At 38.9% G+C, this 72,089-nt stretch overlaps 2 protein-coding genes across 6 annotated transcripts; one reads left to right on the top strand and one right to left on the bottom strand.

The window, feature by feature from the left end:
* Nucleotides 1–19,075: 19,075 nt before the first annotated feature.
* On the top strand, nucleotides 19,076–33,284 carry EPX (eosinophil peroxidase). Of its 3 annotated transcripts, none has more exons than XM_074261889.1 (15): nucleotides 19,076–19,096; nucleotides 20,030–20,081; nucleotides 20,314–20,394; nucleotides 20,599–20,692; nucleotides 21,745–21,920; nucleotides 22,131–22,254; nucleotides 22,847–22,976; nucleotides 25,054–25,260; nucleotides 26,579–26,894; nucleotides 28,004–28,164; nucleotides 29,723–29,978; nucleotides 30,274–30,444; nucleotides 31,698–31,935; nucleotides 32,347–32,559; nucleotides 32,803–33,284. In XM_074261889.1, the coding sequence occupies exons 3-14, from the start codon at nucleotides 20,316–20,318 to the stop codon at nucleotides 32,546–32,548; spliced, it is 2,154 nt and encodes a 717-aa protein (XP_074117990.1). In that variant the 5' UTR covers nucleotides 19,076–19,096; nucleotides 20,030–20,081; nucleotides 20,314–20,315; the 3' UTR covers nucleotides 32,549–32,559; nucleotides 32,803–33,284. The 3 variants fall into 3 exon arrangements, with proteins under 3 accessions (XP_074117990.1, XP_074117991.1, XP_074117992.1); XM_074261890.1 differs by having other exon boundaries at nucleotides 19,078–19,213; XM_074261891.1 differs by having other exon boundaries at nucleotides 19,078–19,213; nucleotides 20,602–20,692.
* Nucleotides 33,285–34,125: 841 nt separating this feature from the next.
* MKS1 (MKS transition zone complex subunit 1) lies at nucleotides 34,126–49,334 on the bottom strand. 3 transcript variants are annotated; one of them, XM_074261892.1, is made up of 18 exons: nucleotides 49,182–49,334; nucleotides 47,767–47,876; nucleotides 45,179–45,249; nucleotides 43,422–43,577; nucleotides 41,149–41,246; nucleotides 40,513–40,641; nucleotides 40,139–40,243; nucleotides 39,375–39,483; nucleotides 39,054–39,110; nucleotides 38,190–38,232; nucleotides 37,620–37,682; nucleotides 36,755–36,825; nucleotides 36,273–36,342; nucleotides 35,897–36,004; nucleotides 35,371–35,504; nucleotides 34,856–34,938; nucleotides 34,670–34,770; nucleotides 34,126–34,583 (listed from the first exon to the last, which is right to left on the bottom strand). In XM_074261892.1, the coding sequence occupies exons 1-18, from the start codon at nucleotides 49,259–49,261 to the stop codon at nucleotides 34,540–34,542; spliced, it is 1,632 nt and encodes a 543-aa protein (XP_074117993.1). In that variant the 5' UTR covers nucleotides 49,262–49,334; the 3' UTR covers nucleotides 34,126–34,539. The 3 variants fall into 3 exon arrangements, with proteins under 3 accessions (XP_074117993.1, XP_074117994.1, XP_074117995.1); XM_074261893.1 differs by lacking the exons at nucleotides 45,179–45,249; nucleotides 47,767–47,876; nucleotides 49,182–49,334 and adding an exon at nucleotides 43,859–44,051; XM_074261894.1 differs by lacking the exons at nucleotides 41,149–41,246; nucleotides 45,179–45,249; nucleotides 47,767–47,876; nucleotides 49,182–49,334 and having other exon boundaries at nucleotides 43,422–43,532.
* Between the last annotated feature and the right edge of the window lie 22,755 nt (nucleotides 49,335–72,089).

The raw sequence follows: 72,089 nt of genomic DNA on the forward strand, positions 1-72,089 counted from the left end.
GGAGAGCAATCTGGAATTATGCCCAAAAAGTTATCAAACTGTGCATACCCTTTGACCCAGCAGTACTACTACTGGGCTTATATTCCAAGGAAATACTAAAGAAGGGAAAGGGACCTGTATGTGCCAAAATGTTTGTGGCAGCCCTTTTTGTAGTGGCCAGAAACTGGAAAATGAATCAATGCCCATCAGTTGGAGAATGGTTGGGCAAATTATGGTATATGAATGTTATGGAATATTATTGTTCTGTAAGAAATGACTAACAGGATGAATACAGAGAGGCTTGGAGAGACTTACATCAACTGATACTAAATGAAACATTATACACTTCAACAATGATACTGTACGAGGATGTATTCTGATGGAAGTGGATATCTTCAACATAGAGAAGAGCTAATCCAATTCCAATTGATCAATGATGGACAGAATCAGCTACATCCAGAAAAGGAACACTGGGAAATGAGTGTAAACTGTTATTTTTACCTTCTGAATCCAATTCTTCCTGTGCAACAAGAAATTCGGTTCTACACACATATATTGTATCTAGAATATATTGTAATATATTTAACATGTATAAGACTGCCTGCCATCTGGAGGAGGGGGTTGGGGGAGGAAGGGAAAAAATCTGAACAGAAATAAGTGCAAGGGATAATGTTGTAAAAAATTACCCATGCATATGTACTGTCAAAAAAAGTTATAATTATAAAATAAAATAAAAATTAAAAAAAAAGAAATGATCTAACCATTCTGGAGAACAATCTGGAACTATGACCAAAGGGCTATCAAACTGTGCATACCTTTTGCCATTACTGGATCTGTATCCCAATGAAATCATAAAGGAGGGAAAAGGACCCACACGTGCAAAAATGTTTGGAGCAGTTCTTTTTGTGATAGCAAAGAATTGGAAAATGAATAGATGTCTATCAATTGGGGATTGGCTGATAAAGTTGTGGTATATGAAGGTAATGGAATATTATTGTTCTATAAAAATGATGAACAAGCTGATTTTAGAAAGGCCTGGAAAGATTTACATGAACTGATGCTAAGCAAAACATGCAGAACCAGGAATACATTGTACACAATAGCAGCAAGAATATGCAATGATCAACTATGAAAGATTTGGTTCTTCTCAGTGGTTCAGTGATTCAAAGCAATCCCAATAAACTTTGGACAGAAAATGCCATCTGCATCCAGAAAAAGAACTCAGAAGACTGAATGTAAATCAACAAAAAAAAAAAAAAAAAAAAAAAAAAAAAAAAAGGAAGAAGAAGAAGGAGGAGGAGGAGAAGGAGAACCAGGAAGAGGAGGAGGAGGAGGAGGAGGAGAGGAGGAAGAGTCAAAGAGAAGCCAAATGGAATACTTGGAAGGTCAAGTCCCAAATCTGTCTAAAAGATATGTTAATCAGTATCTCAAAGATTGTTTAAAGATACACAGAAGTAGGGAGATAGACAATGGAGGATGATAAACAGTTCCATCCTCACAATCACTCTATTCAAACTGGATAGTCTGAGAATTGCTTATTAAGTGACAATAGACTGATGGGCTTCTTCATGACATAAGAAGAGAGTGAGTTGATATCACTTCTTATCTCTCTTTTATAATTTACAACCTTGTAGGCTGTTAGCCTACTAGCTAAGCCCCAAATTTTCAGCATACAAAGTCCTTCCAAACTATTTCTAATTTGCTAGACTTCCTTTAGAAGCTTTCCCATCACCTATGATAGCTGATGTAAATAAACTCTTGTGATTTTAAGAGAATCTCTTTGAATTCTTTCAAACTATGAACCATGATTCTCAAACACTTTAGTTTGTCAAATAAAGGTCTCATTTTTCAAATATGTAAAGAACTTTGTCAAATTTATAGGAATACAAGTCATTTCCCAATTGATAGTCAAAAAATGTAAAGAGGCAGTTTTCCAGTGAAGAAAGCAAAACAATTTATAGTTAAGGGAAAAAGTGCTCTTAATTATTATTTATTAGAGAAATGCAAAGTAAAACAATCTTGAGATATTACTTTATGCTTATCTGGTTGGTTAAAATGGTAGAAGGGAAAAATGATAAATTTTGGAAAGGATGTAGAAAAATTGGAACACAATTCACTGTTGGTGGAATTGTAAACTAATCCAACCATTTTAGAGAGCAATATAGAATTATGCTTGATGAGTTATACCCTTTGACCCAGCAATATCATTATTAGGTCTATTTCCCAAGATAATTCAGGAGAAAAAAAAAGAACTATATGTTTTAAAACATTTATAGCATTTCAGATGATTAAACTATTTCCACTCATATGAAAGAGTGATCCAAATCACTATTGATCAGAGAAATGCAAATTAAGACAACTCTGAGATACCACTACACACCTGTCAGATTGGCTAAGATGACAGGAACAAATAATGATGAATGTTGGAGGGGATGTGGAAAAACTGGGACACTGATGCATTGTTGATAGAGTTGTGAAAGAATCCAACCATTCTGGAGAGCAATCTGGAATTATGCCAAAAAGTTATCAAACTGTGCATACCCTTTGACCCAGCAGTGCTACTACTGGGCTTACATCCCAAGGAAATATTAAAGAAGGGAAAGGGACCTGTATGTGCCAAAATGTTTGTGGCAGCCCTTTTTGTAGTGGCCAGAAACTGGAAAATGAATGGATGTCCATCAATTGGAGAATGGTTGGGTAAATTATGGTATATGAATGTTATGGAATATTATTATTGTGTAAGAAATGACCAACAGGATGAATACAGAGAGGCTTAGAGAGACTTACATCAACTGATGCTGAGTGAAACGAGCAGAACTAGGAGATCATTATATACTTCAAGAATGATACTTTATGAAGATGAATTCTGATTGAAGTGGATATCTTCAACATAGAGAAGAGCTAATCCAATTCCAATTGATCAATGATGGACAGAATCAGCTACACCCAGAAAAGAAACACTGGGAAATGAGTATAAACTGTGAGCATTTTTTTGTTTTTCTTCCCAGATTATTTTTACCTTGCGAATACAATTCTTCCTTTGCAACAACAACAACAAAATTTGGCTCTGCACATATATATTGTACCTAGGATATACTGTAAGATATTTAATATGTATGGGAATGCCAGCCATCTAGGGGAGGGGGTGGAGGGAAGGAGGGGAAAAATTCGTAACAGAAGGGAGTACAAGGGATAATGTGGTAAAAAAAAATTTACCTATGCATATGTACTGTCAAAGAAAAATGTTATAATTATAAAATTAATTAAAGAATGAATTCTCTAATATATATGTATATATTTATATATACATATATATATATTTATAGCAGCTCTTTTTGTGATAGCAAAGAATTAGAAATTATGGGGATGCCCATTAATTGGGGAATGAACAAAATGTGCTATACGATCATAATGGAATACTACTGTACTATAAGAAATGATGAACTCAGTGATTTAGAAAAACATGGAAAGACTTGCATGAAATAATGAAGAGCACAATGAACAAAACCAAGAGAACATTATATGCAGTTTATGGGGCACAACCCAGAGTCTACTTAAAACTGCATATCTAGTTATGAATGTGGAACAATAAAAACTACATAACTAGCTAAGGAATCTGGAGCAATTAAAACTGCTTATCTGTGGCTCTGTATTTGTCTTTTGTAAAACCCCTATCCTAACTTATTTGTCTTTCTGTAAAAGCTCTTACTTGTCTCCTTCCTAAAATGATCTTCCATATCTTTCTTTTACAACCTTGTAGGCTGTTAACCTGCTAGCTAAGCCTCAAACTTTCAGTATATAAAGCCCTCCTGAATTATTTCTAATTTTCTAGACTTCCTTTAGAGGTTATCCTGTCAGCTCTGATAGCTGATGTAAACAAATTCTTTTGTGATTTTAAGAGATTATCTTTAAATTATTTCAAACTATGAACCATGATTTTCACATACTTCAGTTTCTCAGATAAAGGTTTCTTATCTTGAATATATAAAGAAATTTGTCAAATTTATAAGAATGCAAGTCATTCCAAAAATTGCTGGAAAAATTAGAAAATATGGCAGGAATTAGGCACTGATCAACACCTAACATCCTATACCAAGATAAGGTTGAAATGGGTTCATGATTTAGACATAAAGAATAATACTATAAGCAAATTAGAAGAACAAAGGATAGTCTACCTCTCAGATCAATGGAGAAGGAAATAATTTATGACCAAAGAATAACTATAGTATGAAATGCAAAATGGATAATTTAGCTTATATTAAGTTTAAAAGTTTTGTGCAAATAAAACCAATGCAGACAAGATTAGAAGGGAAGCAGAAAACTGGGGGAAAATCTGTACATCCAAGGGTTCTGATAAAGGCCTCATTTCTAAAATATATAGAGAATTGACTCAAATTTATAAGAATATAAGCCATTCTCCAATTGATAAATGGTCAAAAGATATGAACCGACAATTTTCAGATTGATGCAGTTCTAGTGGTAGAGAATTAGGGTGTAAAAATCCCCTCTGTTCAGTGCAGGTCCAATGTGAAAGAATTCACAAATCTGAAATCTGAGTATGTCAAGAAAAGGGATTTTTATCAGCTCTGAGAAGCCAGCTTTGCTTGCAAGACAGACTTCTTAGTGACAAAAGGTTCTGTTAGGGAAATAAAAGTTAAAGCTGAAAAGAAAATGTCTTCACACCAGGCAAGAGTTTTGGCAGGCAGCTGTGTCAAAAAAAAAAGAGGTTTCTTGGCAAAGCATAATTCTACTTTGGACATCTGCAGAGATCTGGAGTTCAGAATTGTCTTTTATAGCCGTCTGAGGCTAGAGCTTCCATTCAAAATTGAATGAGAATCCCTCAATGTTGTCAATACCCCCAGGTTTAGATTTCCAGTTGAAAAGAGAGTATTTATCTTGGAGTTTCAAACCACTCAATAGGAATATCAGGTCGAGATCTCCAAATGAATGAGACCATTTAAGTTCAAGCTACTAGGAGTGGTCCTAGGCTAACCTTCAACTCAATAGAGGATGCAGCTAGTCCCTGTCAAGATTTCCAACAGAATGAAAGCACTTAACTGCTCTGATGGGTGGGTCTTTGTCAGAGGAGAATTTCAAAGTTCACCCCCATTGCTTCCCCCCAAAGTCAAGGGGGATAATTTCAGAGTTCACCCCTGTCAAGATGAAGAAATTAAAATCATTTCTAGTCATATGAAAAAAAATTTGCTAAATCACTATTGATCAGAGAAATGAAAATTAAGACTATTCTGAGATACTACTACATATCTTTCAAATATACTACATACCTAATTTGATAGAAAAAGATAATGATAAATGTTGGAAACCAGGACACTAATACACTGTTGGTGAAGTTGTAAACTGATCTAACCATTCCAAAGAGCAATTTGGAACTATGCCCAAGGGCTATCAAACTGTGCATACCCTTTGATCCAGTATTTCTACTGGGTCTATATCCCAAAGAGATCATAAAAAAAAAAAAGAAAAAGGGTCCACATGTGCAAAAAATGTTTGTGGCAGCCCTTTTAATAGTGGCAAGAACCTGGAAACTGAGTGGATGCCCATCAGTTGGGGAGTGGTTTAATAAGTTATGGTATATGAATGTTATGGAATATTATTCTTCTCTAAGAAACAATCAACATGGGGCAGCTGGTGGCACAATGGATAGAGCACCAGCCCTGAAGTCAAGAGGATTTGACTTCAAATCTGGCCTCAGATACTTAACACTTCCTAGCTGTGTGACCCTGGACAAGTCACTTAATCCCAATTGCCTCATCAAAAAGAAAGAAAGAAAGAAAGAAAGAAAGAAAGAAAGAAAGAAAGAAAGAAAGAAAGAAAGAAAGAAAGAAAGAAAGAAAGAAAGAAAGAAAGAAAGAAAGAAAGAAAGAAAGAAAGAAAGAAAGAAGAAGAAAAAAAAAGAAAAAAAGAAAGAAAGGAAGAAATTATAATTACAATGATTTCAGAAAGGCCTGGAGAGACTTATATGAACTGATGCTAAGTGAAGTGAATAGAACCAAGAGAATACTGTACACAGCACCAACAAGATTATGTGAAGATGACTATCAAAGCTGATAGGCATGACTCTTTTCAACAATGAGGTGATTCAGGCCAATTCCAATAGATTTGTGATGAAGAGAGCCAGCTGCATTCAGAAAAAAAACAAGCAAACAACAACAAAATAAATGAAAATTCTATGTTATTCACATTTAGTTTTGCCATTCCCAATTGATAGACTAAATGTGAATAACATAGAATTTTCATTTATTTTGTTGTTGTTTCCTTGGGTTTTTTTTCTTTCTCATTTTTTCCCTTTCGACCTAATTTTTCTTGTGCAGCATGATAAATATGGAAATATGTATAGAAGAATTGCACATGTTTAACATATATTGGATTGCTTGCTGTCTAGGAAAGGGGAGTGGGAGGAGAAAAGGGAAAAAATTTGGAACACAAGGTTTTGCAAAGATGAATGTTGAAAATTACCTTTGCATATATTTTGAAAAATATATTTTGCAACAGCCCTAAAGTCAGGAGGACATGATTTCAAATCTGGCCTCAGACACTTAACACTTCCTAGCAGTGTGACCCTGGGCAAGTCACTTAACCCCAATTGCCTCAGCAAAAAATAAAATAAAATAATAAAAAAAGAATATGTCATTCCCCAATTGATAGTCAAAGTATATAAAGAGGCACTTTCCCAATGAAGTAAGCAAAACAATTTATAGTTACATGAAAAAGTGTTCTAACTCATTATTGATTAGAGAAATGCAAAGCAAAACAACCTTGAGATATCATTTAATGCCTATCAGGTTGACTAAAATGATAGAAGGGGAAAGTGATAAGTTTTGGAAAGGATATAGAAAAATTGGAACACTTAATTCACTGTTGGTGGAATTGTAAACTAATCCAACCATTTTGGATAGCAATCTGGAATTATGCCCAATGAGTTATTAAACAATCTATACCCTTTGACCCAGCAATATCATTATTAGGTGTATTTCCCAACATGATTTAGGAAAAGAGAAGAACCTATATGTTCTAAAATATTTATAGCAGCTCTTTGTGGTGGCAAAGAACTAGAAATTATGGGGATGTCTATCAATTAGGGAATGGCTAAACTAATTGTATTATATGGTCATGATGGAATACTACTGTACTATAAGAAATGATGAGCTCAATGAGGTTAGAAAAACATGGAAAGACTTGCATGAAATAATGAAGAGCACAATGAACAAAAACCAAGAGAACATTTTATGCAGTTTATGGGTCACTGCATATCTAGCTGATAAAGGTGGAGCAATAAAAATTACATATCTAGCTAAGGAATGTGGAGCAATTAAAACTTCTTATCTGTGGTTCCTTATTTGTCTCCGGTAAAATCCCCATCCTTCTTTGTCTTTCGGTAAAAGTTCTTACTAGTCTCCTTCCCTAAATTAAGATCTTCCATATCTTTCTTTTACAACCTTGTAGGCAGTTAGTCTGCCAGCTAAGCTCCAAATTTTCAGTATGTAAAGTCCTCCAGAGCTATTTCTAATTTGCTAGATTTCCTTTAGAGGCTATCTTACCCATTCTTACAATCATTCTATACAAACAGAATAGTCTGTCTTCTTGACTGGAGAAGAGAGTAAATCCACATCAAAATCAACCTCTGAAGTATAGGTCTGAGAGAATAGGGCTGCTAGTCAGATTAGACTCAATCTTGTTCAGGTCCCACTCAATTGAGAAAGTTTAGATCTAGCCAAAAGCAAAGAGATTCTAATCTAGGTGAATTCTTACCACTAAGCCAAGAGACTGGATTAGTGAATAATGTTAACTATTGTTATTCCCATTTTACATGGAATAAGAATTGCTCGCCATCATCCTCAACAGAATATTTGGAAATATTCTCTTCCTATTTCTAGGAAATAACATGGAAGTGCTGGGTTGGGGTGAGGGACAGCTAACTTCCAAATTGACTCATTATTGAGTTGAATTTCTATATCCATCAGATGGTCTAGGACTGATTGAAGCAGAAACCTCATGAAGGAGAAGTTGGTAACAATTCATATCCAAATTGGGGAAGCTTACCTTTGATTTCACAAATTTTTCAGTCTTTTTTCTTTGAAAATATGGTAGTTTGTTTTGCATAACTTCAAATGTGTCTTCTCATCGAGGGGAGAGAGGAGAAAAGGAGAGAATCTGGAACTCAAAGTTTTTAAAAACAAATGTTAAAAAATTGTTTACATGGAACTGGGGGAAAATAAAATATGAAATGAAAATATGATAATTGTATGTAATTGTTTTTCATTGTACTACCTATATGCAGTCTGACCATCATAAGTTCTGAATAAGATCCAGAGTTTCATACAGATCCTGCTGCCATTTTATCTTCGTGTATACATACACATATTCATGCTTATATTTTTGTTTTTGAGTTATTTCAGTCAAGTCTAACTCTTCATGACTCTATTTTGTTTTTTTTTTTTGGCAAAAATATTAAAACTTTTGAGCAGGTATGCATACAATTTCATTTTAGGAGTCCTGCCTATTTGGGGCTAGCTTATTTTGAGAAAGACAGACAAATATAATACTTTTAAAGTGCTTTCACATCCACAGCTCAGCTTAGTTGACATCTATCTAGATGGTGCTTTATAGTTACATGGTATTAGACAAATCTTTGTAGAGAGTCTTCCCAGTTAGCTAAGGCTAACTAGACAATGATACCCTGGATTGAGAACCCAACAACACATATCTTTCTGCTGGTGTGGCCTCCTTGCCTCCTAAAGTGGCTGTTAACTATTTTCAAGTCCATGGGTACTCAGGAGATATTTTAATCCCCAGCTCACAAGACACTAAATCGCCCCCAACCAAGTTAGAATAAAACGCATGGTAAAGTAAAAGTGAATTTACCTAAAATAGAATGCAGGATAAATAACAGAGTGAAATCAACCAGCAAGAACTCTCACCACCCATTTCCATAATCTCCCACCTCCCCACACAAGACTCTTAGGAAGGACTGCTTCATTAACCATGTTGTATTTCCAACACAGTGAGAACAACATAAAGCTAGTCACTCCCCATGAGGTGTTAGAATAGTGTCACTGCTGCATCAGTTGCCCTGAGCTGCCCAGAATGGTATTGCGGGCTAGAGGATTAGAATCTACAGTAGCAACATTGGGTGGACAAAGGAAGTAAATGCTCATGAAATAAATGTCCAGACCATGACTCACTATAATCAATGATGCTTGGACAAGATTTGGAGCTCTAGCCAGACCCTACTACTATTTTTCTTCTCATCAGTGCTGCTTCCTCAATCTCATAGTCTGGATCCCATTCCTCTGTCACAGTCCCTAAAACTGGCACACTGAAAGCATGGATTAGCCACACTGAATCCATAGAGATATGTGTTGTTGGCACAAGGTTCTGGGGAATGTTAGCTAGATGGTGCAATAGATAGAAAGCCAGGGCTGGAGTGAGTTCACATCCAGCCTCAGACATTTACTAACTGTGTGAACCTGGGCAAATCACTTAATCCTATTTATCTCAATTTCCTTGTCTGTAAAATGAGCTTGAGAAAGAAATGGCAAACTACTCCACTATCTTTGCCAAGAAAAGCCCATATCCATTCACAAAGAGTTAAACGTGACTGGACAATAAACCCTCAAGTCATAGACTCGCTTATACTGTACTTTGTGGGGAAAACTTAGAGGAGCTAGCACACTTAGTTCTTTACCTTCTAGGAATTCTGTCTGATGGAAGCAGACATGATCTTTGCTTTAGGGAACTCTTCATTTGATGGAGGAGGCAGAGCATTCCCTTGGGACCTTGCAGCAAAATCAATATGGATGAAGTCAATATAGACATTGGTGGGTTAATATTTTCCCACTGAATATCACTAGAGTGGGAATGAGTCAGAGGACAGTAATACATTGCAGGAGAAAACTCTGGATTAGGGAATCACAAGATATAGATTTGAATTCTGACTCCAAGAAATAGTATAGAATAGAGATGTTAAATAGGCCACATGTGACTTGTAATACTTTCAAGTGTTGGCCTACTAATTAAAATATTTGACAAATATTTAACAAAATAAATAAAAAGTATAATAAAGTGTGAAAAATGTTAACAAAGTTTTCTAAGTCAATATGCACTGGCAGGGATCTTTATGGGAGGTTTAAAAGTTACTATTTCTGTTCGAGTTTGACACCACCAATGTAAAAACTTAAACTAGATTAAATGTGGGATTGTATCCCAACTCTGTAACTTATGATCTATATTGCCCTAGGCTGCTTCCTGCACCTTAGTTTATAAGGATGAAATGCCTTAATCATTTTTCTCATTTTAAATCTTATGGTTTATCAGTCTCATGACTTTGGGCAAGATCATCCAAGCCTCAGTTTCCCTCTCTTTTAATCAGAATATTTGCTCTTATAGGGCAAATAATATTGCTGAAAGTAAACAGGAACCCACGGCATGTAGAAGTACACAAAGCATTATAATTATTTTTGTTATTTTTTTCTGTCTCCTGACTACCCCTCTAGGCTGTCTTGAGATAAGAGTTCCATTTAGCTCTGAAAACCTTGCCCTGTCCTGCTGAACTAGTCTGTTTCCCATCTGGAAACTCTTGGCCTTCCTCCTTCCTCCTCAGCCTTTCTTATCTTGCTACTTTGTTTTTCAACTAATGAGTAGTGTTCCAAGCTGAGCTAAAGAACTGGATATTGGATGGTAAGGCATCAAGGTTGGGCCGAAACACAGCATTGAACATGGCCTGTTCCTCATCACGTATAAAAGGAATGATGGGGTTCCCAGCAAAAGAGAGAACTCTTTCTCTCCTTCTTGGCACTAGTTCTACCTGATCTGCCCCCCCTCAGCTTCCTCTTCCCTATATTATCGACTTGAACTTGATCCAGTTCCCCTTAGCTGTAATTTCCCCTCATATATTCTAATCCTTTTCATTTATTATAAAACTTTTAAGAGCTTGCTTAGCTCTCTAATTTTATCTGAAGTAAACAGACATCTGTGCTTTATAGTAGAGGTAAAGAGTCCCAGAAAGATTAAAAGATTTATCTGAAGTCATTGGATGAATCAGTGGTAGAACCTGGAAGCAATTAATACCTAGACTGCTCAGGTTTCCATAATGAGGCTCTTAGCTTCAGAATGAAACCTTAGAAAATAGAAAGTCTAACTTCCTCAATTTCTGAGGGCACACAGGCAAGCAAGTATTAGCATGCATCCCAAATTCAATGCATTTTTCATGATGCCACATTATGCCCTCTCAAGTGGGACACATATTCTAAGTTCTGGGGAACACAGACAAATGTCCCTTGGCAGCCAAAAGTCAGATTTCTCTTCAGTGGCCCTTATTTTCTCCATCTTTAGATTCCCTCCTCCACTCCTGACTTACCAGACTTTACTACCTCCTCCTCAACAGTCTTGTGTACCCACATCAATTACTTATCTCATCCATTGTCTTCTTTTCTCCAGCTCTCCTTTATATGTTGTCTTTTCTCATTAGAATGCAAGCCTATTGAGCAAAAGAACCATCATTTTTGGTTCATATTTGTAACCTCAGAGCTTAGGACAGTGTCTAGGACATAGTACGTACTTAATGCTCCAGCTATCTATTTCTCTATCAATAAATTTATCTATCAGTTTCTGTCAGTTTATTTATCTATCTATTCATCCATCCATCTATTATCTATCTATCTATCTAAAGTCAGAGAGCTTCTCCCTTCCGTAGTAACAAAGCATCATGGGAAGAATTTGTCATGGTCATTTTTTCTGCTCAAAGTTCTGCTGATTTTTGCCAGTCTGGGCCCAGGGCTCTGTTCCAACTCATGTTCCCTTCACCTCAGAGAACTTGGACCGTTGGTAGTGGGGAGATAAAGAGATTCAATCAGCTCTGTGGCCACTAGATTACTCCATTGGTGACAAATCATTCTTGTGAAAGAGGATTGCAGAAGCTAACGTCTTCCAGTTACTTGGGTTGGCCAGTTGGAGTTGTGGGGGTTGAGGAAAAGAGTGCTAATTTTCAAGAATGGTGAGGAACAGAAGGAAATAGAGATTTCTAATTACAATCAAAGTCATGGGATCATACATGTAAAATTAGAAGAAACTTTGAAGGTCTTATCTCCCAATATCCTGCTTTTTCAAATGAGAAAACTGTTACTAAAGGAGATGAAATGTATTGTGCAAGGCAGAACATGAAAGGCAGGTAGTAAGTGTTAGAGACAGGATTTGAATCCAGATCCTCTAACTTCAACAGCAGTCAATCCCATTTCCATCTTCTATAGCAAAGAGTAGTGAGAGGAGGAATTTTAGAGCAAGAAGACTAAATCAAGACTGTGGGAGAAAGTGTGAATTAATATGGAATCAAGAGCCATAGTATCAAATTTCAACTCTTGATTAAAACTGTGTGGCCTTGGATGACTCACTTTATCTCTTTAGGCCTGAGCATCTTCATCTGTAAAATGAGAGAATGGACAAGATATAACTTAAGGTTTTTATTTTTTTTCTTCTTCTTCTCGTTCTTCTTGTTCTTGTTTTTATTGTTCTTGTTCTTGTTCTTCTTTTTAGCTCTAAATCCTGTCAAATGTTATAGTTCTCCCAAGAGTCCTGGGATAGTTAATTTTGGACACCAAAATTAATTCCTTTTTAGCTTTTTGCTCAGGGAACAATATTCTTGATCAGGGAACACTAATTGAATTATTTTTATATTGTAAAGGCCATGATCAGATGAGCCCTGTGGCTCCACTAACAATTCCTGTGGCTTTGTTCTCTGTCCTCAGTGCTCTATATTTGTATTTCTAGGCTTGGCACAGCCTAGTGCATTAGTATGTTCTTAACAAATATATTGAGTAATTGGCTCATCATTTCAATTTATCAAACAGAGGGAGAACCAGGAAGTACTAGTGCTCGTATTGAATACCTGTTATGTGGATCTACCACCTCATTGTGTTATAGAGGTGACCCTGAGCACCTGGAAAGCTATATCTGTGCATTATCAAAATCTTTTGAGTTATAGGAAGAAGTTTATGTTCACCAAATGCCAATTAATAAGTATTTATTAAGCATATACTATGGACCAGGCACTGTGCTAATTGCTAGGAATTCAATAAGAGGCAAACCCAATCTTTGTCCTAAAGGATCTCATATTCTAACAGAGAATTTACATTCTAAGGTGTTCACAGCTATCATGGGAGATCTTTACAGAATGGAAGAGAGATCCCCTTAAGATGATGAGGTCCTCTAGAGGTTTCTGTTTGCTGATAACACAGGATTAATATCACCAAACCCTAAATACTACAGGGCCTTTTCATTGAGATGCATCATTGAGGGGAGCAACCCTAGTAGAGAAGGGGCCACAATTAACACCACCTGTTGGTTACCAATGCAATAAATCCAAGAGACCAAGAGAAGCATTGCTCCATAGACCAATAATACTGCTATCAGTCTGACTCCCACAAATATCACCCAGGGACAAATCTTGTAGAGATTCTAGTTGAAATTTTCCTAAGCAGGTGCTGTAGTTCTCAACTTCTTATAGACTGAAGACCAGAAAAAAGTTCTCACTACCTAAATCCTTTCAGATAGCTAACATCAGAGATAGATATGATTTGATTAATGGAAATAATGTTAAAGTCGAAACATTTATTGCTATAATCTAAGGATCATGGGACCTTTCCATCTGTCTTGTAATTGAAACCTTCCATGTATGTTGTCTCTGCCATTAATTAGACTGTAAGGGATCATCTTACTTTTTCATTTGTATCCCTGGTGCTTAACATAGTAACTGCTTAAGAAATGCTTTATTCACTTATTCAGCAAGGTTTTAAAAATTGTTTTTTTTTATTAATTCCTTCAAAAGATCTTGAATTCCCCACCATAAAACAATAACAACAACAAAATAAGTGGATTGCCCCACTGTCCAAGCTATGGCAGGTAGCTCAGTGAGTCATTGGATTAGTTAATGATTGCATTAGTTTACCAATACATAGATTTTTAGAAAGACACTAAAGATGATCAATGATATCAAAGTTGAACTGAAGAGAGAAAGAGGATTAGATTGAACTTGAGAAACTATACAGCACTTTTGGTGAACTCAAGCTAATCTTAGATCAAAGCCCCCCACTTATTTACACCAATATTCTTTCAGTGATGCCATATGGCTACAAATCATGATATACTCCAATTTCCAAAAAAAATTTTAAATTACAAGTGACTGAAATTGGCAATGGTATATATAGGCTGTAGCATATTACCAAAAATGATAAACCCATTAGAAGTAGATAAAGTGAATGAATGAAAAGTATATATTAAATGATAATAATGTGACAAGTTCTATACTAGATATCAGCATAAATGTGATCACAAGTCTGTTGGAAGTATAATTACCAAAGCATCAATGATGCAGTATATTGCCTATCACATGAAAGATAGTAATTGACTCAGGGGGAGCAGAGATATGTATTTTTGGACACAACCAATATGGGGATTTGTTTTGTTTGAATGTGCACATTCTTTTTCATTTGTTGGGGGTAAAATGGGACAGAAAGATTAATTTTTGTCCATTGAAAAAAAATTAAATTTAGAGTATAAGTTATCTTGATGCTCCCATTGAATTCTATACATAGTTATATCGTGAAGCAGGGAAGATTTTAAATATGTGTATTTGTTATTAGAAACAATAACAAATATAAATGTTTCAATATGCAAAGGACAAAAAGAGATTGTCTATGAAACTATGTACTTCAGTTATATAGTTTGTTTTTGAAAAGCATATTAAACATTGTAGTGGCAAATTGCCCTGTTTTTACTATTTCCTGTCAAATGTTTTTTCTTCCATGTATTTTAAAAACACTTCTGACAAGCCTTTCTTCTTTTCTTCTCCTCTTCACTTCTTTTCTTTTTTTTTTTACTTTTCTCTCATTTCTAACACTGCCTACTAACTCTTCTTCTCCCACACAATCCCTCCCTTATAAAAAATCAGTATTGTAAAAACAAATCAATGCATTGGACATGCTTGTACATGGATGTTTCCTTCCAAATCATAGATATAAAGTGAGGAGAGACCTCAAAAGTCAGCCAGTCCAATCACCTTATTTTATAGATAAAAAAATAAGGACAAAGGAAGTCAAGGGATTTATCCAATATCACCCTGACATTAAGCATTATAGGGAAATAGAGGGATTTGAACCCAAGCTCTGTGATTTGAGAGCTAGTACTCTCTCCACTAGAATTAGACTTCCTTTGTTTCAGCAAGCAAGAACCTCAGAGGATGTCATCATCTTAAGGGAATCTCTCTTCCATTTGGATTCTGTGAAGAACATCTCCCATTATAGCAGTGAAAACGTTAGAATGTGAATTCCTTGTCAGAATATGAGGCCCTTAAACAAACAAACAAACAAACAAACAAAAAAACCTATGGGGGCCTTGATAAATCTCTTGAGATTTCCCTATTTTTTGCATAGTTGGTATGGGGAAGTCCATCCATCAGCCACTGTTTTACCAAGATTTTGTAGCAGGGAAGTCATGTACATGATTCAATATGATTGTACATAATATGTGTTCTGAGGTTACCAATTCAATTCACATTCACACTGATGAGTCAATCATCCCAAAGAGTGATTACTATATTCCCTCAAGGACCTCAGAATATCCCTGAAGGCTGAAGGGTATATTTTCTAATGCTATAGACTCTGAAATTTCTACCAATGTATTTCTCTTACTAAGACTATCAGTTAAGAATAAATTTAGTTAGCTAGTCTTAAGTAGTTTTTAGAATGGGACCTTTATAATAGGTATAATAAGAACAATTGCACCAAAATAGTTCTCCAAAAGTCTGTGATTCTCTGTCCCAGAAGTAGATACAGAATCAAGGAGAAAGTATGCACTTGATAAGAAAGAAAATAAGTATTTATTAAGCATCTACTAAGTGCCAGTCCTTTAAATAAGCACTTTATAAATATTATCCCTATACCAGTCCTTTGAGATAGGTGCTATTATGATCCTCATTTGACTATTGAGGAAACTGAATCAAAGGCAAAGTGACTTGCTCAGGGTTACACAGTTAGTAAGTGCCTGAAGCCAGATTTATATTCAGATCTTCCTGACTTGAAGCCCAATGATTACCACTGTGTCAAAATGGCAAAATGGTGACAGCTTCTGGTTCCTAGAAATACTTTTCTCCATTTTACATTGTACTCAAGAAATTCCCTTAAGGAATGATGTTTGTGGGGAGCCATTAATCTATATCTTGTCTGTCCTTGGATTGATTCCAATGTAGATATTGCCAATGGCTGATCTGGGGATGCTAGAAAACTCACAGAAAGTACCACGTGCTCCATATCTGTTAAAACTTGCAAGGTCCTCCTCTGACCAAACAATGTGGGGTGAGGGTTAGAATAGGGGAACAAGGGAACAATGGGTGGGGCTTGAACTGAGTTTAATTGGATAAATTTACATACATTAAAACCCCAGGCTGAGCCCCACACTGTGCAGATTAGAGGCAGCCCCAGGCTGCACCCCCTGCTGTGTAGATTTGCTGCTGCCCTGGCTGTGCTTCAGTGTGCGGCTGCACTGTTGTGCTGGTCTATGCTGAGTCACTTCTGGTTTGGGGGCGGGGGTACAGTTCTGGCATTTTTAGAGTACAGGGTACCTCCGACTCTAACCTCTGTGCTGGTCCCCTGTTTTACAATCAAGGCAAAGCAGTCAGCCTATGGCAGGGTCGTTTCCACTGCTCTTCTAGTCACAGAGGCTACCCCTGTCCCTGGTCAGCTCAGGAAGCCAAACTTTCCTATTTCCTTGCTTGCTGCTGGTCTATTCTGGCACTTTAGACAAACCTGTTTTGCTGGTCTTCCAGATTATCTTCAGCTGGTAAGTCATTGCACCTTTAATCTTCATGAATTTCACCAGTCAAGCACTATTTTTGAAGCTAAATTCAAAGATTGGTAGTGAGGGCAAGAGAGAAGCTTAAAGAGCATGTGCCTTCTCCGCCATCTTGGCTTGGCTCACTGGAATGTTATTTTGCCATAAGAAACAATGACTTGTGAAGAATCCAGAGAAACATGGAAGACTTATTATGAACTGATGCAGAGAGAAATATGGTAAATCAGAAAAATAATCTATACAGTGATTACCACAAAGTAGAACAACGAAAGGACAAAAAATATGAACAAAACTGAGTGTCTTTCTTTCCAGAAGTGGAAGATTATGAGTTGGGAATAATGTGTATACCATCAAAGAGCTGATAGACTGGTTAGTTTTACTAACTTACTTATTAACTTACAAATTTTCAGTTAGTTTTACTGAACCATCTTTTCTTTTCTTTCTTTTTTCTTTTTTTTTAATTCGTCATTATAAGGGATGGCTCAGTGGGCAGGAAAAGGAGAGATATATTAAAAAAATAATTCTGAGGTAAACATAAATGATATCAATAAAAAACTGAAATAAAAATAAAGAAAAGGACAAAAAGAAAAATGTCAGTGATAAAACTGGAATTAGACCCTGGGCATCTGATTATTCATTGAAGCTTATTTATCCTGCATCACCATAACCTCCAGATAGGGACATTCTTCTCCTTTGAAACATCCTCCTGTTGAAGAGAGCTGAATGTGAGCTTTGAAATCCTTAGAAATGAAGTCCTGAGCAGGCCATTCTATGGCCTTTCTATGATTCTACCATTTTCTGACCTTTTAACCTTTGGGGCTGTCTAATTTCCTTAGCTGGACAGTGAGTTAATATCAGATCATCATTCAATTTTCCTGTTTTTATGTGGGGGGCTAAAAGGTTACTCTCTACCCCAATCTCCAACTTTAGGAGTTGGAGAAAAGAAGGGCCTAAGTGCTGGAGAAAAAAAATAAGATTAGTATATGCTTTACCCAGTTGAACGTTTCTTGTGAAAGTGGGTTGCAGAAGTGGCTGTTTCAAGAGAGAGGCTGAGAAGGCTAGTTGAATGTGGAGGGGGGAGGGTTTGGAAAGGAATGGGTAGATAAAGCTGATAACTAGGGCAAATTCAGTTTGAGGAGGCTATGGAAACATAGATTGTGTCTCAGAGATCCCTTTCTTAGCTTACTACTCATTCCAGGCACTTCATTTTTTCCCTGTGGGAGAATCGAGAAAGAGCTATCCATCTGTCAATCCTTTCTGTGTCCGGGCCGGGTGAGGTTTCCCGTGTTGACCAGGTGAGGTCAAGCCCCTGTCTTTGGAGGATCCCAGACCCTTCTCTTCTGGGAGACTATGGTCAGAATGCTGCTTGCCAACTTGTCCTTTGTCCTGGGTTGCACCAGGAACTCAACTGCCCCACTGCCCAGGATTATATCTAACTCACCAATGAACCCTATGCTCACCTTTTCCTCATCTCACTGAACCCTGGAGATTCTGGATCCTGGAATCCAGTGAATACACTGGAGTCTACTTAAGCTTCAAGGAAAAATCTCGCCTACATCAGGATTCTGGGTCAAAGCCCCAGTGGCCCCTCCTTAGATTTGGCTCTCGTATCAGGGATATTTTCCAGGTTGTCATGAAAAATGAATCAGAAATATATGTCCAAGGGGAAGTGAGGATATAAGACCAAGTTTCTCTTCTCCCCAGAATTCTATTCTCCAGCTCCCCAAGTTTTGTCTCCTCAAGAGCTGACTGCCTCCAGCTGTTAATTTCCTGGGAGGAAGCTGACGCTAGAATAAACAAGGAGATTCATGATCCTGAGTTGTGAAGGAGAGGCAGAAAGGGAGGTAAATAGAGGCATCATCAACAGGGCTGGAAAACGCAATGGAGAGAGCAGTGGATATTACTTCAGAAAACTTGGAGTCCAAATTCAGTTCTTCTCATTACTTGGGTGATCTTAAGTAAGTCATTTAAATATCTTTGTGCCTTAATTTCACCACTATAAAAGGAAGTGGGAGGCTTGGATGCTTTCTAGGGACCCTTCTAGCTCCAATTGTATGAACCTAGTAGGCCTGAGAACAGGGGGTTGGGACCAGACAACAATCCCAGAGAAACCTCGAGAAAAGAAAGGACCAGAGCTCCACCTCAAAAGGAGGGGCTTCCTTGGCTCCACCCAGAATCTCCTCACCCACTCCCACCCCAACCTAGATGATTTAAAAATCCCTGTCAAGAGGCTCTTTCAAGAAGGAGCCGATGGAAGGTAAGTTATGGAAACCTTATTTTTCTGAAGGGAATTTGGAGTTAGGACAGAAGAGGGGATGCTTTCTCTGAGAATGAAGTGACTGACAGTTCTTTTGGCAGGACCCTGGACATATTGGTAAGAACCCAGTTGGGAGACCTGGATGTGAATATTTGCTCTTTTGAATGATCCTAACTAATGAAATCATTTATCCCAAAGAGCTTCAATTTGTTCATCTGTTAAGTAGGGAATAATAAAATTCGCACTCAATGTCACAAGGTGACAGTTAAGAACAAATGAGATAATGTGTATGAAGTATTTTATAAACCTTAAAGTATATTATGATTGCAAAGAGTTGTATTATCGTTATTGTTGTTGTAGAGTTATTTCAGTTATATCTGACTTTGTGATCCCATTTGGAGTTTTCTTGGCAAAGACACTGTAATGGTTTGCCATTTCCTTCTCCAGCTCATTTTACAGATGAGGAAACTATTAAGATGCCCAGGTTCACAGTGGTAGTAAGTGTCTGAGGCCAGACTTTATCTCAAGTCTTCGTGATAGCCCTATGCTCTATCCACTGTACCATCTAACTGCCTCATTGTTATTATTACTAAGATAATATGTAATCTTATAAAAGTAACATAATAAGCAATATTACACAACATGTAATAATATATAATTATATAAAATAATATAATATGTAATACTATGTAGTTGTGTAAAAGCAACATAGTGTCACATTATAATATAATATGTAATAATATGTAATCATGTAAAAGTAACACAGGAGCTATAAGATCATAGGTGAATCATTTGCCTTTCCCTTTTTGTTTTGTTTTTTAATGTTCCAAACTCAGAATCCCATTGAAATTTATAATTAGGAGAAATGTCCTAATGTTCATCAAAATAATCATTTAACTTTTTTCTCCTTTTTATCATTTTCTAACTTTGCAGAGTGGAAGTAGTTCCTTAGTAAGCCCTTAAAGTGAAACTGACAAGTGTCCAGGTAAGGAGAAAGGGAGAGATGGTGGGTGGGAGTGTGGAAGGAAGGCTGGATTTTAAATGGTAAGGCAAGGGTCAAAGTCCCAGCTCTGCTCTGTGACCTTGGGCTTTCTTGGCCTACAAATCTACTCATTTGTAAAATTGGTGATTTTAAAAATCCCTTATAGTTTATGGTCTCTTGCTTATTTGATCTTCTTAAATGAGACCTCTGATCCTAGAATGGGGGTCTCTTTCAGATATGAAACTGCTTCTGCCCCTTGTGGGGCTCCTGGCCATGCTGACTCTGTCCCAGACCTCAGAGAACACTACCTCCCCTGGTAATTAGTCACTTGGGCACCAGAACGGGGTTGGGAGGGAGAGAGATGAAGGAGGGGACTTTTCCTACTGTATGTCTCACATTACCTTGGGGAAGAAAGGGAGGCAAGATCCCAAGGCCAAGATGAAGAATCTAAACCCCAAAGGGGAGGGCTGATGATCCATGTGACCTGACTCCTCCTCTTCTCCCTTTATTCTCTGGACAGCAGTCGCTAGTAAAGTAGAAACTTCAGTGCTGGTGAGCTGCTTGGAAGATGCAAAGCGACTAGTGGACAGGGCCTACAAACAGACCCGGGAAAGGTGAATAATATAATACAGTGCACAATAATTGGACTCAGACAGGAAGAGAAGAGGAAGAGGATGGGGAGAGGGGAGAGAGGGAAAGAGGAAGAGTCAAAAAAACAGATGTTAAACTATGGTCCAAGCTGTCCATCTCCCTTCTTCCAGACAGGATGTCTTCTTGAATATGTGAATTCTACTTGTATTTGGAAAACAAACAAACAAACAAACTGGAACAGAAAGTGCCTGACTTTGTCCATATATGTCTGTTTATACTCCTCTCCCTAGTCCTTGAATGTTGCACAGATCCCTGTTGTCTGCTGCCCCTGTTCTCTCCCTTCATCTTCTCCCTGCCTGGATGGAGCCTATGAGAAGACCTGAATTCAAATCTGGTCTCAGACACATACTAGCTGTGTGACCCTGGACAAATCAGGAAAAGCTGAATTCATATATTTAACCTTAGATACTTTTTGGCTATATGACCTTGGGTCAATCAACTAACTTTTTTTTTGGCCTCAGTTTCCTCTTCTGTAAAATGGGGATAATAAGAGCACTTATCTCCCAGGGTTGTTGTAAGGTTTAAATGAGACAAGACTGCCTCAGTTTTCTCAACTACAGAATGGGGATAATAATAACACCTCCTCACACCAGTGATTGTGGGGATTTGACTGTAAAGCACTTGGCACAGAGTAGTTGCTTAATAAATGTTTATTCCCCCTGTGATAGACTTGGCTCTTTTCATCAATGAAGTGATTCAGGGCAATTCCAATAGAGTTGTGATGGACAGAGCCATTTGCATCCAGAGAAAGGACTATGGGGGTTAAACGTGGAGCACATGTTCACCTCTTTTATTGTTTGCTTGGTTTTTCTTTCTCATTTTTTCCCTTTCGATCTGATTTTTCTCACATTTAACCTGTATTAGATTACTCACTGTCTAGGTGAGGGAAAAAGAAAAATTTAGAATAAAAGGTTTTGCAAAGTTGAATGTTGAAAACTATCTTTGCATGTATTTCAAAAAATAAAAATATATGATTATTTAAAAATGTTTATCCCCTCCTCATCCTCTGCCTTAGCATAAAACGGAGACTTCAGAATGGAAATGCGAACCCCATGGACCTCCTAGCCTACTTTAAGCGACCAGCAGCTGGAACCAGAATGACTATAAAAGCTGCTGAGTACATGCATGTGGCCCTGAATCTGCTGGAGGAGAAACTTCAGCCCCAGTACCCAGGAGCCTTCAACTTTACAGGTGCTGCCCTGGTCCAGTCCAACCTCTCCTCTCCCCTCTTGGAGTTCATGGGCTTTCCCCATCCATTAATTACCTCAATGTGAAGTCTAGAGCCAGGAGTCCCAAGAAGTTGAAGCTGGTATTGGGAGAACTAAGGAAAAGATTGATTGGGTGGGAAAGAAGGAAATAGTCTCCCTTCCCTTCAGCCCCTTCTCTCCCTGTCCTTCCCAGATGTGCTGACCCCATCCCAGCTGGACCTGCTGTCCAACATCAGTGGTTGTGCCTCTCAAGAGGAAGAAGTGAAATGTGATCAAAACAGTAGATTCCGCACCATTACTGGGAAATGTAATAACAGGTAAGGAAGGGGAGGGACTAGCAGGGACTGCACTATCAAGAGCTTTTCCAGTTCCCTTTTGGATCTATTAGACTGGAAGCTTCTCCAGGGCAGGGATGGTCTTGATATATTTTATTATATGGAACAGCTAGGTGGCATCATAGTATACAAAGCATTGAGCCTGAAGACCTGAATTAAAATGTGACCATAGACACTTCTTGACTATGTGACCCTGGGCTAGTCAACTAACTTTTATTGCCTCAGTTTCCTCATCTGTAAAATGGGGATAATAATACATTTATCTCCCAGAGTTGTTATAAGGATTAAAAGAGATAAAAATTGCAAAGCACTTAGCACATAGCTTAGTACATAGTAAATACTTAACAAATGTTTTATGCATTCTCTCCCTAAGAACTCTCTTTTCCCAAATTGTTGGCTCTCCTTCTGACCTTTTACCTTTTCTCTTCCTCCCTTTCCCTCTTGATCACTTGTCCATTCAAAATACATACATAAACACATACATGCATACACATATAAACACACCTACATGGACATATATATGGTCATGTGTGCATGCATGCATGTATATATATACATACATTATTGTTTCCAGGAGGAATACTTTGTTGGGAGCATCTAACCAACCATTGACCCGATTGCTGCCTGCAGAATATGAGGACAGATTCTCTCTCCCTTTTGGTTGGACCCCTGGAAGGAGAAGGAATGGCTTCATTCTCCCACTGGTAAGGCTGGAGGGCAGCTAAAGCCTTCTTAACCCTGCAAGACTTAACTTCTTTTCCTGAACACCTGATAGGTTCAGGACCAGGCAAAGGATTCCACTCCATTTATTTCCTCTTTTCTTTTCCCCTTCAGAGACCCATCTAGCAATACAAAAATAACCAGAATTTATAGAGGTATTTAAAGTTGGCAAAATGCTTTTTAAAATATAAATATTATCTCATTGGAGCCTCTCAATAACCCTTGAAGACAGGTGATATTATTATCTCCATTTTATAGATGATAACACTGAGGCTGGGAGAGCGTAAGTGATTTGCTCAGGGTCACACAACTATGAAATATTTGAGCCTGGGATAGATGAGTCTGGGAATCTCTGTTATCTGTTGGCCTATGGTGTAAAGGACAATGACTAAAAAGACTGTCTCCAGGACAAGAGAAGTAGAGACAGAAAGGAAAACAAAATATAGTGAATGGAAGCTGCTTCCTGGAACAGGAGCGTGGTGAGCACAGCTGATAATTAGAAATTTTTGCACCTGTGGCAAGAGGCAAAAAAAAAAAAAAATCACTTTCAAGTGGGGAAGACAGACCTGCTAGGACATGGAAGAAAAGAACTCAGCCCTGTGGCTCATCTAGCAATTTTGATTCTAATATAATGCAATCTAATCAAATTCATTTGAATTCAATAAGCATTGATGAACTACTTACTAGCGTTAAGTATGTAAAGTCAAAAATGAAAAAAGTCCCTCTCCTCAAGGAGCTTATATTTTAAATTTAGTGACATAGGTGAGAAAGTAATCAGCAGCATCTAACATGCCAGTGGGGTATCCTGCAGTTGATGATGTCTTGATCTTGGTAGTGCAGTTCTAGAACTTGGGAGAGGGATCGGAGCTGGATGGGAAGATCTGGGAGTCACAGGCAAAGGGTGACTTTGGGAAGTCACCTTCAAAGGAAGGTTACTGATGAGGCCACATTGAAAGAGGGTATAGAGAAATAAGAGAATCTGTGACAGAGCCTCGAGTTATAGCTAGGATTAGGGGGACTCCGCAGAGGATGCTAAAAAGGAGTGATAAAACATGCTAGAGATGGACTAGGAGGAACCAAAAACTAAGAGAAGAGCGAGTGTACAAGAGTGACCCACAATATCATTAAAAAGTCAAGAAAAATGAGGATCGGTGTTAGTAATTCAGAGATCCAGGAAAGCTATGTGGAGGACCAGTTTCAGTCAAGGAATAAGGTCACAAGGCAAAGGTTAAAAAGTCAATGAGAAGAGGAAGCAGGAAACAGAGATGACTTTTTCTGAAGTCACCCGTGAAAGGGAAAAGAGAAACAGGGCAGTGCTGTTGGGCCTTATTTTTCAGTTTTGTCTGACTCTTCATGACTCTATTTGGAGTTTTCTTGGCAAAGATACTTGAGTGCTTGGCATTTCTTCCTCCAATTCATTTTACAGATGAGGAAATAGGTTAACAGGGTTAAATGATTTGTCCAGGGTCATATAGCTAGTAATTATATGAAGCAAGATTTAAACTCAGGAAAGTCAATCTTCCTGACTTCAGGCCCAGCACTCTATCTTCTGGCCACTCAGCTGCCCTAGACAATAGCTTCCTATTTTAAATATTCATTCTTGCTAATAATGAGGACAGCAACATATCTTTTCACCTACCTTTCTCTCTTCCTGATCAACAGCATCCTTGTCCCCCTTAAGGCTTTGGGTTGTATGGAAGTATCTAGAGTGTTGGAGCTGAAGAGGGAAGCCTAGTTCTAATTTCCTCAGACCCTAGAGAGTGGAGTTCAAAAGGGAACAGGGCAGTGGACAAACAGTATTCATTACTGAATCCCAAGTCTTGGTAGTACTAATTATCCTTATTGCTTTGGGACCAACGGGGTACCCTCTAAATTCAGACACATATAGGACTTCACCCTACTTGCTCTACTCTGGTTATAGCTCTGGGGTCAAGGCAAAGATTCATGAACTCAAGATCAAGGAATCCATTTTTTTGTATTTCACATAGGTCCTCCCTTAAATATTGGTAGATTCTGGACAAATCTTCAACTCCATTGTACTAACTGGATTTTTCTGAACAGGTCCGAGATGTCTCCAACCAGATTGTCCGCTTCCCTGAGGGAAGGATCACCTTGGACCAGGAGAGGGCACTCATGTTCATGCAGTGGGGTCAGTTCATTGACCATGACTTGGATTTCAGCCCAGAGTCTCAAGCCAGGGTGGCTTTTATGAGGGGGATTGACTGTGAGAAGAGCTGTGCCCGGATACTTCCTTGTTTCCCTATCCAGGTATGATTCTTGAGGAAAAAGAGATAATGCAATGTAAGGCCTAGCTATAGGCTATACTATGTACTATATGAGGCCTTTACAGAGCTGGAGTTGCTAAAAAAAATAAGACATAGACTTTTTTCTGATGGAGTTTATAGTCTGGTTTGGGAAACAAGAGAAAAAGATGGAACAGGGAGGGAATAATTTAACATAGTCTATGATCCATTCAATCAGTCAAACTCAGTGCCAGGCATCATGCTAAGCACTATTCAATGAGAGTACAGAGAGTCATAAAAATGAGAGTATCCCTTGCCTCAAGGAAAAATATAGTTAATACAAAATATATCAATATAAATATGCATAATTGAGTATATAGAAAATAAAATAAAAAATAAATAAATTTGGGGAGGTGAGGAGCAATAGTAGCTAGAAGATACAAAAAGCTTCATAGAAAAGGTGTAGCTTAATTGGATTTTGTGGGAAATACAAGATTTTCAGAGGTGGAAGCAGCTCAACTCAACAAGCATTTATTAAATACCAATTATATGTTAGGGATACAAAGAAAGGCAAGAAATAGTCCTGATTCTCAAGGATTTCACAGCCTAATACAAAAGAATAAATAGAATATTTTGTAGTACAGTCATTTGGGTTGTTTGACCCCATTTGGGATTTTCTTGGCAGAGATACTGAAGTGGTTTGCCAATTCCTTTTCCAGCTTATTTTACTGATGAGGAAACTTGATATAAACAGAGTTAAGTGACTTGCTCAGGGTCACACAGCTAGTAAGTATCTGAGATCAGATCTGAACTAAGAAGATGAATCTTCAGGATTAACAATTTATCCATGTATATATGTGCAATATTAGAGAGAGAGAGAGAGAGAGAGAGAGAGAGAGAGAGAGAGAGAGAGAGAGAGAGAGAGAGAGAGAGAGAAGAAAATGAACTACAACAGGCATCATCAATCCCATTTTACATATAAAGAACCTAAGGCTCAGAAAGGAAATTTGCCAAGTCATAGTTAAGTGTCAGAGACAAGAATCCAGAACTTTTCCATCTCTCTATATAACAAATCTTTCTACTCTGTTCTACTGCCTCTTGGAACCCCACTACTAAGTCATTTTATTTCTCTAGCTTTAAGTTTTTTTTTAAATGAAAGGGTTGGACTGGATTTAGCTTCTGGTTCTAATGTTCTTTGAGAAGAGTAAGAATTGAGTTAGTAAGGACAGTCATCTTAGAGGAGCTAAGTTTTAAGCTGGGTTTTTAAGAGACAACAGAGAGATTGAATCCTCTGTTGGGAGTGAAGGCAGACTCTAGTTCTATCCACCTTCTTCTTTCTACAGATCCCACCAAATGACCCTCGGATTACTAACCGGAGGGACTGTATCCCTTTTGCCCGCTCTGTACCTGCCTGTGCCAAGAGGAACTGTGTCCTCAATCAGATCAATGCACTTACCTCCTTTGTGGATGCCAGCATGGTATATGGTAGTGAAGATGCCCTTGCTACCCGACTCAGGAACACATCCAATCAACTGGGGCTGATGGCTGTCAACACACGATTCCAAGACAATGGGAGGGAACTTCTGCCTTTTGACAACCTAGAAGAAGACCCTTGCAAGCTCACCAATCGAAATGCTCAAATTCCCTGTTTCCTGGCAGGTCAGGCACATGGGTTTAAGAGGAAGGGCTTGGGAACAACTCTTGTAAGGAATTGCTAGACCTTTAGGGTCACAGGGAGAAAATGCATGCTATTTTATCAGTGTGGTTATCCTATAGGTTCCAGTCATGTCACTCAAATCTTTGATGTCTTTCAGTATGATATATAAAAGCAAGTATAGTGTGTCAGAAAAAACCCTGGGTCTGGAATCAGGGGACATGGGGGCAAATTCTGGCATTGTATTTTCCTATGTGAGCTTGGGAAATTAATTTCATGTCATTTTCCTCATATATAAAACAGAGAATTGGATGAGATAGTTTCACATTCTTAATGCTATATAACTCTATTTTGTATATATTATGGCTAAAGGGACAGAAGATAATGTCCCTGCCAGAGAAAAAAAGTACAGATTTATTGAAGTTCTGTTTATTTGCTAAGTTATGACTACTGTCCCTAGAACTTAGTTATAAAAATAGTCCCATTTCATAGCAAAAAAAAAAAAATTTAAGGAACTAATATATTAATCTATGACTCATTTCCTTCTCCATCTTACAAAGATATAGACTATATATTTATTTTTGTCCATCTCTGTTTTTTGCCCTTGTTACTGAAGAGTACAGAATGAAGACATCAAGTTACAAGTTTGAGAAAAGCATAAGACTATTGTATAGCAATTGGAGGCAAATGATAATTTACTGGGACTTCACAGTCAAGAATCAAGGCTTCAAAACTAATTCATGGCCATTTTCATTACAATTTCTCCTAATTGTGCACCTAAGTGCCAGTCATTCTCACAAGTTACATGTTTTTCTTCCAGAATCTAGACTATTAGATTTTGCAGGAATACACAGAGCCAAACACTTGTTAAACCTCTTAGGACCCAGCCCTGAGCTCACTGAGTATAAACTTGCCCTTAGAAATTTACTCTCTCCTTTCAGACCCCCAGGGTTTGACGGAAAGAATAGTGAGAGAAATAAGCTGGAGAAATAAAGTCTCAGAGAGATAGGAGCTTGCCTGAGATCACACAGCAGGTTTAAACAAAGGGCCTCCATTAGGCAGTGAATGTTCTTGGGAGGGATCTGACGGTCATTTGAATTTGGGATTTTCCAAGGTGACAGTCGAGCAAGTGAAACCCCAAAGCTAACAGCAATCCATACCGTCTTTGTGCGGGAGCACAACCGGCTGGCTAGGGAGTTGAAACAACTAAATCCTCAGTGGAGTGGAGAGAGACTGTACCAGGAAGCTCGGAAGATTATTGGAGCCATTGTCCAGGTAAGTACTGTTGAGTGACCACCATCATTCCCAGAGTGGAATACATGTAACCACCTAATTGGGTACAAATGGTAAAAGTAGTACAAAAATCTTGTATTAGGAGCCAGAAAACCTTGAGTCCTAGACTCATATCTCCTCTTAATTTCACTATGGGATCTTTTCTCCATGGAAGATAAATCCTTCCCAGGATTGGAAATAACAAGAAATTAATTATAGGTGTGGAGATTACTTTGAAAAAAAGAAAGTACTATACAAATGGGAAAAAATAGTTCAAATTGTTTAAATTTTTCTAAATTCCACTCTTCTTGCCACTTCCCTCATTTCTGTCGAGGGCATTATAATCTACAATCAGTTCAAGACCTCAGTGCCATTCATTTTAATGTAACTTTTATTTTACTTTTTTTAAAAAAGTTAATAAGCATTATTTTTTGTTGTCACTTCCCTTCCCCATCATGAAAAAGAAAAAAAGTCCTAATTTATATTATCGAGCAAAAAAAAAAATTCCTGCATTGACCATATCCAAAAACGTGTCTGCTTTTGCACGTGAAAAGTGAATAGTATTCATCATCAGCCCTCTGTGTGGTTGGTCATTGTACTGAAGTGTTCTTAAAACTTTCAAAGTTGTTTGTCTTCACAGCTTTTATTGTATAAATTAACCTGGCTCTGCTTCATTTTATATCAGTTCATATAAGTCTTCCCATTTTGTTTTGAAACCATCCTGTTTGTCATTTTTTATGGCACAATAGTATTCAATTATATTCAATTATGTTTAGTTATTCCTCAATGATAGATACCCTCTTTAGTTACCATTTCCTTACCACCATAAAAAGAACTGATATATATAGATATATATATATATATATAATATGTCTTTTTCTCCTTTCTTTGATCTCCGTGGGGAATAAGCCTGGTATTGGTATCACTGAGTCAAAAATAGGCAGTTTAGTGACTTAGGAACACAGTTCCAAAGTGTTTTCCAGAATTACTATCCAATTCACACAATGTGCCTGTTTTCTCATATTCCACATTTGTCATTTTCCTTTCTTATTACTTTTGGCAATGCTATGTGATAGCCTCTTGACATCCTTGGCTTTGTTTCCCCACTCTCCAATCCATTCTGCACACCATTGCCAAAATAATATTCCCAAAGTATGGGTGTGACCCTGCCCCTTCCCTGTTTAACAAGTTATGGCAACTCCCCATTTCTCCTAGGAATGCTCTCACTCATGTCAGTCTCTTAATATCCCTACCTCCTTCAAGGTTCTGTTCAAATGCTCTCTCTCATTGATCCTCTCAGGATATTTTTTGGCATTTATTTTGTATATAAATATTTGTTATTTGCTTATCAGTGTACACCCTGTTTCCTTCCATAAGAGTGTAAGTTTTTTGAAGCCAGGGGCAGTTTTGTGTTTTTCTATTCCTAGCTCTTAGAACAGTGACTCAGATGTACATAGTAGGTTTTTAAATGCTTGTTGAATGAAAAACATTGAACACATGAACAAATGAATTCTGGGTATAGGAAATGGAAGATTATTCCTCTGGTTGTCTTCTCTTCTAGATCATAACCTACAGAGATTTCCTCCCCCTGGTTCTGGGTGAGGCGAGGGCTGCCAGAACTCTGGGTTCCTACAGGGGCTACTCTCCTCAAGTGGATCCTCGTGTCGCTAATGTTTTCACTTTGGCCTTCCGTTTTGGTCACACTCTGATCCAGCCCTTCATGTTCCGCTTGGGCAACCAGTACCAGTCCTTAGGACCCAATTCTCGTGTGCCTCTTAGCACTGTCTTTTTTGCCAGCTGGAGGGTTGTGAACGAAGGTAATTATGATTACTGGAGATTTCTGCTCAAGGGGGCAGTTGGGGATGGGCAAGATTCAATGGATCACGTAGACCTCTTTTGAGAGGACAGACAAGGTTTCCCTGAACACCAGTGGAGGTATGTACCGTTGCCCTCCACTGGCTAACCACCCCACCCCCATCCCCCATGAAAGTTTGCTAGACTGATGGGTGAGGTTTTTGGGTTACCATGGCTACAGATCCTACTGAGGTCCCTCTGCACACTGCTACCCCCAGAAGTAAACATCAGTTCCATTCAGTTCTTGATCTCTCCCAGGTGGAATTGACCCCATTCTCCGAGGCCTCATAGCCAATCCAGCCAAACTGAACCGCCAAAATGAGATCCTGGTGGATGAACTCAGGGACAAGTTATTCAGACAGTTCAGGCGCATTGGGCTGGACTTGGCTGCTCTCAACATGCAACGCAGCCGGGACCATGGTCTCCCAGGTAAGAGGACTGGACTATCCTTATGTTCATATTGGGATTCAAAAGGCAATCACAGGATGGGAGAAGCTTTGGCATCTGGGTTAGTTCAAGCAAAAGCTCTCCCCTCAGATCTGTATTCTACTTACCAGCAATGTTCTACTTGACCTTGAGTACTTCCTAACTCAGGTTGCTTAAAGCGTTTTAACATCAAGGGGCTTGATCCATAATTCTTTCCAAAATGCACAAGGGGTAAATAGTGGGTCAAACCTCTGGCTAGTAATGACATAGGGGTAGCTTACTGAGCTCCAGCATTCCTCCCTGTGAGGAAGGAAAGAAGGGAAGAAGGGAGGGAAAGAGAGACAAGCAGATAGAGACAAAGAGACAAGGTGGGGGGAGGATGTTCTCCATCCATCTTATCAGTGGCCTATGTTGGAGAAATGGAGAGAGGTAGCTGTTTGGGTCCTCTTGAGCTTTAGACTTAGGAGGGGACCTCCGTTGTTTCCCACTTCTTCCAGCTTCCCCTCCTCTCACAATTTTTCTAATCTCCATTCCTGTAGTCTCTGTGGTCTCCTCTGGCCAGTCAGGGCTTCATTCTTTTGTTTTTTAGGTCCTGAGCTGTAGCTCATATAGTAATCTTGGCCCCAGGTTGTGTACTCTGAGAGTTGCCCAAGATGAACACTGGATCCAAGCCTGGCCAAGCCAACTCCTTTCCTGAGTGGGCTCTGCTGGACTTTGACCTTTGAGAGCTCAACTTCTTAGATTCAATTAGTCAAATTATCAACAGAGATATCCATAGCTTAATACAGTGTGGGGAAAGTGATCTGGCATTAGAGGCCTGCTTTTACAGTTTAGCTCTGCCAGTATGTGTAACAGTGGGCAAGCCTACAGTCTTTCAGTAATAAAAATTAGGATATTGCATCAGATAAATCTCTTGCATTAAGTCTATGATTCTAGAGTTGCAAAACTTTTGACTCTTCTCACCTACATTATCCTTTATGTCCAATTACCTTGCAGCATAATGGTCATTAGGCACACAGCTATGGGTCAGGTGAACATAATCATACATTGTGATTACATAAGCAGGTATTGAAATTTATGCATCTTATTGCATAGAATTTAACAAGACTAGCAGACTTGTGCAAAATAATGAAGTTAGTACTGAAAGGCAGGGAACTCTGTATTCAAGCCCAGAGTTGGATGACCATAACTTCTGAGAGTGAAGCTTGGTGAGAGATAAAGAGGTGAGACTGGAACTATTCCCTTTTTGCTTCTAGGGTACAATGCTTGGAGACGCTTCTGTGGGCTTTCCCAACCTCGAAATTTGTCCGAACTTGCCAACGTTCTGAGGAACACCAATCTGGCAACCAAGTTCATGCGTCTGTATGGGACTCCTGATAACATTGACATCTGGGTTGGAGCTGTTGCTGAGCCCCTTTTGCCTGGGGGCAGAGTAGGACCTCTCTTGGCCTGTCTTTTTGAGAATCAGTTTAGAAGGGCAAGAGATGGAGATAGGTGAGTGCTCTTTGTTTAAAGGAAGAGGGGGAAATTAGGTGGTGCAGTGGATAGAGCACCAGCTCTAAAGTCAGGAGGACCTGACTTCAAATCTGTCTTCACTTAATACTTCCTAGTTGTGTGACCCTGGGCAAGTCACTTAACCCCAATTGCCTCAGCCAAAAAAACAAACAATAAGGGAAGAGGTAAGAGAATACCAAAACTTTCACCCCAAAATTAGAGGAATGAGAGCAATTGATGGGCCTCATTTCTTTTAAACCAGAAAGACCAGGTTAAGCCCAAACAGCAATTCTGGCCCTTAGATGGGCATTCCATCCAAGAACAAATTTCCCTCCTCCATCCCTGCTGCCTTTGGGATTTTGTGTGGTTGTTCCCTTCCACCTCACCTGACCACAACCACTTACTTTGAAGGTTCTGGTGGGAGAATCAAGGTGTCTTCACTGAGAGCCAGCGCCAGGCCTTGAGCAGAGTCTCCTTATCTCGGATTATTTGTGACAACAGCGGCATTAACACTATCCCCCAGCGCATCTTCAGGGCCAATACCTACCCAAGGGATTTTGTGAATTGTTCGAGTATCCCCCAGCTGAACCTCTCAGCCTGGAGAGACAGATGAGGACCGTGCAGGTAAAGAGAGTTTGGACTTTTCCCCTCTGCTAGTGAGCCGAGGCCCCAGGCTTCTGGAAGAGGGAAGGAACTGAGGGTCACACTCTGAATGAATAGGAGAAAATTTCCTAAGGGGTGACCACTGGTGTTGCTGTTGGTCAACTCCAAGATCTAGGATTTGGGTGAAAGTCAGACACTCAGACTGCTTCATTTCCAGATTTGTTGGCTGGCTACATTTTCAATCATTTCTACTTATTTCCACAGAAGTCTGTCCAAGGCTCCTTCCTTGGGGACAGGACAGTCAGAAGCATCCAGGAGGAGCAGCCCTTTCTCCATATAGTCCCACTTCTTGCTGATGCTTTCACTGGCTTCACTCTGAGAGTCAAGCTTACTTCTCAGGATTGGCAGTATGAGTTCACTGGGTACCATGAGCTTACCCACCTCAGCTGCCTTCTGGTATCTAGCTTTTACCCCAGGTTCCCAGATGCATGGGACTGGGAAGTCATGCTAAGGTTAATGGCTATGGATCCTGGACCTGAAGAAACCTTGAGGCCCCAGGCCAGAAATGGAGTTGGCAGTGGGTTCCATTGCCCTGAAGTACAAAAGTCTCTTTTTCTATCTCCAAAAGTCAGATCTCACAGTGCCACAGATTCCTACAAGATCCTTCCTCTGGGGCTAAAATCTGTTCTCGGCCAGTGAGCCAAGTGTTACATCCTGCTTCTGTCAATAAAGCACTGCTAAAAGCACGATTGTCACTGTTTGTGTGATTGAGGGAAAGACATTCTCACAATCAAGAAGGGGTGGATGGGAAGAGAGGAAATAAGTTCAGAAGGGAGAAAAGGAAGGGGGAAAGCTAGAGAGAACTTAAGCGCTCTATGTGTGAGACATTATCTATGCACAGCCTTCGGTTAAGGTGATATGGTAAATCTCTTATCCTTGGGAAAAGTGCAAAATATCTTATTGTCTATGACTAATGGGCTGATTCGACCAGAAGAAAGTGGTTGAAGACCGAGAGCATTTACGGATGGTTGCTGCTGTGGAATTTGTCTATTTTCTCACTGAAAGAGAGTTGTTGTACCTTTTTTTACCTATAAGCTCCCTAACTGAGCAACAAGCCCACCCTGAGAGATCTTCTAAAGAATACAATAAATACTGGGTATGAAAGGGAAAGGAAGCTAGCATCTCTTAAGCCAAGCTGGCTCACCATTTCACATAGTTCTGAGGGAACTTGAGTGTGCCAGCAACCTGGATGGAAATCAGGCAAGACAATGAGATGGTGTAAAAGCAAGTTATATGTTTAAAATCTAAAAGCAAAACTACAGCACTCAATAATGGTATGAGTTAGGTCAGGCTAGGCACACCCTTGTCCATACATACCCATGCAAACCCCAACAGATACAAATGCTCCTCACCATAGAGCCATACTCAACCCCTACAGAAGCTTGTGAGTGCACACACACACACACACCACACCACCACAGACACCCTCCCATATCTGCCCACCACCACATACAATTTGCCTGAGGCAAAAGTAAAAAAAAAAAAAAAAAAAAAAAAAAAAAGATGGTTTTGAGAGAGCCAGAACTCTGATGGTGAAGAAATCCCTGATTCATTTTACTTCTCTTTGTTTTCTGGATTCCCTTGTGAGGTTGTGAAGTCACCAACTACCTCAGGCCCTGATCTGCCTGCCCCCGTCTGCTGCAAGCAGGCCAGCCCAGGGCTCCCTGAAGGGACCAAGTCTGACATAGAGCCCCTCTGCCTGTGCGGCCCTCATCCCAGCAAGCTCTGGCCTTGCTGGAATTTACTGTAACGGGATCCAGACCCAGAAGGAAGACTGAACATAAGCCGCAGGACAGCCCATGGTCTTGGAGGATCTGAGTGGCTGTTCTTGGTTGTTGGAGCGCAGTGGACGATGGTCCGTGGCAGAGAAAGCACTGTGGCTGAGGCTGCTGCTGGTTGGAGGCTACGGTGCTCAGGAGCTGAGCAGATCCTCAGGAAGGTTTACTGAGCCTCCTGCATGCGGCGTCGGGCTCGCTGGAAGGCCTCTGAAAAAGCAAGAGAGAAGGGGTTAGCCTGCCTGACTAGGGAAGAAGAGGCTTGTGTAGGAAGCCAGCATGAGGGAGAAACCTACCTAGCACATTAAAAATGTTGTTTTGCTGACTGAATCTTCCCATGCCTTCCAGCACACTCTGCATCTTCTTCCAAGTGGAAGCCAGAGACTCCAAAAAGGCCCTGTTAGGGAGCACCAAGGATGGTCAGTAGAGTCTGGACCCTCTGTGCAAGTGAACAGCAAGGCATCCAGGCCAAGGTCACTCACATAGACTGCTGGAGGCAGTTAAAGCGGAAAGTAACGCTGCCTGTTGTCTTACTTCGGAACCCAAAGCGGCTCAGACGGTCCCCCTAGAGAACAGGTACAGAAGAGCATCAATGAGCTAACTACCCTACATTACCTCTACCAGCAGTCATTTTCAGCTAAAGGTGGACTCTGAATTCCTAGTTTTAGGAATAACTCCAATTTCACCAAAGAACAAAATGCCCAACACAGATGGCTGGCTTCTTGTAAAAACTCCCTTTTTTCCCTATCTTAGACCAGCAGCATCTAAAGAGGAGGGAGGAAGAAGGGATTTATTTAGGATTGGTAGCACACGTACATCTTATCTGAGAATATAGTTGAGGCATCCTAATATTGATCAGGGGAAGGAAGGGAATCATCTCTAATGCCAGACCAATGGACAAGTGAATATGGAATTTGTCCCATATTTCATTTCCTTCAGAAAAATAAGTTGCCAGTACAGGGTTCATTTCCTTGGACTTAGCCAGGGAAAAACTCACCTTGAAGGTCCCTGGTATTCGCACATATGATAGGTCTTCCAATTCCAGTGAGCCTCCAATGAAAAATCTCCTCAGCTCTGCCAGAGTTCCTAACTCCACTGGCCTCCATGTTGAGGCTGTAATGGTATGAGACCCTATTTTGCCACAAGGACAGTAAGAATATCCAGTCAGACCACTGAATCAAAAAGAACAGCTCTAATATATACCTTGCCAGGAGTCATTCAAACATTTGAACAAGTAAGTTCTTGAGTGGATTTTCAAAATAAGAGCTGCCTCCTTTCTCGAGGCCCTAAAACCAAGGAATTTGAGCAGAGACACTTAAGAATCCAATGATGTCCCAAGAAGCTGAGGAAGTTAAGAGCTACATTCAGTAGTCCTTAATGAAGAAGTAAAAATCACTGAGAACTTCAGAAAACCATGAAATATTCAGAATTCAAATGTCTTCCAAATCCTAATTAAAACACCTTAAGCCCAGAAACAGAATTATTCTTTGGAAAACCTCCAGTTCTAGGATGGGTGAACTTACCTGGTGCTGTGGGCAGTACTATGGATCCATAGCCTTCCACCCGATATCTCTGCCAGAAATCCAGCGAGATGACTTCCAGGTACAGCACAGGCCACTGAGAGAGATCCTCTGGAGCACATAAGCAAACAAGAGAGGGACTCCATGATTGCCAGGACTGACCCTGGTTCAGGAGGCAAGGCAGTGTGCCACACTGTAAAGAACAAGGCTACTGGTGTCAGAGGACTTCAGTTCAAGTCTCGACTGATGTGTGCACCCTGCGTGGTGCTGGGCAGGATATCGCCCTACTGGGGCCTCAGTTTCTTCATCTAAAAATAAAGAGCCGATGACCATGGTGGTCCCTGCTGGCTCTAGACCCACAGACCCTTGACCAACTTACCAAGAGTTTCAGTGTCGTGGAAGAACGAAGCCTCGAATGTGAAAGGGTAAGAGAAGTACGCCACTTCGTCCTGGAAGGACAGAAGGATCATCATCAGGCCGCACAAGGTCTCACAGAGCAAAACAGCAGCCTCTCTAGGACCATCCCCGCCATAACCAGAGTCACTTGCCCAAAGCTGGCACCCAGGGATACAGTGACAGGGCAACCCAGACACAGAGAGGAAGAGCCTCCTATACAACCTATGGCCACTGATGGTTTCATTTTTGGTCCTTAATCCTTTTGGTCCTTTGGGACCCTCAGCACAAGGGCCTGTCATATGGCTGGGGCTCAATATGGACTCATGGTCAAGAGCCCATGATTCAGCTCTGCATGCATCCCTGTGCTATATGTCTGCCTGATAAAGGAAGGGAGGGCTTCAGCTGCAATCCCCAAAGCAGATGTTCAGCAGGGCTCCAAAGACTGGCCCTTCTCTTTCTCCTTACCATTCCCACTGACTTGGTAGCACAAGTCTGTGTTACTCCCGAGAGCTGCTGATATGACGGAGTTGACCAGTCTAAGAACCAAAGACCAGAAAGCAGTTAGTTCCCTAGAATCTTCAGAATACAGTCAAGTAGCCTAGAGCAAGACAAAGCACCTGGAAGAATCACAACAGCTCTCAGTAGAAGCCTAGGATAAAGCCAAGGAAGCTATTTGGGTCCTAGCTCAGTTCAGCTACTATGTTCTGGGAACAGTGCCAGGAGCAGGGATAATGATAACAACAGTAACTAGCATTTATACAAGACCTTAAAGTTTGTAGAGTATTTTACCCTTGTTATCTTAATTTATCCTTACAACAACCTGAGAGGTAGGTGCTATTATCACCCCCATTTTACAGGTGAGGAAACTGAGACAGATTAAAATAACTTGCTCAGTATCACACAGCTAGTAAATGTCTGAATATGTATCTTAATTTCAGATTTCCTGGCTCCAAGTCCAACATCCAACTCACTGTACCCTCTTGCTGCCTAAAGATGTAAAGGTTTTATCCTCAGGAAGTTTGAGTAGACCTGTACTTTGTGGCAAAGTTCCTGCTCAGATCTATGTTATTAAATAGTCACTTTGGAAAAAGGGAAGAGGACATGAAATCCGTTGTTAGACTCTCTTATCTGCCCCAAGCCATTGGCCCCAGGGAGCAGTGAGCTCAACAATGGACTTCTCCTAAAAGCTCTTATCACAGCTAAGGACAAAGTGAAGGGAAAGTACATTTTGTCTGTCTTTTGAATTAAGTGGCAACAGGAGTCTTTCCCAGTGGAAAACCATGCCATAAACTGGTTAAGGGCCTTCTTTGGAGATTACAGCATTACTTACAGTCAGGCAACTCCACAAAGAAGTGCACATAAAGATTGTCATATTCATAGCCTTGGGCTGAAACTGAAAAGAAAGTTAACAGTGAAGAGGGACCTCGAGGAATTATTTCAGCATGTTATACACCTCCACCCAAGGCGGATATCAGCCGGCCTGCAATATGGTTCTAATTTCAAGCAACTCTTCAGATTAACAAACAGGCCTAATGCTTTAGCCCAGGGAAAACTCAGTGCCTCAGAACAGCAGCACCACTGACTATCACAGCAATTCTTAAGGTATGGTGGCTCACCCCCAATGTCAAGTGCTGCCTAAGCATGAAGGACCACATAATGATCACAGAAGATTCAGGCAAAGTTTTAAGACTTGGGAAAACACAACAGAATATCCTTACAACAACAGCACGAGATGACTGCTCTAGGGATTCCTGTCTCCATTTTAGAGATGAGGCAGTTGAAGCACAATGACTTACTTGGGCACAGAATGACCAAGTAAAGGGGGCAACGATCAAACTCGGGACTCTCCTGACTCCAAGTCTAGTCTCTCTGCTCTACCATATACTATCAAGACACTTACCCACCTCTCCGTTAACAAAAAGCCGAAGGGAGCCAGGTACAGCCTAAGAGAGTGGAGAAAAGATTGGAAAGTCCTAGAAAATGCTGTCCAATAATTAGGATCCCACTTTCAGGTATCACAGACACAAACCATTAAAGCAAAAGGGCCTCAGAACTACCACCTGATCCCAGGTATCAGGACTTTGCGGGGGAGGGGGTGAACTACCCCTTACTAATATACTGTTCTCTTATCTCTGGAAAATGGAAAAAGAAAAAACATAGTAGGCCAGTCAAAGTAGACTAATAAAAACCAGTCAATGACAGCAACAGCAGATGTTCGCTGAGGTACAGTGGAGAACAGATCACATAACCATCCTGTTTTCCTTGGACAGTAGTGGGCAGGAAATCTGCAGTGGATCAGACCCATGAGAAAACTGTCTCCTGTAGACTTAGATTTAAGATTCAGAGCCAGAAAAGAATTCAGAGATTCTCTAGTCACCTACTTTTATTTCACACCTTTATTTATTCCTTGGGTATGCCTTTGGTCACTGTGGGTCTCAGTTTCCTTCATTAAGGAATGCATATGCAGGTTAGTAAGTAAAAGTAGTGAGATTTAATCCCAGATCTTCCAACTCAAAACCCTTTTCCATGCAGCCAGATTTGGAAGCAAAGCTTCTGGACAGGGAATGAAAAGATCCTAATACAGAAAACTTAACCTGTTTTTTTGTTAACAGTCAAGGAGTTGCCCTTAGATGGCACTTACCATTTCCTGGCACTTGAAAGAAAAATGCTCAGAAGGTGTGACAAGCATACACTTGATAAGTCATAGTCAATCCTGCTCTGAATTTATGCAATTAGTCGTACTGCAAGGAAGTAGGCTACTCACCATCTCAAAATCAGAACCCACTAGACTGCTAAGGTACTCCTTGTGCCGGCCATAGAGCTGAGGAAACAAACCCAAAACCAGAAGTTTATCTCCTTTCCTCCTTTTGTCTCTGGCTCTTAGCTCTGACCACTAAAGGAATGAGAAATAACCAAGGGGGAAGGCAGAAAACTAGCTAACCACACACCTGGTCCTAATTCTTTGGCTCAGTCCTACATTCCAATAACTGGGAAGGAGAGAAACTACTGCCCCCACCCTTGGACATAGCCTCAACTCCCAGTGTCCAAGGCCCACTCTAGAGAGCTGTGGGAACAGAGGCCTTACATCCTTGAACACACGCTGCTCCCGTTCTTCTTCCTCTCGCTGTGCAGGGGAGGATACATTCTTAATTGTGTACTTCCACAGCTCCTGCTTCTCCCCTTCAATTACAATTCTTCTCGGATCACACCATGAAGAAAAGTCAGAACAAAGAAATTAAGTCTGGACAAAGCAGATGTGATCTCTTAGCTCTGATTTAGTATGTTTGCCTGGAAGGCTGGGGGGGGGGGTGCGAAGTGGAGAGGCAAAGTGGAAGGATAGCAAATACCTAGTAGCTTAATTTGCACCTTCCACAGGATTAAATATATATGGTTGGTTGTCAGGGTGTATGTGACAATTTAGGATGAGGTGGGAACAAGATCTGACCCTCAGCTTAATTTCATCCATTCTTTGAAATAAAACTGCTCCAAGGAAAGAAGTTCAAGAGACACAGACAAGTAGGACAGTTTGTTATCTATTCCTGTGTTAAACATAATATATACTCAAAAATATTATCACAGAATGTCACAGTTTTATATATAGCCTTCTTTTCCATATTGTCTATTGAAATCTTATGGTTGATAAATGAATAATAAAAAAGGTTTTAAAAAATCCTGCTCTGGTTAATGCCCTTGAGGCAGGCTATTCCATTAAAAGTAGAGTCTCTAAAAAGTGAACAACAGAAAGGAATTAGACTGTAAAATATCAGCTTTTGGCATCAAGAATGAAGAGAAGGAAAAAGATTTTAGCCCACTAAAACTGTCCTCAACAGCCCTTCCATTTTTCCTTACCTGTAAGGTCCCCTGTTGTCTGTGAAATCTGGTTTCACTGTGATCACTCCATTGCTGTCCACTTTCAGAGTACAGAGGACTTGCTCATAATCCCTCTGACCAAGCCTATAGAGCAGGAAATTAGGACTCATGCTCAGGAAGCTAACAGCAGTACCAACGATAGAGAGGTAGGAAATTGGAAGGTCTGGGGACAGGTGAGGGGCAGTTCCCTTTCTCCTGTGGAGTCTAACTACTATTACAGTGCATGATTTTCCAAAACAAAACATAAAGGTAAGGCTGTATCCCACTACTTACAACAATGACAAAGACAACTATTATAGGAGAAGGAAGAAGAGGGCAAGGATCTGGACAGTGTGGTCAGAGGTCTCACTCACTTTCCATAGGGTCCCAGATCCGCCATGATGTACATGGTCTGAAGCGGGGTGTTGATGACATGGTTGCTTCTAATGAATTCTTCTGATGGTTCCCAGGTGATGATTCGGGACTTGAGGATACCACCTTCCCTGGGGGGACGTCACACAAACACTGCCCTGCCAATCCTAGAAAGCTGAAAAGGACTACCTGTTCTACTTTAGGACAACTCTGTTTCTTTCTGCCATTGAGCCTAGAGCTACCTTTTTGATATTTCTACCCTTTGTGAAGCCAAACAGAATAACTATAGTCTCTCTTCTATGTGACATTTTCAATTACTTCACAGAAAGCTCTTATGCCCCACTCTAAGTCCTTTCTTCTCTAAGTTAAACATTCACTGTTCCTTTAACCAAGTCCATTATGAAATGACCTCCAGGCCCTCTGCCTCCCTGGCTGCTGTTGTTGGGTCGGATGCTTCACCTCACAACTAAAGGAAGGCCTTCCTAAAATGTGGGCCCCAGGAGGGAAGAGGCTAATCTAGACTTGGTCTGCTCAGGGCAGCAGGGTGGTCCCCTCTCTATTTCATTAGACTCAGGAAGATAAAGGAGACTGAGGGGGGCAAGTGAGCCCATATCCCTCTGGCCCCTGCTCACACTCACAGCCCTCGTCGATCCTGACGGCGACGCCTGACATTCGCCATCCGCTCAACCAGGAAGGAGGGCACCTCGCTGTCCGAGGTAGTCATTTTCTGAGAGTGCTGGGAAAAGAGAATAGCCAAATGTCCCTCATCTACATATGATGATTTCAGGCTGAGCGACCAAGGGAATGTTCTTGTTTCTGTTCCCAATCCCAGGACCTGCATCTAGAAAGCAGCTCCCCACAACCACCTACAGAGGTGGCCAAGGTGATCCACAAGTGATCTCCCCTTGGCTTCATCTTGCCTCATAAGGAAGGCAGCTCTGGAGCCCTCTTAACTAAGCTTGGACTATGCTAATATTATAATCAATTTGCATTCTCTAAGCACATGCCAACTAGAAGTTACCCAATTAACACACAATTTCATTAGAAAATGGGGAAAATCATCTAAGGATAAAACCCTCTTGAGATTGTCTATACTCAAATATTGAGAATTATCCACATTTTAATTTGGTTTTCATGAAGAAAATACACAGGATCCACACCAGACAATTCATACCCTGCTTCACTGCTATCCTGGAGATAGTATTTGACTCAACCAACAGCATTTACTCAATACCTACTGTGTACTAAGCACTCTATCCAACACTCTCAGACAGTATGGCAGATGGGAAAGAGCACTGGATTTGGGTCAGAGTTGAGACAGAGTTTTAGCTTTACCATGTGCTAGTCCAAGGGGGCAAGTGTCAGGCCACTTAATCTCACTCTCAATGAGCCTCAGTTTCCTCTCTCATAATATAAAAATAACTCTCTGCCTCCTGGGGCAGTTGTGAGAAAAATGCTTTGTAAATTAAGAACCATATGATTATTACTCATGGTGATAAAAGGAAAAGCAAAAGATATGGTTCCTGGGCTGGAGATTGTAGTCTCAATTGAAAGAAAGAACACAAGCATGCACATACAAAGCACACATGTGCAATGCACACAGCGGACACACGCACACACATGCACAGTGCACAAAGCACACAGTGCATTCATGAGCACACATACACACAGTGCACACAGCAACATGTGTACTCATGTACACAATACACATGCACACTGCACACAGCAACACGTGCACTCATGCACACACATACACATGCACACAGTGCACACAGCCACATGTGCACTCATGCACATACACAGATACACACTTGCACACAGTGCACTCATGCATACACATACTCACACTGCACACAGCAACATGTGCACTCATGTACACAATACACATGCACACTGCACACAGCCACATGTGCACTCATGCACACACATACAGATGCACACTGCACACAGCCACATGTGCACTCATGCACACATACACATGCACACAGCCACATGTGCACCCATGCACACACATACACATGCACACTTGCACACAGTGCACTCATGCATACACATATGCACAATGCACACAGCAACAGTGCACTCATGCACACACCTACACATGCACACAGTGCACACAGCAACATGTGCACTCATGCACACACATACATATGCACACAGTGCACACAGCAACATGTGTACTCATGCACACACATACACATGCACACAGTGCACACAGCAACATGTGCACCCATGCACACACATACACATGCACACAGTGTACATAGCAACATGTGCACTCATGCACACACATACACACACAAATAGTGCACACAGCAACATTTGCACTCATGCCCACACATACACATGCACACTGCACACAGTGCACTCATGCCCACACATACACATGCACACAGCAACATGTGCACTCATGTGCACACACATGCACACTACACACAGTGCACTCATGAACACACACAAATGAAAAAAAATCCCCACACAACATGCTAACAAGCACAGACACACTTAATACAAATTCAGTGCACTGACATCGGTTGTAAACTGTAGGCTAGACAGAGCATCCCAGTTCTTCTGTACTGCTCTCTTAAAAGCCCAAACACAATGCTGACTGAACAGTCAAGAAAAAAGCTGAACATCTGAGGGACTTCTATACTTGGGCCTTTAACTTGGTTCCCCCGAGCCCTTTAGATGCAGAGTCAGCATTACTAGGGAAGAGGAACAGTAGCCATCCCCTTGCAAATGGGAGTCCTGTGGCTGCTAGCCCAGAGCGGGAGACACAAGGCTCTAGTCAAGTACATCACAGCAGACAGAACAGGAGCACGTCATGTCCCTCCAGGTTTGGGATCTCCACCCAAGACAAAGGAAAGGGGGAGGGGAGGCAAATTTGTTGAGAGCAAATTGAAGAGCGTACCTCCTCCAAGTTGGTGTAGCGATCAGAATCAGTATAGGTAAAGATGCGGCGATTTCTCCTGCCACCAGAAGCCTCCAGCTTTAAGATCTCCTGGCGATACTGATGATCCAATGGGGTTTGACAGGCTGACTCATTCTGGTACAAGTCCACCTCAAACTTCCAACACAGGAGAAAGAGAACAAGTATCCCTTGAGAAAACTCTCAAATGAAGTTCATGTTATTTCTCACCCAAATTGATCCCACAGAATTTATTCTGCTTGGCACATTTACATTGTCAACTCTCAGTTATTCAGGCTAAAGAATATGAATAGAACAGAAATAATGTGCTGCTGAAAGACTAATACACCTAATACATTGCAGGCAGAGCAAATGTAAATTGGTCCCAGAGGCAAAAACAATTAGGATTATTCCTGAAATGGTTACTAAGATAAATATACCTTTTGCTGCAGAGTACCTGATGCTAGGCAAAAACTCCAAGGAACACTAAGAAAGAAAGGTATCATTTAAACCAAGATATTCAAAGCAGAACTTTTTTTTTGGGGGGGGGAGCAAAGATATGGAAACAAAAGCAGATGTCCAAGGATAAGGGAATGGCTAAACAAATTGTGCTGCATGAATGTTACAGAATGTTATTTTTGACATATGAAGTGATGGATGGGGGGATTTAGAAAAGTATGAGAATTAAAATTAAGTTGAAGCAAGAGAATGATATACACAATGATAACAACCATGTCAACAGAAAGAACAAAAGACTAAAAGTGAACCATATATAATTATTGTACAAACGCTTATAATGATTAAATATGGCTACTGAGAAGAGCAGAAGATAATGAATCTGCCTTCTTGCAGAGATAGGTGACTACAGGTGTGGAATGGTGTATACATTGCCAGACACAACTGATGTTGGTCAATTTTACTGAAGTACTTTTCTTTTCCTTCATTTTTTGATTTTTGTCAGATGGGGGCATTCTGCTGGGAAAGGGAGCAGGGTCTGAGTGACTTGCCCAAGATCACACAGCCAGGATGTGTCAGAGGCAGGGCTTGCATTCAGGTCTTCCTGAATCTGGGACTAGCCCTCTATCCACTATACCATGCTGCTTCTCCCTGGGAGATAAATGTGAGGTAAAAACAAAATGCATCAATAAAACTTAGATACATTTTTTTGTTAAAAATAAAAAAGAACAGAGGGCAAAATATAGATGCCTAAAATCTGAGATCATCCCCAAACTTGGATTGAGTGAAGACTTTTGAGCTTCCTCTTTATCTGTCTTCCTTTGGAGCTGCTATCAGAAGTACAGGTGAGGGGAGGAAATACAAGTTTCCCAGCTTTTCACTCTCCCTCCCATGGGGACAATGAGAAAGAAAAAAAAGAGGAAAAACAAGGAACCTCATATGAGGATAAGTAGAAGGAACTGAACAAATTTAACCTTAAGAAGAGAAGATTCTGGACATTCTTAAGCACTTATGGAAAGAGGACTAGGCTGCTCAACTGGACATGGCCAGGAACAAATGGGTGGAAGTCCCAAAAAGCAAACTTGGGCTGGATATCAGGAAAAACTTCTTCCCAATGAGGACTGTGCCAATGGGGGAGGGGGCTTGGGAGGAAGAAGGGTCTCCAAGCGAAGGCTGGCCAGCCACTTGTGGGCTCTTCTTATGTATGGGTTGGACTAGAAATCTCAGACAGCAATGCCTCTACAGACAAGTCAGCTGTCATGATTGTGAAGAGGGAGGGGGAAAAATGGAAGCCAGTGACTTACCTGACTAAAGAGTTTCTCCTGCCAACCAATTACCACTTCTTCTTCATCCTCTCCTTTTCTCAAATGCTCACCTGCAAAGACAAGCAAAGAAGCCCCCTGCTTCCTCTCTTCTGCTTCTAGAGAGGGAAGCTGAGGCCCGTGTTCTTGTCCTCCTGGAAGACTCTCAACGGGCCATGACTTAGCAATACCCCTGGGAAAAGGAGCTTCCCTCCTGCTCCTCATTCCCCAAGTCTCAACTCAAATCTGATAGCAGGAGATAAACTTCAATGATGAGTGTGGAACATCACCATCTCGGCCCTCCTCAAATTGCGAGAGGAGGATCCCAGCCCCTTGAGTTTATGAGATCAAGCCCAGAGCTAAGATCCCTGGAGAAGCAGCACAATATGCCCAGAAAGAAGGGACCGAAAAGGAGCTGAGGGATGGCACAGCAATTACTTCTAAAAAGAATCCAATCCAATCTATTCTAACCTTTTTCAAAGACAAAAATGCCCTCAAAGACAAAAGCTCAAAAATGTCCAAGACACTCATCTGGGGAGAGGAGGGGAGGAGAGAGGGGGAAAGATTAGAACAAGGGATACAAGAAGGTGGAAGTTAAAGAATCAGATTTAGAGCTGAAGAATCCTTCATCACCTCATTAAGGGATTCTTAACCTTTGTGTTACGAACCCCTCGGGCAATCTAGAGAAGTCCATGGACCTAACTTCTCAGAATATTTTTAAATGCCTCAAGTAAAATACAAAGGATTACAAGGTAAATAAATTTAATTGAAATAGTTATAAAAATATTTTTTTAAAGTTTGTGTACTTTTAAAAGTTCAGAACCCCTCATCTAGTCTAATTCCTTAAACTTGACAGATAGGGCCAAGAGAAGGTAGTAAAGAGGAGAGGCAGACACAGAAGCTAGGGCTTGCGACTCCAAATCCAACATTCTTTCCACTTCACCATTTGTGCTTCCGACTCCCCTGGGAAATTTTTATAAAAGAAATAAGGAAGAGTCTAGTTATTTGATAGTGTTTCTCCTCCATTCTTTGGCCAATGAAAATTTCAGATGTGTACCTGACTTAAAAGGGTGAATTACATAGGCAGTCCCCAATTGTTAATAATCTAGAAGTCAATTATTTGGAAACTGGAACTCATTTTTCTATAGAAATGTTAAAAGTGGCAGTTAATATTTTTTGTTCCACAAAATCCATTTAACCAATAACAAAGGCCTCAGTTTTCCCATTTGTAAAACGAGAAAGATGGGCAAGATTGCCTTAAAGTCTCTTCTAGTTCTGAATCTCTGGTCATACAGCATATTTACTCTGCAACAGTGTTTGTGGGACTTGGGGAAGTCCCCCTTGTAGAAATGGAGGGTCTCCTTTTTGTCTCAAGTGGTAACTTTAGATAGATTTTCCCATAGAAACAATGTTTAGAATGATGGTTAAATGTGTCTGTGTTACTGTAACACATAATGATATTTATGTATTATGTAATTATGTTACTGGTTAAATGGATTTTGTGGAACAAAGAGAATATTAAGTGCCACTTTAACATTTGATTGTAACTGCTCTGTAAGGCAGATAATTTATAGAAGAGAACATTCATTCTCAGGAATGGACAATCCATTATTCCACAAGAGAGACAAGAAAGGACCACAAGTAGGCAGCAGTATGTGCTGGGACAGGTTCTAAGGTGGTGGTACAGAAGATCCTTTGTTCAGATGTCCTCCTCAATTGCCCCTCTCCCACCTCTCCAATCTTCTTCCACCTTCCACCCTGATGGGGAGACTTCAATCCAGCATCCCTGGCCTCCCTGCTGATCCTTGACAAGATACTGATCCTCCTGTCTCCATGCAGTGTCACTGCCAGTCATCTCTGTCTCCTGGATTCTTTCAAGTCTCCACTAAAATCCCACTTCCCACAGGAGGTCTTTCCCCAGCCCCTTTAATTCTAGGGCCTTCCCACTGTGATTATCTCCAAATTAGCCTGTGTGTGGCTTGTCTGTTGTTTCCATGTTGCTTCCTATAAGACTGTGAACTTCTTGAGAGCAGGGGCTCTCTCTTTTATTTTTCTTGTATTTCCCCATGCTTAGCATGATGCCTAGCAGAAAGTAGTTGATACTTAATTATTGTTGGTTCTCCCTTCTTGAAAAGGAGGAGATGCCGCGACATGCAAGTGAGTTGGATTTAAGTGAAGGAGGCTGTGCAAGGTCACTTTTCCCTCCAGAGCCATCTGGGTCCAGGGGCCAGATAGAGATCAGGAGGACTGCAGAGGGCCCTGGATGCAGTGGGAGCCCTTGGCCTTTTTAAGCTAAGTCTTTAACAGGTCTCAGTTTGATTATGGTATAAGTGGTAGAACTATGTAGAACTTATAGAACTAGAACCCACTCAGAACTCCTCTCTCTGCTCAAATTCCCTTTGGGGAAGCAGAGCAGCCAACTTCCTCAAAGGTGTAAGTCCTCGGGAGTCCAGGACAAGAGCAGAGAATTCAAGAACTCAGGCTCCCTGCCTGGAAAGCAGGAGGAAGGTTACTCTCAGACCTCAAATACCCGCTACTGCCAACACCCTCCCCTAATCCCCAAACAATTAAATCATGGTATTAATACACACTGGCTGATGCTGGTGGGTTAAAGGTGCCCAGGTCGATAAGGTCGTTCACTAGCTGGGGAGCGGACTGGTAGAGGAGGAGGTTACATGAGGAGACTCTCTGGAGATGAACGCTGATAAAGAGAAAAGAGAGAGAAACAGTACAAAAACCACAATGACTGGGTGATTCTGTCAGAGCTGGAAAAGAGTGCCATCAACGGATCGGGCAGCTGGGGAAGGCAAGGCTTAGCAGGGAGGGTAGAAGTAAAGGGTTAAAGCAAAGTCTGTGATTGGAGAGAGGGAGGGGAGGAATCTTGGGGGAAAGCAGCCTGAAGGAAGTTACCTCAGTGGGAAAAGTGTCAGTGATCAGGAAGGAGGGAGAATGATTGCAGTCTCCTGGCGGCCCAAAGAACATGAGACGGGAACCATGGGACTACAGAACCAGGGACTGGGAGGGGGGCCCAGAAATCTACACCTTCTCATGTTGCAAAGGAAACTGAGGCTCAGAGGGGAAGAACGGTTTAAGCTCCTACAACGGAGCCTCATTAGAACCTAGGTCTCCACACTCTGGAATGCTCCACTGTGGCTCAGATTCTGGACAGCCAGACGGTTATTGTGGGGATTTCCCCCCCCATTCACCCCCCCCAAAATGAAGAAAACAGACTTTATTTCAGGGCTTACAGCCAGAAGGAATCTTACACTCAGTCCAAGGAGCACTTTATCACATGCTCCTTTTTTCTGGGTGCCAAATTCTAAGAAGACAGGCCTTGTTCTCCAGGGGCTTCCCTAAAGACCCCCAGCCCCAACTTCCCTGTTTGACTAACGTACAATGATTAATACAGGACTGAGAGACTCCATCCAGTCTGACCCGAGTTCCAATCCAGCCTCAGAAATTTACTAGCTGTGTGACCTTGGGAAAGTCACTTAAAAAAAAACAAAACACCTGCCTCAGTTTCTCCACTTGTAAAAGAGGGATAATAAAAGTACCCACCGCCCAGGGTTGTCTTGAGGGTCAAATGAGATAAAAATGGACAATTTTTTACTTAGCACTGTGCCCGGCACACAGGAAGCGCTACAGAAATTTGCATATAAATTGTTATTATAGATAAATTTACATATGAAGTTGGCTATTGTTACTATCGTCAAGATTGTGAAATACCAGGCGCGGTTAGCATTTGGACTGAAAGGGACCTCAGAGGCTGCAGTCCAACCTCCGCACGTTACAAAAGGACCCTGGCGCTGACAGGGAATCACAGACGCAGAGCGTGCGGAACTCGAACCGGGCTTCACGACCCACGCAGGCCACTTCGGACGCGCCACGGATGCTACGGAAAGGGGCGGGGGGAGGGGAGCAGAACGGGCGGCCTCGGAGGCACTTGTTAACTAAGAGAGGCAGAGGGGAGGCAGGGGGCGGGGCAGGGGCGAGGGGAAGCCGGTACCGGAGCCGAAAGTTGCGCACGGGGTCCCGCGAGCGGTACACGGCCTCCCCGGTGTCCGTACTCCAGCCTGGGTCGGCCATGGCCACTGCTGTGCTGCGCCTGCGCGAGGGAAACGCGCGCTCGCGCGCCCTCGGTTCCCCTGGCAACGGGGCACGCCGGGAGCAGCCCAGTGCAGGGCGGGGTGATGATGTCACTCTGGAACTAGGGGCTGGCTCTCCATTTCTAGTGAAGGGAGTCTGTGAGAATCTCAGGGGACCCAGACTTGTTTTCACTGTACTCAAAGGGAAATGTAGCACTCCATCACTGTGGGAACGGGTCCAGGTTACACACTAGAGTGAGGACTTCTTAGCTAGTCTCATCCAGTGCAGTCATTTTCCCGTAAGAAACTGAAGAGGCGGAGAGATTTTCACTAAGTTGCACAGGTCGAAATCGATCAATAAACTAAGTTTAAATTAAATTTAAAGTTTAATAAAGTAATTCAATTAAGTTAATATGAAGCAGCTGGGACTGAAGTCGGGCCAGACAAGCTCAAATGCTACCTCAACTTTGGCTGCCTCAGTCTTCTCATCTATACAAACAAAAGCCCCACTTCCCAGGCTGGGGAGAGGAAAATGAGGTAATCTATGCGACGAACTTTGTAAACCTCCAAGTACTAAATGCTGTTGTTATTATTATGGGCCTTATGCAGACGCATTAGTAACTTAGATGTGCTGATACAAATGCAGAAAAATAAGGCCCTCTCATCAATTAGCTTGCCTTCTTTTTTTTTTTTTTTTTTGGTTTCATCTGCATTGACAGCTTAATTTCATAATAATAAAAAAGTCAGGGAGGGAAAGTTCAGCAAAAATGACCAAACCACCAACAAAGTGCGACCATATGTATCTTCATATTCATTGTCCCAGCAACCTCTGAAAAGAAAAAAGGGAGATGTGTTCTCTCATATTCTAGGGAACAAGCTTGGTCATTATTCACACATAGCATTTGTTTTAAATTATTAAAAAAATTTCAATTAAGAAACATTTAATTTATTAATCTGTGGCTCCCACTGACTCCCAAATGAGATAATTTAAAAAAAAATTCTTGAAACAAAGCCCTTTGTACACAGCTGCCTAATCCAGCAAAATAAATTCTCCTGTTAGCTATGTTCTCAAATGTGTATCTCTTTCTGCATTTATGTTCATTCCTTTCTGTCAGGAAGGGGTGAATACTATTTTCTTTTCATTCTTTTGTAAATATGGTTTTTCATTGCATCCATCAAAGTTCTCAAGTCTCTCAAAGTTTTTTTTTTTCTCTATAATGCTGTTATCATTGAGAATAATAATTTTTTCTCCTACTTCTGCTCAATTTCCTCTAAATCAATTCATATGTTTTCCCAATTTCCTCTAAAAAGTCTGTTTTATTATTCCTTATTCTAGTATATTCATATACTACAGAACCTCAAGTTCAGCTTTCAGCAATGCCCTCCATATGACCTGAAGCAAATCAATTAATTTCCCTGGGCTCTAATTTCCTCATCTATGAAAAATACAGAGGTTGGACTAGATAATCTCTAAGATTCTTTATAGCTGTCATATCCTAATGCAAACAAAGTACAAATAGTAAGATTGCCAAAAGTAGTTTGTCCAAAGGTCTATTCAACTCTTTGAATAAAAGAAAAGTTTTTGTCTTCCTGGTCTGGGACCCATTTTGTCCAGAACATTTAATTCCCCAAATACAACAGCTAATTCACTTGTCTTAGCAGGATTAGTATGGGATACAGGCTGCCTGTAGTTTGAAATTTTATGTATTACTCCTGTCACTAAAACATTTGGAACAATTTTGAAATTCTCAATCTGGTTTTTCATCCTTTTGACTCCTTGAACAAATGAGGCATTCTTCCCAAGAGGGCCAGGATATGGTGATGACATACACCAAGACAGGGGAATATGTTCTTGGAAAATTTAACAAGAGACTCACTCAGCAATGTTGTGTATTTATTCACCATGCAAGAAAGGAAAAACAAGGAAGCTATCAGCAAAGCTTGAGAGGAAGTGACATGAGATTGTATTCTTTTAAAACCAGATTCTTTCAGGGTCTAAGCTAGTTCTTGGTGATTGATCTATCCAGTCTGGAAGCTTTGATTTATTAAAAGCCAGCAAAGTATTATTCAGTGTGAGTGTTTCAGTGGACTGGAACGTACTCCCTACTGGAAAACAACCATATTTTTTATAGCTTCAGTAACAAAGGAAAGACACACACTAAAACAATTTTTTTAATTACCATTATATTCTTTTTGAGCTATTATTAGACCCATATTAAGTGAATTCTGCAGGGAGACTTCTTGGTGGAATCATTGGAAGGCAGGCCTTGGAGTTAGGGAGACCAGGGTACAAATAAGGCCTCTGACACATAACTATGTACAAATGGGCAAGATACTGAATCAATCTTTCAGCTATCAAGACCCATAAATTGTGAATCTGCACCACAGAGTCCTCATATAGTTATATAGGCCCAGACCCCAAAAAAAGAATCACCAAAAAAATAAATAAATTATAAAATTCAATTTTAGCAGAGATGTAGGGAAGCATATATACATACATACATATTAAGTAGATAGATATCGGTATAGATAAATGACTATAGACATAGATGTGAATATATGTATATATATATGTGTGTATATATACACATATAAACATATACACTTTAAAAAATGCACATGTACATATATATAGTTAGTTTTAGTTAATGACAATGTAAACTGATTCAACCTCTCCAGACAACAATTTGCTAAAATAATGCACAAGCTATAAAATTGCTAATGCCCTGTGACCTGAACAACTTTTTTCAGTTTTCATCTTCATTGATTTTTCTGCAGTATATAATATTTTTGACCATTCCCTTCTGAATATTCTCTGCTCTTTTATCATCTATGACACTATTTCTTTCTGCTTTTTCTCTTCTTTCTCTGATGGCTCCTTCTCAATTTATTTTATTTACTTTCATTGCATTTTTACTCTTTCCTCTTCATCTTCCTGCTTTCAAGGGAGCTAATTTTCTGATATTCTGTCCTCAGTCCTCTTTATATTGTCTGTCCCTTGGCAATTTCATCTACTCCCAATGCTTTTTCTTTTTTTAAGTACAATATGTTTTGTTTTAAACCATTTTGTATCTGCATATGCCTGTTCCTTTATCCAGGGAACTTTCTTTTAAAGCAAAAAATAAGAAAAAAAGAAAAAAAAGCAATTTAGGAGAATTAACTATAGCAGAGACCCATCTCTTTCTTCTCTTTCTCAATCCGCATGAACAAAATTGCTATTACTAAATCTAGGTAACCATGTGGAAGCTCTGGCTTCAACAATATATATATATGTATATATATATATATACATATACATATATATATATATTATTCCTCATTCATAGTATCCCACCTTCACAAAGAAAGAAGCTTTCTAATGTTTTAGAGACCAACCTCTATTCAAAATTATGCATTTTCTCTATATCCAGGTTTCTCCTTCTATGAACTCCAAGTTCTGCAATTGTCTGCTAGATATTTCTACTTGGATTTCCTGCCAATACTTCAAATTTCACATGTGCAAATTTATCCCATTAACTTCCTTCAAAATCTACTCCCTAGTTGTTATCATCAACTCTATCTCCAAGTCTTGAAAATTCTCCAGCTTGAAAATTCAATCATTTATGACAATTGTCTCCCTTGATTAAAATATCCAGTTAGTTGCCAAGTCCCATGAATTCTAAATCCACAAGATCTTTTCTAACTTCCTCCCTTTTTTTTTTTTTAACCACAACTACTAACACTCTTATTTCAAGCCTTTATTTATTTTTTTTTTCTCAGCCTTCTGACTGATGTCTCTGCATCCAGTTTTTCTCCTTTTTTATCTATTTGGCTGGGGACCCAATACCTTGGATTTTGTTACTTCAAAGAAATCCTGATTTCCTTGCTGGTCTGTTCTTTGGTTTGCCATTTTTGTAAGGGATGGGATTTTCACAAAAGAGGAAGGAGGAATATTCAAAGAGTGTTTGGGGGACAATTTGTGTATTAGATTGAGACAAACCCCATAATTAGCTATTTCTGAGGGTAGAATGCTACTCATCTTCTCAACCTTGGATTGGTTCATATACTTTTTTGCTTTTTTTTTTTTTTTTTTTTTTTTTTGCAAAGCCCATACTTTTCCCCCCCAATTTAATAAATGTTTACCAAGACTTGCTATATTGTTAAAACACAAAAAAACCCAAATCACAAAAACATAGCAGTCTCTGACCTCAAAAAGCTTACATTCTTGCAGAGTCAGGTTCCCTGCTTTTTCCCTGACAAAACTTAAAAGCAATAGTAATAGCAAAAATGGAATCAAATAAGTAAGAGATTATTCAATTTACTTTGGTCATGTTCAAAGAGATGAGAAAAAGTAGAATATTCTTCCATCTGGACACTAAAAATGAATTTGAAATATATTGCGCAACCTTATGGATTACTTTTTGCCATTTGGCTACATCTATTCTTGATAAATTAGTCCAGGTAGATTTAACTACTTTTTACAGGTATCCAATAATGTTTTTTCTAAGTCCTAGACTGAGGAAGACAATGTTCTTTCAACCTACCTTCAGAGCATCTATTATAAAGAATTCTGCCCAGGCTCATAGCCACATAAGCCATCCAGTCTATCATCAAGGAAGACCTTTCAACTTCCTCAGAGTCTTGGGATCATTTTTTATCTTCTGTCCCATCAACTATCATTTTTGACCCTCAACTTTGAATTCCCAGGCCTCAAGGTTTTATGTATTACTTTTGTGACCTTGATGTACCTAGTTCTGCCCCAGAGGAATTTAATATCCCAGAAATCTCCAACACTCACACACACACACACACACACACACACACACACACACACACACACACACACACAAACACTTTCACATAGGGTCTATGCCTTTGAAAACTACCAATGCTTAATTGATGGACTTTCTCCCCTAATAATGCACTCTACATTTTTCAACTGAATCCTGGAATTAGCACATTTCTTTAATACATAGGAGAACCAGTTCCTCTGGTACCCTATTTTGATTTATCCAGTTTCACAGAAACAATTCATCATGAAAGCTGACACTTATTGTTCCCTCACAGTCACACTGTCCACCTCTATTCTTGGCCCTGAGTGTGCTTTCCTCACAATTTGATGGATGGATTGAAGAACTACTTGAGATGGGTGAAAAAATAACTCCAAATTAAAGCCATCTTTTAAGTATGGCAATATGGAGTACTATCCTGAAGGAGCACAGTATTCCCCTATCATCATCCACACATCATAAGACTAGGGAACCTCTCTGGATCATGCAATATCCCAATCAATTAATCAGTCAGTCAATCAAAGAATATTTATTAAGCATCTATTACATTCCAGGTACTATGATAAGCAATCAGTTCTGTTCTTTTGGAAACATTTTTTTAGTAAGTTTAACTTCATTTTTATTTAGGATTCTAGAACTTAGGAAGATGTGCTATTGTGAAAGCTGAATTTGGCGCTCTTGGTACTCTCTGACAGTCCTGTTTACAGATTATAGGTAGTTGAGTACAGACAGATTTACTTGCATATATCCACGAAGAGCAGGTACAGCTGCCTGTTCTCTGGTTTCATTGTTCTCATTCATGATTATCTAAACCTGAGAGTAACTCCCTGGTACACCTGGACCTGTACCATTTTCCTGGTGAGAATGACTGAGCTGTGCATCATACATCATGTTGATCCAGAGTTTACAAGGAAGCTTGAGACTTTTGATAGATGTGACTACAGCACTTGTTCTCAATCTGTCAACAATCATTTATTAAACACCTATGTACCAGGTGTTGTGCTAAATATGATACAAAAAGGGAAAAACACAGTCCCTGCTTTGAAGGAACCCTTATTCTAGTAAGAGAGATAACCTATAAATAACTATATATGCGCAAGGTATATACAGTGTAAATGGAAGGAGACCTCGGAGGGAAAGCACTGGCCATATTGGGGACTGAAAAAAGCTTCCTGCAGGACATATAATTTGAGCTGAAATCAGAGAAGCCAAGAGGCAGAGGTGGAAGGGAGAGCACTCCAGACATGGCAGGTAGTTCAGGGCCAAGGAGAAGAATTAGAAGATGGAGGTTCTTGTGGGAGGAACAACAGAAAGGTCAGTGGTGTGAAGGTGGAGTAAAATATAAGAAGACCAGAAGGTAGAGAGGAATCAGAGGTGTGGCTAGGTGATTAAAGAGAAGGGAGTTTAAGAAACTTTGATTTAGGGGAAGGGAGAATAGAGAAGTGGACAATGAGATTGGGAAACTGAATGACTGGAAAAATAGTGGTACCCTCTAAGTAATAAGGAAGTTTAGAAGAAGAGTGAGTGTGAGGGGAAAGATGATGTAATAAGATATTTTTTGGAGATCATGAACCAACCATGCTTACTTCTCTTGTATATGCTAATTGTCCTGCCAAGAATGAAAAAAGGGGGAAACAAGTCCTTATTCACTGACCAGTTCCCTCAGACTTCAGGACTCACTCTCCGCTTGTTTTATCCCTAAGATGATCTGGGAGGAGGGAAGTGCATACTCGTGTGAAGGTATGGGCTTTTCACAATAGTATCAGGGTAGATGCTATTTTGGGTGATCTGGTGGCCATTAGTTTATAACTTCCTAGAGGGTCCAATGTTCAACCTGCAAAGAGAAAGGTTGAGCTTTAGCTCAGCAGAGGAAAGGGGACATAGTTGGGGAGTGTTTGGGGGATAATTTGTTTATTAGTTTGGAGATAAACTCCACAATTAGCTATTCCTAGGAAAGCAGGATGCAGTTCATCTTCCCAGCATTGTATTGGTTGGTTACGGATTGTTTCTTTCTTTTTTTTTCAAAGCCTCCACTTTGATTTTTGTTTTTCAATTCATGAAATGTTTTCTAGGACCCTACTTTGAGCCAGACACAAAGTAAAAAATATAGCAGTCCCTGTCCTCAAGGAGCTTACATTCTTTTGGAGTAAAGTCTTCCACTTAAATGCAAATACTAACCCTGTTGCCTCAAAGCATATTCAACCTTATGGAAATCCATTCCCACCTCATAACCTTTTTAAAATGAACAAAAATCAATTTTCTCTCTCTTCTACTTCTATTCTTTTTATTTCTTATAGAATGGGAGCAGTAGAAGAAAACAAAACCTTTATGACAAATATATATAACCAAACAAAACAAATTGTGGCATTGGCTACAGCCTTCATTTGGAAAAATATTACTCTAGCTGATATAATAAAACTTTCTTTTTTCAATTCCACAAATATTTATTAAGTGTCTACTGTATGCAAGGTGAGATGCTTGGTAATATAAGACTTTCATCAGTAGGCAAGATTTGAGAGGAAGCATGGCATTATGGATTGAATATTAATCTTGGAATCAGGAGATATGGATTCAATACACTTCACATATATACTTACTGGCTTTATGACCTAGAACAGTCATTTAATTTCTTTCTTTATCTATAAAATGAGAGGGTTAGATCTGATGACTGATAATGTCCCTTTCAGCTCTAAATCTATGATTTCCATGAATTATGTCACATATATAAAAGATTGAATAGTAAACCCCAGTTTGAGCTTGCTAATAATATATCTCTAAGTCTTTTACAGCCCTTTTCACTGATCTTACAGTGACATTATTTTTATTCCTGTGGCTTATTGATAGGTTAAGAGATCTCTTTATGCATTTTTTTTTGGCTGAGGCAATTTGGGTTAAGTGACTTGCCCAAGGTCACACAGCTAGGAAGCATTAAGTGCTTTATCCACTGTGCCACCTAGCTGCCCCTGTGCATTTATTTTCTTTGCAATATGAACCTTTTAAAAAATTTCAGCTTCTATTTTTTCCTATTATTATTTGAATTTTAAAACAAATAATAAAAAAGCAAATAACCCAATGTAACAACATAAAACAGATAGAAACAATGAAATATTTATGCAAATACATACTACCACAAAGCAATAGACACAGAATCATGCACACAAATAATAGCTGCATAGTACATGCAAACAATGAATAGCATATGAATAAGAAAGCAATATTGAGTATGGAAGCACAATGAGCAAAGGAGCCTTATCATTAATACATGTTCTATCATATTAACCTAGAGTAGTTGTAAGTACAAAGCATTTGTATCCTATGAAATATAGCAGATAGATTTTGAATGAGGAAATTTCCATTGTGAAACAAAATTAAAATTTATGATTTAAAAATATAAAAAAAACTGGGTGAAAGAAAGCAATTTCAATGGAGGAAAAAGTATAAATTAGAATCAGAAATAATTGTTTTATTAAAACAGCAAAAAAAAATAGCTAGAAAGGAAATACTCTTCTGTTCCAAAATGGCACACACACAAAATCCACAATAAGCATTCTTTCCCCCATAATATGGGGGAAGTGCTGAGGTATCCCTGCTCAAAACAAAATAAAACAAGTAAACAAACAAATGGAAAAAAGTGGTAATAGCCCAATGAGTCCCAACATGTGACAGACTTAGCATAAACTAGGGCTACATTGAGCAGATATCCCAAGTAATATGAGATATTCCTTTGGTAGCACAGCTTAGACCCAGATTGGGTTCTGTTTGCTGTAAGCATACAGGAAAGTATATTGCCACTTTATTACTTAATTGACCAAAGAAGAAAACTTATCCACTTACTGTAACAAATTGCTGCTTCAGATTTTTTGGCAAGGAGGAACCTTTTACCAATTCAAGTTCAAAATAGGCCCTAGATTTTAGGGATAATAAAAATATACCTTTATATTGAACAATTATATAGAAATTCATGATCTCTGTTCTTCCCTTATATATAAGAAATTTCCCAGTTCCATCTGACCCTCCATGGCAAAGGCAAGATAGAACTTTTTATGAGCTCATAATTTATTGAATATTGTAAGATAAAATTCCAAAAAAACCTCTCAATCACGCCACTTCTATGAGGTACCTAAGGAATAATGCAATAAAAGACTAGATGGTAAGGAGGAGGTTTGTGTTTTTTCTTGTATGTGTACATTGCCTCAGCACTGGACTTCAGAGTTTAAATGAAAAGATGGAAATAGCAATGTGGAGCAAAAGGCCGATCATTCTAGCCCTGGTTCAGCCCTCTATTGTTTGTAATAGCTGATACCTCCTAGGTTCTAAAATCCTTCTTCATCCAGTTCCCTATGTGCTTTGTACAGATAGATCCCAAACACTGCAAGTGAAGTTTTGACATTTGCTATCACTCAAAATCCATACTGAATTCTCCTTTCAAGAATTTTGGTCCCAGCGGAGTGTGAATGATTCTCTTCAAGCAATCACAAGATGACTTCTTATGTGGCAGCATTAGCTTTTATGCAATGACTCACATTTCCTGTGATCCTTTCAAATCGATTAAGGACTAATTCATCCCCCATTCACTTTGGTTTTCTTGATTTGCCTGAGATGTCTGTGCCTTCTAAGATTAATTGGAGTGAGGATAGATGTCCTTCCCCTCTCATAATGTCATTGACCAATAATACTTCAAGATGGTTTCTGAGTTAATTCTATCACAGCTCAAAGAATATTCTTAGATCCCTTTGGGAACAGATGGAAGTTGGGGAGCTGGATCCTGTGGGTTGGACGATCTCAGGCATATTGCACATCCTACTCAGGCAGTGAAAACAAGCCTGTCCTCATAGTTTACTTTTAAAAAAAATATAAAGTTGACAAACATCATCAACCATCGATGTTGACTTATACCAAGAACAAAAAAAAAGGATTATAAAAGAACCCACAAATCTCTATTCTATACAACTTTCTTGGGTTCATTTCAGAAGAGGAAGAAAGGTATGAAAACTTGATATTTCTCACAATTAGAGTGCTTGATGAGCATAAAATAAGCCTGGAGGCACAAATTCATAAACTTGTAAAAGCTGATACTAAGAAGGCTGAGTATGGCAGATTTCTTGAGCTCAGAAGATCTGAGTGACAGTGAATTTTCCATGGCATGAATGGGGAATCTTTGGGGTCAAGGATGAAGTTGCATAAGGAGAAGTGAACCAATCTAGGTCACATATAAACCTAAGCTCCCAAGCCAGTAAATGGTGAACCTTGACCATTAGTATTTCCAGTCTGGGCAAGATAGATAGATCCATAGCATGAAGGAAGGAGAGTACAATGTAAGCATCAAATGAATCTCATTCTCATCTGAAATGGACAAATGAATCTTGAAAACACATACACACACACACTCACATATTAGACTATGAGTTCCTTGAATGTAACGATAATCTTTTTGTCATTTTTTTTGTATTCCCTGATTAGCACAGTGCCTGGTAAGAGTTCAATAACTGCTTATTGACTAAAATTTCTTAGGGACAAGTTTGAGAATCTATGAATTTATGCAAATCAGAGTAAGTAGAATTAGGAGAACTTATATAATGACAATAATATATACAACATAATATTATATATAATAACATCATAGAGAAAAACAATTTTGAAAGGCTTTAGAACTCTGATCTATGCAGTGACAAACCTTGAGTCCAGAAGACTGACACTGAAACATAATATTCCCATTCTTCCAGAGAACTTGAAATGCAGAGAAAAAGAAAGTGATTTGGGATAGGTAATCTGGGAATTTATTTTACTGAATGATGCATATTTGCAGTCAGGATTTTCTTTTTTTAGGTGGGGGTAGGAAGTAGGTATATAAATATATATTAAAAATACAAAAAAATAGAAAAATAAATTTAAAAAATAAAAGCTAAAATAGAAATAGAAATATCTTTTTTAGTTAAGACTATTGATAGGATTATGTAGGACTATTTTCTAAATAGGGCTATTATTTCACTATTTTCTGAAATGATGGTGCTTTGACTCACTAGAGAATTGATCATAGGGAAAACGCCCTTTCAGTTTTTGAGAGGTGTGGTCAAGGAAGGAATAGAGTAATTTTAGTTAAAGATTAAGCTATTATTATTATTGACTATTCTTCTGGAATATTTACACAGAAAGCTGTATTTTTATATATGTGTTAATTTTTTCTTTAAGATTCTCATAAAGATTATCTCAAATTGTCTTGGGGTAGAGATATGTCTGAGAGAGCAGAGGTGAGGAGAGATTATGCTAGTTTAAACAGTTTTCTCTCTAAGCTAGAAATGCTTATATTTATTTACAATAATAATTCAATAACCAGTCTTCTACTGGAATTGTCCCTAAGATGCTTTCAACAAGTCTTCAGAAAATAAACTTGCTCTTATTTAAAAGACCTCTGTAATTTTATTTCCCTATATAATAGTCCACGAAATATTCAATGTAAAAGAATAATAATGAAAGAATAAAGAGTAATAGCAATTTGTCTCAGAATAATTTCTATTTAAACTCCAACAAAAATATGAAAATAAAGAAATAACAATAGTACAAACAAAATTGAATATGAATGTGACACTTACAAATAAATGGGTCACCTCCATGCAAGACACATTGAGCACAAAATTATCAAGAATCCATTATGATTCTATATGTTAAGAAAATCACAAAATCAAAAGTCAAAGTTTAACAAAGGTAACATCTTTAGAACACCAGTATTAATGAATAACTTGGGGAAAATGGACAACAACAATACAGAAAATATTTAAATAAAAACTTGTATAAGATTTTCAAAAGTCTGCGTCCTACAAACACACACATACACACACACATATATATATATATATATATATATATATATATATATATATATATATATATATACAGCTATAAGAAGATGAATCAAAAAGGAAGCTATTTTTAGGCTGCATGATAAGCATATTAAAAGTTTGTATAAATAATTCCTGAACAGATGTCCCCTCACAGAGCAATAATAAAAGGTGTTAATACATAAAGAAGATCCAATTCACTTCCAGTTGATCAATGATGGACAGAAACAACTACCCAGAGAAGGAACACTGGGAATTGAATGTAAACTGTTTGCACTACTGTATTTCTACCCAGGTTACTTATACTTTCGGAATCCAATTCTTTTTGTGCAACAAGAAAATTGGATTTACACACATATATTGCATCTAGGTTATACTGTAACACGTTTAATATGTATGGGATTGCCTGTCATCTAGGGGAGGGAGTAGAGGAGGGAAGGGGAAAATTTGGAAAAATGAATATAAGGGATAATGTTGTAAAAAAATTACTCATGCATATGTACTGTCAAAAATTATAATTATATAAAAAAGAAAACTAAAATAAATAAATAACTTAACATCTTAAAAAAATAAAATAAAAGGTGTTAATAGATTGCATTTATGGGATGTAACTATTATTTGAACCTATGAGATGGCAAAGATCCAAAACACAATAACAAATCTCCCCAAGGTGAATTCTATTAAATAGTATGTCTTTAAAGAAATATTGAACAAGTGGCCTAGTCTAGCAGATGTGTACTTAAACAGAGGAGTTGTGAAATGTACCCCATGTTGCCAACATTTAGCATGTATTGAATATCTAGAAAGATACAATCAAGAAGACAGAATTCATAAGAAGCTGTCATCTTTTCATAAACTTAAATGACAAATCCTTTTTTTTATAAATCTGGTACAGTGGGTATCTTGACACCATCCATCCAAGGCCATAGGGGTTATTGACCTATGCCAATTCCTGTGCTTTCTTTCCATCAAAATATGCCTGATTTATCAAGAGAGGAAGTAAGATTCCCCTAATTGTCACATGTTTTGACTCTTCCCTCCCATACTGGTTATTTCAGTAAAAGATGCTACTAACAGAGTTCTAGTTATTAAATGGTTATGGGCTCAAAGTCTAGGATTTTCTCAAGTAAGTTGGGAAATTAAAAAAAAAACAAAGATACCCAGCATATAGATATAATTATGTATGAAATAAGTAACTTATTTTTATAGAGAAAAGGAAATGTTAAGCAAGAAAGAATCATAGAATAAATAGAACAGGATTCAGTAACCTTGTCACTAATAGTAAAATATAATTGAAATGCTAATATTTAAGCCTTATAGGGACATAAACAGTTTGTTTTCTGTAAGGCTCCTAATTTTCTTGTTTTTTGTCTCTCTATTTTTTATTTTAATAGTATTTTATTTTTCCAAATACATCAAAATTAGTTTTCAGCTTTCACTTTTGCAAAATTTTATGTTCCAAATTTTTCTCCTTCTCCCCCTTCCCCAAGACAGCAAGCAATCCAATATCTGTTAAATATGTATAATTCTTCTTAACATATTTCTGTATTCATCATGCTGCTCAAGAAAAATCAGATCAAAAGGGAAAGAAACACAAGGAGGTGGGGGGAACAAGCTAACAAACAACAACAACAAAAAAGATAAAAGTACTATGCATTCAGTCTCCATAGTTCTCTCTCTGGATGTGGATGGCACTTTCCATCACAAGTCCATTGGAAAAAAAAAAACAAGTCCATTACAGTTGATCATCATATAATCTTTTTCTATGTATAGTGTTCTCCTGGTTCTGCTCACTTCACTTAGCCTCAGTCCATGTAAATCTTCCCAGGCTTTTCTAAAATTAAGGATTCCTAATTGTCCAGTTAACATTGTACCTTTACTGAGTATAGACCAATTAAATGTCAAGTATGATTTTAATTTCTGGAGGCTTCTTTGTCACAAACCTACAGCTGTTCCTGGGCTACTTTGCTAGATGTTGCCCCTGTCTCCAGTACTGGCAAGACTTCACTGACATTTCTATGTTTACAAGAATCAAGAGTGTAAGATCATGAATTTAGGAATATGAAGAACCTTTGAGAACTTTGATTGAACGTATTCATTTACATAGAGGGAATGTGTGTTACCCATGTAGATTATGTGTGAATGTCCACATGAGTTTATCTAAATTTGGCTTGAGAAGGGATTTTAATAAATATCATGGGGATCTTGCCCACTCCCCTCTAAAACAGTTTAATTCCTGCTTAAAGGGGATTAGGATTAAAGGGCCATGAACTTGGACACTTTGCTGTCCTTGAAGAAGCAGCAGCTAGATAGTACAATGGATAAAGTGACAGGCCCAAAATATAGTGTGTCTGACTATGGGTGGTCAGACCAATATGAGTTTGGAAGGCTCTGACTTACAGTCAGAAGGAAGGCAAGTTTACCATTTTCATTTTACCAAAATAGATTCTGAGAATTTAAGATTTGCCCAATGACATGCAAACAGATATAGAATTTGAACTGGAATCCCTTTTATAAGATCCCTACTGACTCTATGTCCCTCACAAAGTTTTGCAAAGCTATTTTTAAAAAAGAAAAAATTGTGTTTAAATCTCAAAAAATTTTAAATAAATTATAAATAAAAAATTTAATAATTTTGAATAAAAATACAATTTCAGATACTTTTTACTGACTGTTTCACCTTAAAGAAGATAGAGAGGAAAGGGTGCAGAGAAAGAAGGATAGGGAGGTGATGGTTTGCTTTATCCATTTCACAGTTTTGCCAGGACCAGTCTTGTTTTCCTTTCACACTACCAGAACAAATAAAAATTCTACCTGTAGCTAGTTGAGGTTACATGAATTGGACTATCAGCTTGGAAGGAATATTCCTCTTAACATGTCTTCTTTCTTATCTTTTTTTTTTTTTTGAGTATAGACTAGTTCCTAATGGCAACATTACACTGATGACTAGCATTTTATTTATACTGATTATCCTCACTAGATCCTATCATCCTCACAAACTATTGTCTTTTATCTTTTCTCTTTTTTTAGCTGAACTTCTTAAAAAATTGTTTATAGGCATTGCCTTCATATCCTTTCCCCTTGTTCTTTGAAAATCTCCATAATTTGGTTTCCCACTTCATCACTCAGCTGAAACCACAATTTCCCAAGTCACCAATGTTGCCTCAGTTGCACAATCTTATGGCCATTTCTCAATCTTTATCCATTTTGATCTGTCCATCCACTTGACATCACTCACCACTGTCCCCCCTGAATACTGTCCTTTTTGTGACATCTTTCTCTCTCTGACTTTGTCTCTCTCTGTCTCTCTCTTTTTCTCTCTGTCCTTGTCTCTCTCTCTTTCTCTCTATCTCTATCTCTCTCTGTGTCTGCCTGTCTGTCTTTCCCCTCCCCTCTCCTCTACCGCTGACCATTCTTCCTTCATCTTCTTTGCACTACCATCACCCAGGGCACAACCTATAATGATAGATGTACTGTAAAGCTCTGTCCCTGGCCATTTTCTTCTGGTATATATCCATTCTTGATAAACTCATCTGCTCACATGGATTTCTTTATCTTCTCTATGTCGATAACTCCCAGATCTCTATTTCCAGCCTTCATCCTTAATATCTCTCCTAAATTCCAGTTCTATATCACCAACTACCTGTAAGACAGGTCAAACTATATGTCCCACAGACATGCAAAATTCAACATGTACAAAAGTGAACCTATTTATTTTTGCTCCCAAATCACAACCTCTTTTGATTTCCCTTCCCCCTCCCACCAAAAAGAGCATAATCATTCTTTTACTCACAAAGATACAAATTTTCCATCCCTGAAACCTAGCAGGTAGGAAAAACACATTTTTTTTTACAATAAGCTTCTTCTCAGAGTATAGAAGCAGGAAAGAGTGCAAAAATAGAAAGTAAAGGAGGTAATGACCTGCTTTATCCTCTTCACAGTTTTGCCCAAGGCCAATCTTATTTCTCTTTGACATTACCTGAACAAATAAAAATTCTACCTGAAGTTAGTGGAGGTTATCCTCTATCCCCACACAATCTCTTCAGCACACATATCTACCCAGTCATCACATATTGTCAGGTTTCATGAAATATTTTGTAATAATGCTTGATATATGAGAAGCAATGTGGTTTAGTGGAGAGGGCACTAACCTTGAGGCTAGAAAAAGCTGCTTTTACCAATAAGTTCTGCCTCTCATCACACTGACGGTTTTATTTGTTTCTTAACAGTAGAACCTGGGAGGTCAGTTCTATTATTCCTCTCATTTTAGAGATGAGGAAGCTGCATCTGAGTTAAATAATTTGGCTGGAGTCTTACAGTTAGTGTTTGAGGCAAGATTTGAATTTAAATCTTTTTGTCTCCAAATTGAGCACCCTGCTCATGAGATACTGCCATAAAATATATGGAGAATATAGTAAGTGAGAGTATCTCATTTACCAAATCAATGATTAAGGAAATTCTCTAAAACTATACGTTGAAGAAAAAGCACCATCAACCTACATTGGAAGAGGACTTTCCTCATTTGGGTTTCTCAATCTCAATGAAATATTAGATCCAGTCCCTATATAGACATGCTGTTGTTGTTGTTGTTGTTGTTGTTGTTGTTGTTGTTGTTGTTGTTGTTGTTGTTGTTGTTGTTGTTAGACTGTGAGGTCCTTAAGATCAAGGACTTTTTTTGCTTTTATCTTTCATATCCCCAATGACTAGTTCAGTGCTTCTCATATGGTAGATGCTTAACAAATGCTCCTTGATTGATTGAAGAAATCTCAGTGGTCATATGTACTCCTTCCCATTAAGGAACAAAATTCTCCCTAACAATATGAGTGAAATATATTCCATATCTAGCATATGCATGAAGACCTCCAGTAAAGAAGTACCAACTAGAGACCTCCAGGGATTTTATTACTACTTTCTGAGGCAGCCTTTGTCCTTTTCTGAGTGAACATGAGACTGGCTGCTGCTTTGTATTTCTTTTATGGAGTGCAGATGATAGTGCTATTATAGAGATGGATGTGTTCCTAACCTTGGAGAGAATTTTAATTTGACAATTTTTTTTTGTAGAGAAGGAAATAAATTCCTGACCAACTTTGGATGTTAAGTAACTTTCTTGAAGGAAAAAAAAATCCCTTTTAGAGAAACTTTTTTTTTTTTTAGAGATTGAGCCATTCCTAAACTTAAAAATATTTTATTTAGTTTTTCTATCACTCTAGGATGAGAATATATACTAAGTCAGAGAGTAAGAAAAAAGTCTATTTTCTTCTTTTGAAGGTCAGAGTCCTCCAAGACTGAATCTAATCTCTCTGAATCCAGAGTTAAGTCCTCTTAGAAAGAGAGAGTATTTGGCCTCCCGGTTTTTACATTTATTTTTATTAACAGGTCAGATTTTATCTGCCAAATTGTTTAAAATCTTAGCTACAAGTAGACCTTGTTTGTTTGAAAGGGCCATTTTAATATGAGTTAAATGAATTACAATTCACTGGAACACTGTATATACATACATACATACATTTTATATATGTGTATGTGATCCTAGGCAAGTCACTTAATCCTGTTTGCCTTACTTCCTCATCTGTAAAATGAGCCAAAGAAGGAAATGGCAAACTCCTTCAGTGTTTGGGCCAAGAAAATCCCAAATGGGGCTACAGAGAGCCAAACATAACTAAAACGACTTAACAACAAAATATTTCTCTAATACTTTATAGCATATATATTATTATATATACACTATATTATGTTACTATGATATATGCAAAATATAGAGGTAATATAGTTCTCCTTTCAGTGTATTCTGACAGTGATTAGCTCCCCAGCAACACTTAAATAATTAATATCAATTAGATTTCACAATGGGATATTACAAAGTATTCCCCAACCCCAGATGAGTAGAGAGAGAACACACTTAAAGCATTTGTCCCGCCAAATTCATTTTGTAACATAGGACAGCCACTGGATGAACCAGTGCTATTCCCTAATGATTGCCTTCAATGTATATCTATAATTTTATTCCTCACTCTTGGCTGGCCACAAAATCTGACACTGATTTCCAGTTCCTTGACTCCTGGTTGTTTTTTCTTCTGACTCTTTAAAGCTCACAAAGTCATTTCAATCATATCTCACTCTTTTTGACCTCATGGACCATGGCACATTAATGCTATCTATAGAATTTTCTTGGCAAAAAAAGAAAAAGAAAAAAAAAAGGTTTTCCATTTCCTTCTCTGGTAGATTAAGGCAAAAAGAGGTGAAATAAACTTGTTGAGAATCATACAGTTAATAAGTGTCTGAGACTGGATTTGTTCTCAGGTTTCTATCCATTGAGCCACCTAGCTTCCTCCTAGTACAAGGCTATAGCCATAGTCAGTACTCCTTCACTTAAAAGCGGGAACGTGCAAACATTAGAAGGCAAAGGACAAGAACATATTCACAAGTTACATGTTGGTTCCAGGTGGGGAGGAGCCAAAGGCTTCTCTCCCCATGCAGAAGCTTTAAGCTACCAGACTTGAAACTTCAGTAAGATTTTTGGGAAACCCCATTTATCTCTTATTCAAATTCATTTCAGCCAGGACAGAGCAGGAAGCTCCCTTTTGCCAGTTGTTGGCATTTTTTTAAAACACATCCCAGTTAAGACTCAGCAGCCAAACAAAAGTCTATTTTTCCATCACATGGCTAACAGATTGGAACCAGTTTCAGAATGTTTGTGTCTGCTTTGAATTGGGGAGCAGATCCCTCCATTACATACCATCACACCTTTCCAGATTCAGGCTCCCCCTAGCATCTTCCACATGGGCTGGTAGCTGGCAAAGTACAATGTACGTGCTCTAGAGTGGGATTCCATTGACCAGACCACCTAGAGCAAGGTGGTTTCTAAACGTCCCTCCCAACTCTTATAATTCATGATTATGGAAAAAGGTTAAAAAGAAAAGTCCATCAGTGATCTCTTGGACTTGCTAAATAACTGGTCTGTTTTCCTTTCCAGTTATATTTTTCCTGAATAACACATTTTATAATAATTCTTTTGTTTGAGTTATATTGATAATAATATGCTACACAGTATTGATGCCCATCCCCAAATTCTCAGAACTTCCGAATGTCTCTCTCTGTGATTTCCAGCACCTCTCAAAAGCTGAATAATTTGTCTCGAGGTTCATGGTCAAGGTCAAAGGGGAGAGAGATGGGAGGTGTATTCTCAGCTTAGTAAAATAAAAGCACCCTGTCATGCCATGGAATTGAACCAACCAAATCGAATGATTTGTAATGACAGACAAGGAGAAGGGAGTGGTTAGTGTTTTACTAGCAGAAACTAATTTTGACTAATATTAGTCAGGAATACAACTCAAGAGTGAACACCTTCAAGGTAATTTGAGGTGGCAGTAGTGGTTATAGTACAAAGAGTACTGAATCTGGAGGCAATAGAGAAGGAATGGACAGAGGAAATGAAAATATTTTAAGAGTCAGGAGTAAGCAAAGAGGATTTTTGAGGAGGAGACTGGGGAAGAGATCTAAGACTTGAAGAGAATTGATAGCTGTCTTTAATATTTGAAGGGCTGTTTCATAGAAACAGGACTTGTTATATATTACTCCACAGAAGGAAATATTGTAGCTCCAATGGATGGAAATCAAAGGGATGTATTTTGGTTCAATGTAAGGAAAAATATTTTAGGCAGCAAGATAAAGAAGCAGTAGGTAAGAGTGCTGGACTTGGTATCATGAAAGTGCAAAATGAAATCCCCACTTCAAGACTTTGTATAGATGAGCAAGTCTCAGACTTTTTCAGTCTCGGTTTTCTCATTTGTAAATGGCATAATAGTAGAATAGAATAGAATTGTTATGAGCATCTTGAATGAGATTTCACATGTATAGTGTTTTTCAAAATTGAAAGACCTCTATAAATGCTATCATCATCATCATTAAGAATTAAAACAATGGGATAAACTATCTCAAAAAGATGACCATCTAAGTAGTGCTATGAAAGAGATCCTTGTTCTGAAGAAGGCTGAATTAGATTTTGCTTTCTATCCTTAATTCTTTGAATACATATCGTAGGAGACTTGAAAAAAGGGATTAAGGACTGACAGCAGATTTTTTCACTGCTTCTATACTCAATATCATTCATTACATGGTGTCAAACTGCTCTAGATATTTTCTAGCTCTTTTTTTACACATCACAAAAATCTCTGAAGAAAGTAGACTTTCTGAACTAGAAACAAAGTAGATATCCAATAACTGAAGAACAGCTAAATGGTTCATGTATATGGAATATTACTGTAATGTGCTGTAAGGCAGGGATCCTTAATTTTTTTTCCACTCACTACTCCTTTTTGTCTGAGAAATTTTTACATGATCCCGAGAATATGGGTATATAAAATAGGTATACAAATCAAACATTTATTGATAATAAATAACAAAGAAATTTATTTTGCTTTTTTTTTTGTATATACAGAATCGAGAAAGAGCTATCAATCTGTCAATCCTTTCCGTGTCCGGGCCGGGTGAGGTTTCCCATGTTGTATATATACATACATACATATATATATATATATATATATATATATATATATATATATATATATATATATAAAATTTTGCTATTTATTCAAGGCAAAAGCAAATTTGCATATTAATGAGATGGATGTGCTTATTCATTTTTGCTAAAGAATTAAATCTTTTAAAAAATAATAGCCTTTTCTTTTCTTTTTTTTAATTAATTTTTATAATTATAACATTTTCTTTGACAGTACATATGCATAGGTACTTTTTTTTTTTTTTTTACAACATTATCTCTTGTACTCCCTTCTGTTCTGAGTTTTTCCCCTCCTTCCCTCCACCCCCTCCCCTAGATGGCAGGCATTCCCATACATATTAAATATCTTATAGTATATCCTAGGTACAATATATATGTGCAGAACCGAATTTTGTTGTTGTTGTTGTTGCAAAGGAAGGATTGTATTTGAAAGGTAAAAATAATCTGGGAAGAGAAAAAAAAAGTTTACACTCATTTCCCAGTGTTCCTTTTCTGGGTGTAGCTGATTCTGTCCATCATTGATCAATTGGAACTGGATTAGCTCTTCTCTCTATATTGAAGATATCCACTTTCATCAGAATACATCCTCATACAGTATCATTGTTGAAGTGTATAATGATCCCCTGGTTCTGCTCGTTTCACTCAGCATCAGTTGATGTAAGTCTCTCCAACCCTCTCTGTATTTCTCCTGTTGGTCATTTCTTACAGAGCAATAATATTCCATAACATTCATATACCATAATTTACCCAACCATTCTCCAATTGATGGACATCCATTCATCTTCCAGTTTCTGGCCACTATGAAAAGGGCTGCCACAAACATTTTGGCACATACAGGTCTCTTTCCCTTCTTTAGTATTTCCTTGGGATATAAGCCGTAGTAGTATGGCTGGGTCAAAGGGTATGCACAGTTTGATAACGTTTTGGGCATAATTCCAGATTGCTCTCCAGAATGGTTGGATTCTTTCACAACTCCACCAAGTGGACATTCAGTGTCCCAGTTTTCCCACATCCCCTCCAACATTCATCGTTATTTGTTCCTGTCATCTTAGCCAATCTGACAGGTGTGTAGTGGTATCTCAGAGTTGTCTTAATTTGCATTTCTCTGATCAATAGTGATTTGGAACACTTTCATATGAATGGAAATAGTTTTAATTTCATCATCTGAAAATTGTCTGTTCATATCCTTTGACCATTTATCAATTGGAGAATGGCTTGATTTCTTATAAATTAAAGTCAATTCTCTGTATATTTTGGAGATGAGGCCTTTATCAGAACCTTTAACTGTAAAAATGTTTTCCCAATTTGTTACTTCCCTTCTAATCTTGTTTGCATTAGAAACTTTTTAATTTGGTGTAATCAAAATTTTCTATTTTGTGATCAATAATGGTCTCTAGTTCTCCCTTGGACACAAACTCCTTCCTCCTCCACAAGTCTGAGAGGTAAACCATCCCATGTTCCCCCAATTTATTTATGATTTCATTCTTTATGCCTAAATCTTGGACCCATTTTGATCTAATCTTAGTATGTGGTGTTAAATGTGGGTCCATGCCTAGTTTCTGTCATACTAATTTCCAGTTTTCCCAGCAGTTTTTGTCAAATAATGAATTCTTATCCCAAAATTTGGGATCTTTGGGTTTGTCAAACACTAGATTGCTATTTTTATTCACTATCTTGCCCTGTGAACCTAACCTATGCCACTGATGAACTAGTCTATTTCTTAGCCAATACCAAATGGTTTTGGTGACTGTTGCTTTATAATACAGTTCTAGATCAGGTACAGCTAGACCACCTTCACTTAATTTTTTTTCATTACTTCCTTTGAAATTCTTGACCTTTTGTTCTTCCATATGAATTCTGTTGTTATTTTTTCTAGGTCATTAAAATAGTTTCTTGGGAGTCTGATTAGTATAGCACTAAATAAATAGATTAGTTAGGGAGTATTGCCATCTTAATTATATTCGCTCAGCCTATCCAAGAGCACTGAATGTCTTTCCAATTATTTAAATCTGACTTTGCCTTTTATCTTCAAAATATATGAAAAGATATTTTCAACGTTCACCCTTGAAAAACCTTGTGTTCCAAAATTTTCTCCCGCCTTTCCTCCATCCCGTCTCCTAGACAGCAAGTAACCCAATATAGGTTAGACATATACAATTTTTCTATACATATTTTCACATTTATCATATGGTATAAGAAAGCTCAAAAGCTGAAAAAGAAAAAATGAGAAAGAAAACAAAAATCAAGTAAATAACAAAAAAGTGAAAATGTTGTGATCCACATTCAGGCCCCATAGTCTCTCTCTGGCTCTCTCCATCACAAATCTATTAGAACTGGTCCGAATCACCTCATTGTTGAAAAGAGTCATGTCCATCACATTTGATCATCTCATACTCTTCTTGTTGCTGTGTACAATGTTCTCTTGGTTCTACTCACTTCACTTAGCATCAGTTCACGTAATTCTCTCCAGACTAAAAAATTAAATCTTGGCAGAATATCTGATATCTTTTACTATCACCAAGTTTTTCTTGATCCCCACATTCATTTACACAATCCAGCGTGGAACCATGACCCATAGTTTAAGAAACTTTCTTGTAAGGAATGACTAATGAATAATTCAAAGAAGCATAAAAAAAGTGGGAAACAATACCAAGTGAAGTAAGCAGAACAGGAAAACCCTATGCCCAGTAACTACATATATAAACA

The sequence above is a fragment of the Sminthopsis crassicaudata genome, chromosome 4, assembly GCF_048593235.1.
Source record: "Sminthopsis crassicaudata isolate SCR6 chromosome 4, ASM4859323v1, whole genome shotgun sequence".
NCBI classification, from domain to species: Eukaryota; Metazoa; Chordata; class Mammalia; order Dasyuromorphia; family Dasyuridae; genus Sminthopsis; species Sminthopsis crassicaudata.

What these genes read in the sequence shown, in the direction of transcription:
- EPX (XM_074261889.1), top strand. Translation starts at nt 20,316, where the DNA reads ATGAAACTGCTTCTGCCCCTTGTGGGGCTCCTGGCCATGCTGACTCTG. An exon ending in ACTGGGAAATGTAATAACAG is followed by an intron (nt 22,255 to 22,846) that starts GTAAGGAAGGGG and finishes TATTGTTTCCAG; the next exon opens with GAGGAATACTTTGTTGGGAG. An exon ending in TTCCTTGTTTCCCTATCCAG is followed by an intron (nt 25,261 to 26,578) that starts GTATGATTCTTG and finishes TTCTTTCTACAG; the next exon opens with ATCCCACCAAATGACCCTCG.
- MKS1 (XM_074261892.1), bottom strand. Translation starts at nt 49,261, where the DNA reads ATGGCCGACCCAGGCTGGAGTACGGACACCGGGGAGGCCGTGTACCGC. An exon ending in GATCTGGGACCCTATGGAAA is followed by an intron (nt 40,244 to 40,512) that starts GTGAGTGAGACC and finishes CCTGCTCTATAG; the next exon opens with GCTTGGTCAGAGGGATTATG. An exon ending in TGGGTTCTGATTTTGAGATG is followed by an intron (nt 38,233 to 39,053) that starts GTGAGTAGCCTA and finishes CCACTCTCTTAG; the next exon opens with GCTGTACCTGGCTCCCTTCG.